The sequence below is a fragment of the Rhipicephalus sanguineus genome, chromosome 6 (genome assembly GCF_013339695.2).
Source record: "Rhipicephalus sanguineus isolate Rsan-2018 chromosome 6, BIME_Rsan_1.4, whole genome shotgun sequence".
In the NCBI taxonomy this organism is placed as follows: Eukaryota; Metazoa; Arthropoda; class Arachnida; order Ixodida; family Ixodidae; genus Rhipicephalus; species Rhipicephalus sanguineus.
Window position 1 is genome coordinate 76,066,518 of NC_051181.1, and position 72,089 is coordinate 76,138,606.

At 47.3% G+C, this 72,089-nt stretch overlaps 1 protein-coding gene across 1 annotated transcript; it reads left to right on the forward strand.

Annotated features, from left to right (window-relative positions):
- Positions 1-917: 917 nt before the first annotated feature.
- LOC119395900 (G2/mitotic-specific cyclin-B) lies at positions 918-32,114 on the forward strand. The gene is made up of 8 exons (XM_037662912.2): positions 918-1,093; positions 6,899-7,057; positions 8,047-8,253; positions 10,248-10,409; positions 10,667-10,903; positions 20,244-20,389; positions 20,783-20,892; positions 31,588-32,114. Exons 1-8 carry the CDS (start codon positions 1,064-1,066, stop codon positions 31,596-31,598), a joined length of 1,062 nt encoding a protein of 353 aa, XP_037518840.1. The 5' UTR covers positions 918-1,063; the 3' UTR covers positions 31,599-32,114.
- The last annotated feature ends 39,975 nt before the right edge of the window (positions 32,115-72,089 follow it).

Genomic DNA, 72,089 nt, shown 5'->3' on the forward strand with positions numbered 1-72,089 from the left:
CTATACCAGCTAGGCGTGTCAGCGTCTGGTGCTGCAAGGGTTCACGCGTTGCTTTACATTCAAGTAGCTGTCAACTACACTTCAGTCCGCCAAAACTTTCTAGCAGTAGAGTTAGCACACAAGGTAATGGGTTCGCGATAGGAGCTTTTGAGCACGTTTGCAATGACTGCGCCGCAACGTAGGCATCGTGTTCCGAGCATTTCAGAGTGCAACTTGAACTGCCATGGATTAGAGCAACCAATTAAGCGTTAACACTTGTTTGTGTGCAGAGTTTGTCACCGATCACTGGGGCGAGTTACGTTCGAGCGGTTGCGTATACTCAGACGTAGAATATATTAATCCAGAAGCTACCTGCAAGCGTAGGCGATAAAGCATACAGTTTTCCTCCGCGAATTTCGTGCTCAGCGACCTCGACAGCCGATACACTGGCACGGTGAACGCTCAGCCATAAAGTCGGCCATGCCAGGCGACATCACAGCAGAATATCAGACGCTAATTCATCGTCTGAAAGAGGGTATTATGTTTTTATATGCTACAACCGAGAAAAGAAATGAGATAATTCTTACCACGCTTGACAGTTCCATAAAGTTCTACCATCTTTCGCGCGCATGCCGTGCCGCGTTGTGCCGCCGGTGTTGCCTAGGGATTAGTGTGCGCTAAGTTTCACTCTAAAGTACCTAGGTGGCCGCAAGTCCAGCAAGTTTTCAAATAAGAAAAGAAGGTTTCTATGCTCATCTTTATGCAATTCCTTAACGCGTATTTTAGATATAAACTAAATCGCGCGCGAATGTCAGTTGCGATTCTGTCCAAATAAACACACTTGCGTAGTTGCTTGTAGCTCGTGGTCCCCAGGTTGCCCAGGTGCCTAGAAGCTGGTTACGTCATAGGTCACGTGGTCACCCCTGCACGCACATTATTTATTGGAACCGTTGACGCAAGCTCATACGTGGGAGCTTGTGCGCTTGTGCGGGGCGGCTGGTGGCAGCATCAGCGGCACATTCAAAGGGACGACCGTTGCAGCGTGAAAGCGAAGTCTCGAGGAAACGCCAGTGTTCTTGTGGACATGGCCACCTTTGGACGCTCTTCAAGATGGGTGAGTGGCCGTGGAAGCCTAGGCGAATGGTGTGGCGAAACGAGCCCTTGTTTGACGAAAGCTGTTTTCAGAGGGCCGTTGATGTAGCGCGTCCGGTAGCGGCTTGTTGTCTTCTTCGCGGCTAGGCAACCGGCGTTACTTGCAGTTTTTTGTGACTTAATTGAAGTGTCATTATGCAGACGTGCTTCAACCGCTCTTCCGGCGCGGAATAATTACGACTTTGCAGTGCAACCCGTTCGTTTCGAACCTTCCTTGTGAAGTGAGCTACCCTCGGCGGCTTTCATTGCACGTTTCCTTATTTCAGTCCATGTGCAGTGACTCTTCAAGGATTTTCGGTTTGCGCGTATCTACCCCTCGTGACACGTTGTAGACTAGTATTCGATATACGCCGTTGCATTTGCATTGCGTACAGTGCAAGCTGGCACGTCGTAAAGCTGCGAGGTCCCTGACGGTACGCACGTGCTCTTTCCTAATTTATTTCGCGAATTTAGGAGCCTAATTTTCTGTTGCTCTTTTGCGCTATTGTAACATCAACGTGTCTGGTGCTCGAGTCGAGCATTCGTGGTATGCCTTTGTTGGCCAGGAATGAATGACCTGCACGGCTTCTCAACGTCAAACTAGGCTTCGTTACGTAAGTCTGTGAAAAGGCATCTGGGGAGTCTGGGGAATCCCGAGTTTCGTTTTCTGGTGGCACCTTCTTTACGGGTTGGGGCTAATAGGGTGATACTCGGCGATGGTGTATTTAAATTTGACATTATATTTAGTCTTCAGATTAAACTGGGCTTCATAGCAGTGGGGCTGCTTGGACATTTTGTAGCTACTTTCATGTGTCACAAATTGAGCATGTATCCATACGCCTCCTAGGTCTGGTTCCTTGAATCAGGCGGTCCGGTTAACTTAGGTTTACGGTACTTTTTGGCTGCTTTGAAGACTAGAATTTCACCTTGTAGCAAACGGGTAGCCACAGGCAACTAACTGGTTATTTGTTTGTAGCCTCCATATCAATTGTTTCACTGGACGCCTGCCACCACTGAAGTGTCTCAGCCTTAAGGCTACACCCATAGTTTTATAGGCAAAGTAATATGTATAATGAGAATGTTGACAATCTGTTGCATAACAGCTGAAAAGAAACATCTACCCTGGTGTCTATTAATGTGCATCAGTGTTTTACAAAAATGACCCAAAAAGGTTCTATGTGCTTGTTCATATTTCTTGGAAATGTGCTCTCAAACTGGCATTCGCATGCGATCCTACCTTGCACCCACACATACTTGCTTTCTTGGGTGCTGGCATGACAATAGCCAGCACGAGCTCGCATTTGCGTTTTGTATGACTTGCAACACGAGAGCGCATTGCCTCACGAGCCCCAACATTGCCCATGGCTCCCACTACCCCATATTTCCACAGCTAAATGCTGTTCTCCGACTTGGGGGTGATCCCAAATAAGAAATGTTGCTTAGTTGCGAAAATGAAGGCAAGATGAGGTCGTGCGGAACCTCCAAGCTCGTGAGGCCACATGCTCCAGTGTTGCAAGTCGTATTGAGCGCGACTGTACATTTGCCCACTGGAACCCGTTCCCTTTCATTTCCACATCCAATCGCACCTTTGTTGCTCACTCGTGCTCCATCCTATTTTCATTTATGCTTAGTGCTATTCCAATATACTGGTACATGACAGTAGTTGGTACAGCATAGAACAATATATTCAACTTTCGGGCATCCAAGCTTTGGGCAACTCCTTTTGCTGGCTCCATTTTGTACTGTACATTTCCTGGAATGAATTGTGTGTCGGTGAACCTTCAAATGTGGGATACAGCAACTGCATACTTGTTTCGTGTGCATTGCGTCAATACAAGGATAAGGCACCTTTATGAAAAAAAAAAAGTTGGAGATTCCATCTGCACCGAGGGTGGTATTTTGTCCGTATGGAGTCGGGGCACCAGGTGCCGAACTGCGTCCAGTCGGTGCGTGCTGAAATGGACTGTCCACTTCGCAAACTTTTACAGAACATCACTGCTGCACCATTTTTGTGCCATGAAAGATCTAGTGCAGCACCCAAGTATTTGAAGACTGGGCTTGAGCCCGAACAAGACAAGTGTTAATTCTTTGCATTGTTTCCCTCGAGGCCCCATGCTATTCGTTCATGTTCACTGTGGAGGGTGCAGAGAAAAGCTGGTTCCAGGCAACACTAGCAATGTGCTCGTCCCACTCTCTCAGCATGGCTGCTACACTAACTTATCTGGGCGTGGCTGCACATGGCACTCTGCGTAGGTTCTGAGCTATTATCGCGTTGTAACACAGGTTTAAATTCTCCTTAAATGCTTCAGAGTTATGTCGGAAAGCTTGCTTGTCCGTAATGAAAGTGGAACTTGTATCGAGCAGAAGAATTTCTGGAATTTTGAGGGTTTTTTATATATAAGGAATCTTTGTTCTTGCAATAAAAATTTCTAGCCATGCTTTGAGGGTAGCATTCAGTGTACTCTGAATTGAAAGGCTTCATTGTCATTTGGTTTATGGCTGACAGTGCACCACTTCTAACTATGAAGGGTGGTAACTTGGGCGTGTTGATAGGTCACGATAGATGCAATCGGCGCTGTGTGTGTGTGTGTTCTTCTTCACCAGTCCTTATTTGTAACTGTTCTTAAATTTATCATTGTAGTAGCAATTCTAATTTTTCTATGTGTCATGCCTAACCATATAACTTCAATCTCGGTAGACAAGGAATTTCTCTGCATCGCTGCATAAATTTTTCTGCACTAAATCTGCTGAAGTCTGTTTGCCATATTGTGTAGTGGTATTCTTCCAACGTTCTTGTGGTGTTCTTTACGCTAGGGATATGCAGCTTTTTGAGGGAACTCCTTACTTCTACAAAACATACTGGTTTGATTTTATTCGGGTAGCAACTACATCTGTATTCACGCTGCTGCTGTCGCGGCGTTGGCGTGCACATGTGGCCTATGCATGCGGACTTAGACTAGGCATATAGCAATGTGCAATTCATTTATCTGCAACAACTTCAAAGCCAAGTCTTGTATCAGCATTTATCAAGCAGCTATGTGCTTGCCACAGGCTTGCGAAAGGCAATGAAAATGCAGTTTTTCCTCATCAGTAGTCCGCACACCATTGGGATGCATTGTTGTTACTGTTGTATCTCATCGTGTCGATGTTGTATCTGCTAGTGTAACGGGCAAAACACACTAGCACTTGTCTAGCGTGCTGTTTCGCAGCTCATTGCTTCCGCTTCATGTTAGGAGCCAGAGCACAGGCCTTGTTGCTGTGTGTGTGCTTTCGCTTCATGCAAGACTTTTTACAAGTGCAAATTTAGTGTTTCCCACCTAAAGTGTATGCACATGTCTTAAATAAACTGCCTTTGTTGGCCTTTCCTAGTCGCTGCAGTTTCATTGTAAAAGTCCGCATACACCACCTGAGATATCGCAATGCCCATAGACTGTCGCGCCGCCAAGTGGAATTCAGGAGCGTCCTCTCGAGGAGGGTTAGTAGACGACAAAATGGCAGCACTACGCAGTCGCTCCCTTGTTCGGCTATGCTAGCCTCAGTGTTAACGCGTTGGAAAGAAAGGAACACTACGACTTTGCATGTTCCCTGCATCAGTGAAGAAACCGGGCCCTCCGTGACACGAGAAATCTGATTCGTTCTTGCGAGACGCGAAGTTTTCGTGAAAATACGTGGCAACTCGCGCTTTCAATGCTAGCCCAGAGCGTACACATACTATCAGCTTCGCGAGGCTTTCTGTAGCCACGTAGGTTAGTTAAATGTTATCGTCTGTCATATTCAGTTGAAGCTCACCCTGTTTTACTTGCATAGAGCATTGGTCAGTGTTTCTTGTAGTGCTTGAGCCCCATAACACTGTACGCGGGCGGTCGCGCGGGCTCGCGATGTGCTCTTGTATAACTGAGCGATCTCAAGTTGGCGACACATTAAAATAGAACCTCTATCCTTTGTCAGCAAAGCGCTGTTACGAATCGTGCGAGCGACGTTTCAATCATTCGAATACGCGTCTGCTCGAAGCCTTTCGTGGAGCGAACGCTTTCCATCGACGCCGTCCTTCGCCAGTGTGTTGGTAGTGTTAGGTTACATAGCCACCGCTGCGCCGCTTGTTTTTTTACGTTTGTTGATAGGTGGCAGCACACTGCAAGCGATTTGCTTGTTGACCGGTTTGAGAGCAAAATGTTCGCGCCCAGATGTCTCTCTAATTGTAAACGTGGTGACGCGGAGTGGTCGAAGTCGTTCGGCGGAGGAAATTCTTCAGATTGCTTTCAGCAGTGATGTTGAAGGAAACCATCTTGACGACGAGGATTTTTCACTGGACGTAGAAGACTGTGAAAGCACCGAGAGTGACAGCGACGGTGAACCACAACTGCTAACTCACGAGGAGCGAGTTGCACTTCGCGTCCCCTCGTGCGTTAGTGTTCTTTCACGCTCGTAAGTCACTTTGATTGTATTTAATGTATAATATCCTTGAGCGAGATCAAAATAAAACCATAGTTCCTCTTGTGCATTGCATGTATCACAATTATTGTGGATATTATGGAGCGCCGCATGCCACCAACACGCTCGAGCTCGACCAGCGAAGCGAAATGGTTTGAGCGATGGAACGTGCATTCACGGCCACAATCCACGCCTCTCGGCTAACTTCTTCGACATTGCGAAAAGCATACGTGTGCATTCTTTTCGATATTCATGTTTCGATCGTGCTGATCGAACCTGCAACATGCGAGTGAAGTGAATTGCACACGGCTAGTCTCAGCATGGCTGTGACACAAGCGCTACTGAATGGTATGTTAAATCGTTAAATGCTTGTGTTCCGTTGAAGACGTAACTCCGCGTTCCCGACAGCGCAAGTAATGACGACGGCGTATTATGTTTGCAAACCATCACCACGTTAAACGTGTGGTCCCGTGCAGAAGCGATGGCGCTACTCGCTGGCGGCCTACTACTGCGGCAAATCCGTCAGGCAAGCTCAGCACGTACTATACCTCGGAGTGCCGTTCATCTCATACGTCAATTCTAGATCATGCAGTTTTATGTAGCACGCACAGGATTTCGCGAAGCATCGTTATGCATGGTAACGGAGCTGAAATATAACCTTTCACACCGCAGCAAATAATTAGGTGGCGAGTCCTTGCACTTTCCATGGTTTGGGAAAGTATTTTAGTCTCATATCCATTTCAGCGCAGCTCATGACTTCATCCGGTGAAAGTGGGACGGGCCGTACGCCCGCACGTCCTATCTGTTCCTATGCTAACAAACGGGTTGACCCTCCTCCTGGCGCCATCTTGAAAAGCACCGCGCCACCTATAGTTTGTGGGCATTGCGAATTGTCCACAATAGCTCTCCAAACACGCTGCCACTGGCCCTGTTCACACAGGCCCAGCTGGGCTGGTCATGCAGGCATGGGTAGACGTAGTCATGCATGCATATCTTCACCTGTGAGTGAATTGTCTTGCTCAACCATTATAGAAACTGTTTCATAAATTGTGCATAACTGGAGACTCCACAAAAGTGCAGATGGGTGTGGGGAGGGGACACCTTGTTGTTGCCCCTTGTCGGTTTGGGAAACATGCATGGCAATGGGCCCCGCCTTACTGTAGGGCTGCCTTACTCCACGATTGGCAAGGGGCATTTCAAGTTCAAGGGTTGACGCTTGGCCAGCATTGAAGTGGCCCAGAATCCATATCGGCATCTATTGTGTTTGTCTCATGGTCTGCTGGGTTGAACTATAACCAAATGGCCCATTTGTCTCTCATACAGCCTCTAACCTGCTTCTCGTGCTCTTTTGGTGCAGGCTGGGCTGGAGAACTTGGCAGTCGGAAAGAAGCCACTCCAAGCGAGCCAAAAGCCAGCCGCTGTTGGTCAGAAGCCCGGCATTGTGGCGCAAAAGCCGACAAGCCAGATAACCCAGAGGCCACCACTGCGGCAGCCAAACAGGATTGCTGCACCAAAGGCAAGATTGTAACAGTGTAACATGCAATAGCATTTCATGCACAAGTGTAAAATGAACAGGTTGCTGTGTAATGTGAGCAGTGGGTGTATTTACTGTGGTGCTAGGCATGTCATCACTGGGAACTTTGTTTTGTGGGATATTCCTTTAATGCATGTTCGAGTTGGTATTGTCTATGTTGGGGAATTGCTTGAAAAGGCTATTTTGCAAATGCTCATTGAGTTCACTTCGAAGTGCTTTGACATTCAGAATTCACATGCGGCTCCTCAATGTGCTCCAAGTCAACCCTGTTTCGTAGCATCACTGCATAGCCCTGCAGGAACCCTTCATTATCAAATGGATGGGCTTGGCCTATTATGGCGATTCAATGATATTGCCCACGTTTCAGTTTTTCATTTTTCTTTTCCTTGCCGCATGTGTGTTCCCAGATAATTTCAGCAGCACACTGAAACCTATTTCGACTGGGCTTGTGCGAACCATTTTGGTTCAAAGCAAATGGTAATTATTATTGAATAACTTCAGAGTGACTTCAAACAGTAGTTGGATTTGAATAGTAATAGGGTGCAAGTTATGAGCACTTAAATGTCGCACTCTCTGCCTTGCTCTGCCCATATAAAAGCTCGCGCAACTCTTTCAAACCTTGAAAAGATTTTGGGGAGGTTGCTTTGCGTCATTTCTTATGTCCCCTGTGTAGGTGGTTTCATGGCATAGCGGCTCCATGCTGATGTGAATTTTTAGACTTGGATGAGGTAAAATGTCTACTTTGTTTCGAATACTGCAAAATTGGTGAAAATTTAAACTGTAACATCCATTCGAATATTCAAAGCACACTAGTACCATTTGCACAAGCCTATTTGTGACTGAGGCAAATTGGTCAAAGGTTTACAGCATTGGGAGCTCCCCTGAACAGTTTACCGTAGTGGTAGGAATGTACGCGAAATTGCGAAATTTGTCATTGATGCTATAATGTATCGATTGCTGTCCCCCAACAGACTGTGGCCAGCAAGGAGATTGCTTCACTGTCCCAGAGCCTGAAGAAGGCTGCCATCAGTGCAGAGCAGCCTGTTGAACACGCGGATGCATTCTCTGCCTCCCTCCTGCCACCCGGTGTCCCCGACATCGACGCAGGCGACCTCGATGAGCCGCAGATGTGTGCCCAGTATGCACAAGAGATTTTCGACTACATGGCATCCCTAGAGGTACGATTCATATTACTAAGGCCTGTAGGGCAACTTGAAGCACCATACCTATTTTTAAAGGTTGTCTAATTGGGGAGGTGTTACGATACTTTGATTGGCACAGACATAAAAGACTGGGACAGGTCAAATTGAGGTCTGTCATGCAAGGCATGACAGTGATAAGATAGTGGTAATGTGAACCTTATGGTTGACTTCAATCAGAAAGTTAATCTGTCAAGCAGACTGTTCCAGGTAGCATTATATACAGTCGCCGACCGTTTATTCGGACTCTGCAGGATCCACCAAAAAGTCCGAATAATCGGGAGTTCGAAAAACGGATTTCCCAGAAAAAACACCTGTATTGACCCAGCGACCGGGAAAAACTTGTCAATGCCCGTCTGTATACATGCACGCTTACGCTAGACCTAGTCGGCCTGTATTTCAGCCAATGTTTGGCCACTCCTGTGGGTCGGCAATAGCGCTGCAACGGCCTACGTTAAATCCGCATTTGATGGCTGTGGTGTGGGAGGCGCGTCATCACGGCAGTCACTGCCCACATGCGCTGGTTCAAGTAGCCGACGGATGATCTCATTGCGCAACTCGGCGAAAACTCCCAAGCAACTTCGGATTGAGGTAGGCCACCATCGTCACGGCCTTGTAGTTGCAGAGTTTCTTTAGTTCCAACGGCGCACATGGAACGGGCTGTGTCAGAGCAATTTCAGCAGATCAAGCCTCGCACGCCAAGCAACAAACAAGGAAGCGAGACACAAAGCTCGGGACGCAGATCAGGCCTAGCCACAGAAACGCCTGACAGCGCAAACCCTCAAACGCCAGAAGGGAATGACGTTGGGCTAGTTGATGTTGCAGTGCTTGTGTTGGCGTACTCTCTTTGTACGAGTTAGGATCCACTTCATACTCGTACGCGCTGTCATTCACCTCAAATGCCTCACCGAGCTGATTCAGATCTCGGCTTGGCTTGGCCTACTGTTGGGCCGCAATAGCCGTTCAATGGATACTTGACAGGCTAAAGCCAAAAGGCAACTGTTACGCGTAGCTAACAGAGCCTTCGAGATCGGCAATTTGTGCGCAGATTTTGACACTGGCACGATCTCCAGCTATCGCCAGTGCAGCATTTCAGTGCTAGCAACCTAGCAAAAATATTGTAAACATTGCTGATAGCTTGTCGTGGCATTCAACGTGCACTCGATCAGCCAGCTGGAGTCCGAAAAATCGAACGGCGCACTGTGGGGCGTCCAAATTTTCGTTCGCGAGTTTACATTACTTCAATGGGTCGAGTGGCGGTGCCGCGAAGGTGTCCGAATGAACTGTCGGCGATTGTATGCTTTCATTATTTATTTTTATGGCATTCTTGCTAAGGTTAGGCTGTCTCTTCATGGGACCCAGGCCCGTAGCGAGCCCCCCCCCCCCTTTACCGAAATTTTGAAGTAGGTGTTTTACCAAAAATTAATAACGAAAATGGGTTTTTCTCAAATAGTGAAGGTTTTCAGCATGTGCCCCCCCCCCCGTAAAAAATTCCTGGCTACGTGCCTGCTGGGACAAAGCTATGTCTGCATAGGCCTACAACTGTTACTCCTTTAACCTGGGAATAAATGACTTGCAGGTTGTTCGAAGTAGCTTTTTTTGTTCTTTGCGTAATGTTTTCTATATAATGTCTGCAATTAGTTTTGTGCTGTTTGGTAACCACTCAGTAGTGTTCTATCGAAAGTTTGTATGTTCATTCATTGAGAAAAATAGAGGCTTAGGTTCTCCTACATTGTATAAATTTCAGTGCAATATCTCCCTATATTTCTGCTTGTACTTCGGGGATTGTAAAATTTCATCGCAGAATAACAGTGAGACATATTGATAGTGAGCTCATTCTTTGACCACCAAAGGTGTTTCAGTACCCTTCAAGAGTACCGTGACGATGCCAATAAAATGATCACTCTGCGAAAGGGACTTGTTTATTCAGCACTGAATATATCTTGATGGGACTCTACCTATATGGCTCGCAGACAAAGTGGCCCATGACGCCAAAGTTCCTGCGCTTGCAGTCTTCGGTGACACCAGAGATGAGGGCCATCCTCGTCAACTGGATGATGATGGTACACCAGCGGTTCCAACTGCTCCAGGAGACACTGTTCCTGGCAGTCTCTCTTACGGACAGATTCCTGCAGGTCAGCTTGCCTGCCTCTGTTTCTCAAGTACCATACTTTGCTGGGGTGTCAGTTGTGCTGCATTCGTGCCTTCCTACGGGTGTGGTGGCGTATCTAATGTATCAACACCTCTAAGCAGAAGGGACTGCAGAACGCTACACCCCGGTCATTCTCAAATATTTCCGCCCATTTGCTCGGGTTTGCATACCATGGATGATTGCGCAATTCGGCAGTCAGTCTGTTCGATTTCAGCTAGGTGTGTGTGTGCCTGCGTGCAGGTGCAAAACGTGAGCCGATCCAAACTTCAACTGCTGGGTGTGTCGGCCATCTTTGTGGCCAGCAAGTTTGAAGAGATGATGCCACCCACGCTCGGCGACATGGTGTACGTCACAGACGGTGCCTACCAGGGCAAGGAAGTGCTTCGAATGGAGCAGCAGATCCTGCGCTCGCTCGACTGGTCCCTGGGGCGCCCCCTGCCCCTGCACTTCCTGCGGCGAAACTCCAAGGCGGCACAGGTGCGTCCAGGCAGTTGACACTAATTTGGCTTCACTTGTGTGCAGCTGAAAACATGCTGTATGTGTGTGTTACTACAGTAGACTCTCAATACCGTATTTACTCGAATCTAACGCGCACCTTTTTTCAGGTAAAATGGGTCCCAAAATCGCATGCGCGTTAGAATCGAGTACAAAAAAAAAAAAAATCTCTGTTATCGCATTGCCATCGGCATTTCCAAAATGGCCGCCTCCTACGCGCCTCGGCCATTTCGGCCATTTCTGCCATTGTCATCGCATCACATCGCATCGACGACATGGAAGTGCCGACTCCAACGACTCGACGAGTGCACCACGATGCCGCATTTAAAAGAAAAGTGATTGCATGTGCGGAGACAGACGGAAATCGGGCCGCGTCGCGGTCGTTCGGAGTTCCCGAAACGTGCGTGTGAGACTGGCGCAGACAGAAAGAGATTTTTTACAGCAAAGCCTCGCGGAAAGGTTTCAGTGGACCGAAGCAGGGCCGGTTTCCCGAAATCGAAGAGCTGCTCGCCGAGTATGTGCTTGAGCAGCGAGCGGCTCAGCGGCCCGTGACGACAGATGTGCTCCAGGTCCGGGCAATGCAGTTAGCCTTAGAAAAAGGGCTAACGCGGAGCGACTTCAAAGCAAGCAGGGGCTGGCTCACAAACTTCATGAAGAGGAAAGGCTTTTCCCTTCCAAGGCGCACAGGCATATGCCAGAAGTTGCCTGATGAGTATGAGGAGAAGCTTCGCAGTTTTCAGAGGTTCGTCATAAACTTGCGCCACAGCAACGGCTACCAGCTTGGTCAAATCGGGAATGCTGACCAGACGCCTCTCTACTTCGACATGCCTGGCACCACAACCGTCGAGAAGGGGGCGAAGCAAGTGCGCATGTTGACATCCGGCCACGAGAAAACTAGAGTGACGGCGATGCTTTGTTGCACCTCAGATGGGCACAAGCTTGCTCCGTACCTAATATTCAAACGGAAGACGCTCCCGAAAGGAGTCGTCTTCCCGAGTGGTGTAATCGTGCGAGCCAACGAGAAAGGTTGGATGACGACGGACCTGGTCGCGGATTGGATCGATCACGTCTGGCGGAGGAGGCCCGGCGCCGGTTTGGGCCTGCGAGCGATGCTCGTGCTCGACGCATTCAGATGCCACCTCGACCAGCGGATCAAGGACAAGCTCGCCGCGTGCAATACGGACCTTGTCATTATACCTGGCGGCATGACATCACAGCTTCAACCGCTCGATGTCTGCCTCAACAAGCCGGTGAAGGACAAGATGCGGGCGCTCTACACCGACTGGCTGATCAATGGCCGGCACGATTTCACGCCAAGCAACAGGATGAAGCGCGCCTCTCTGCAAGACTTCGCTGGATGGGTCAAGGATGCGTGGTGTGCGATACCATCAGCCATGGTCATCAAGGCCTTTCAGAAATGTGGCATCTCGAATGCCATGGACGGTACCGAGGATGAGATGCTCTGGGCCGTTGACAGCGAGAAGGAGTTGTCCGACAGCGACGAGGACTGATCCGTTGGACCGTTACGCGACTCGTATCGCCGCCGTAGTGGTGACAGTTTTAGCGGGAAGGCCCGCTGTTTGACTTTGTGTTTTAGTTTTTGAAACTTTAAATGTTCTTCTGAATGTGCGAAGGTTGACTCCTGGGAATGTTTTTGTTTTTTTCCGTCATGAAAAATGGGTGCGCGTTACAATCGATGTGTAACATTTTTTTTTTTTTTTTGGCCGCGGAAAACTGGTGCGCGTTACAATCGAGGGCGCGGTAGAATCGAGTAAATACGGTAATTCAAACTTGAGGGGACCTCAGGATTTTATTTGAATTATCAGAAGTTTGAATTGTCAGAAGTTCTCATAAATATGACTCGGGGCAACACACCAACTAACACTGCGATGTTTATTGTTTCTCGGTGCTGCATCAACATTGTAGGCTGCTCTGCATGATTGCCAGTAAAATTTTTAGACATCAGCGATAATACTGCTACTTGTTATTATACCAGGCACGCGTGGGTGTGTAATTAAGGGACGAAATGTGTTGCATCCCACGACAGTTGCTAGCCCCTTCTAATTCTTGGGACACTTTCTTGTATGGCATACTGCAGAGAAAGTGACTTTAAGAAACGTTTGGCATGCGAAAGATCAAGGCCAGAACGTACAGGTTTTTTACCCTCAGTCAGCACGAGATTGTTGGTGCGCAAGGTTCGGCTAGTTTGGCCGTTTTTTTAGGCAGGCAATCGGCTTTATTTGCGCCTGTTAGTAACGGAAAAACGTGAATGTTGAGCTAGAAGCAACAAAGGCAGCAGATATTTCCAGACATGGACAAGCAAAAAGTTTGAATTAGCCAAATTTGTGCAGTGAGGCAGTTTGAATTAAGCAGCTTTAAAATACATCGAAAACATAGTGGGCCAACCGAAAATTTAAGATTTGTTTGAATTATCAGAGTTTGAATTATCGAGAGTCTACTGTAGCAGTTGGAGCAGTATGCTGTACAGTCGACGTCAGATTTCCCAGACCCTCAAGGGACCGCGAAAACGTATGGAAAATCGGGAAGTTCGGAAAAACGAATGCACATGAAAACGCACCTTTTTGGTAGGTATTTTTCGCTGACGGACAGGGTCACGGCCGGAGTACAAGATTCCCATTGCAATTCAGTCAATGCATCATTTAGGTGGCTCTGACAAGAGCAGTTTGTAAAAAAAAAAAAAAAATACGACGCGGCCGGCGCTACCTCATAGGTCAGCACTTGGGCGCAAAGAAGTCTGTTATTTTCTTTTGCACGGTCCGCTTGCCCGCGATCATGTCTGCCTCAATTTCACTCAACGTCGTGTTGTCGCTGTATACACCAATGACAGTGTCATCAGTGCTCGCGTCAACTCCGAGCTCGTTGGCTGTGTAGGAGCTGGCTCTTCGTTCTCCGTGTCGGAGTCGTCGGAATCCTTCGTAACTTGACGAATGATTTCTTCATCGGTCAACTCCGCACATAGCTCGAGGTCTTTGTCAGCGTCGGCGAAGCCCTCAAAGGTTATCCCGGCTGGAATCGACACGCCGGCAGTGCGCAGATCGTCGAAGGCAACGCGAGCGGATGGCAGTTTATCACACACGCTGTCCACTTGGGGCGAGATGGCCGTCTCTGCGTCGAGTGTGAAGCCCGCTTGGCGAAAACAGTTGCGCAGAGTCTCTTGGGTAACAGCCTTCCACGATTCCGCTAGCATGCCGACGGCAGACCTGAGGTCAACAGCGTAGCTTTTCCCACTGTCGGAGCAGAGCACCATGCGGCTGAGCACACGTGATTCGTAATGATGCTTCAAGTTACGAATCGCGCCTTGGTCCATCGGCTGCAGGATTGCTGTGGTGTTCGGCGGCAGAAATTTAATCTGTACAGCCTTTAGGTCCTTGATGTGGCCATGTGCAGCACACTTATCCACAAACAGCAGAACTCTTCGATTTTGCTGCTCGAACCTTCTGTCCATCGTCGGAAACAGAGCGAGCACACGGGACTAGAAAGACAGACGGGACTTTGCACTGTCTGTCTTTCTAGTCCCGTGTGCCCGTGCTGTTTCCGACGATGAAGCCATGCCAACAAGCTCAAGTTGACACCCTCCTTCTGTCCAGCTTGCGCACGTACGCTTCGATTAGCTGCTGCGTTACCCACGCCTTCTTGTTAGCTTCATAGAGAACAGGCAGAGTTACTGCCCCCTTGAAACATCTTGGATGCTTCGACTTGCCTATTACTAGTAACGGAAGCTTCTTGCTGCCTGACATGTTGCTGCCAACGAGGACAGTGAGCCGCTCCTTGCTGTGCTTGCCGCCGTGGCAGGGGTCACCAGCACATGCAAGCGTTTTCTCTGGCAGCAGCTTGTAAACAGTCCAGTTTCATCACAGTTGAAAATATCATTAGGTGGAAACTGCTGAAGCAAGGACTGCAGCTTTCCATCCCGATATTCGGCGACAACGAAAGCGACGGCGCCGCTTTCTCCGCACATCTTCTTGAACTTCAAGTCATTGCGGCTCTTGAAATTGTGAAGCCATCCATCGCTGAACTTGAAGTCCTTCACGTTCATCTGAAGCGCGAAGACCTCCGCCTTTTGCTTCAGGATGTCGCCTGACACCGGGATTTCCTTAGCGATCATGGCACTCGGCCACACGAGGAGCACTTCCTCGAGCTGCGGGTAAACACCCTGACTCGTATTCTTCTTTCCAGCCCCGGTTGATTTGGCAGCCACTTCCAAGATCTTCGCCTTGTTTTTGATGAAGTCTGAAACAGTTTGCTTCGAAATTCCGAACTCCCTCCTCACCTCTGTCTGTGACCGACCGCTTTGGACTTGTTCAATGATGGCGGCTTTCTTCTCCATCGTGAGCCTACGAGGGGGCTTTGTGCGCTTCGAAGGCGCAGACGAAGACGAAGGAGCAGTCCGTGCCATCGCTGTAAACGGCGAATCCACTCGACGAAAAGCGCAGCACGAAACGGCTAGGAACTCGGTGGATGCTGAAGGTCGGGAAACGTGATCACTGAAGACAGCGCGGAGCAGGAGGTTTGGCTTGGCTAAGCTACGGCTGGCAGCGGATTGACACGTGCTGTTTAGAGGTTACGGCAGCCGCGGCGCGGTGCTGCTGGCCACACCTGCGATGAGAGTATGATGGGTTCGAGGATATGAAAACAACCAAAATGGCGGCGTAGGTGGTGGCTTTGGGTCGGCGTAACAGTAAAAAGTCCGGGAAATCGGATGGCGAAGGCTATAAACGTCCGGAATTTCTGACTTTTTAATACATTGACTTTATGGGGAACTTGACGGTGCCGCAGATGAGTCCGGGAAATTGGGCATGTCCGGAATTTCGGGCGTCCGGGAAATCGGACGTTGACTGTACTCGCCATGGCAGGCATCTCAAGACTGCAATTTTTGGTTGAAGTGGCCATGGCACCAAATGTGGTGTTCATAGGCACTTTTGCCAGCGAGCGTGTGCCACCATCATGTGAAAAGATGTTTTCTTTCGTTCTGCGCAGCTTATGACCAAGCTCGGTGAAAAGCTTGTTGTGTTTAGGTACAAAACTCGAAGCTAAAGCTAGCAACATGATCTTTTTTTTTTTTTGTGACTACCGTATTTTCTGGTGTACAAGACTCACTTTTTTTCCGAATATTTTCGCTGGTACATCTTGTATACACAAGAAGTCGTGCGATTCTGCGAGACCAATATGCCGATATTTCATTCGAGACTGCAGCAAAAGAGCATTCTTGCAAAGATCTCTAATCTTGTTATAACAATGAAGCGGGTCTGGTCTTAAATGTCGGCTACTTTCTGTTCAAAAGCTGCGTGGCGACCACAGAGATTACGGCCACTCTGAAAGCCACAATCGTCTGGTCCACTATTGTACTGTTCCAATTGTTTGTTCTTTAACGAATCATTAAGCCCACAGAACTCGGGCAATAAATAAAAGGGTCACCACAATGTTTCATTGTAATGTAGTGCCCGCAATGCCAGTTAAAAAAAAAAACCAAAGTACCAGTTTGTTCTCGTCGGTTTCTGCGCGAGACGTCGCTCCACTCCTGCAGTAGTCGCGGCTTCCGGCCGCCATTTACAGTCAACGTCCGATTTTTCGGACTTCCCAGGGAACGCGAAATCATCCGAAAAATCGAACAGTTCGAAAAAACGAATTCATGCTTTTTATTCCGCTCAAGCGGTCAAATCACCACAGCCACGTCCAAAATAGCTTTAATGCCTCCCAGTACAATTATCAGGCATTTTGGTGCGCGCTCGGGCTCTCGCAAATACATTCGGTACCTGCCGTGAACCCCGCTTAACTACGTACTATCGCGCTCAGTATGAGGTACACAACGCTAGCGCGTGGCCGAGCGCTCTGCAAAGTTGTACAGTGGCGCCGATCATAGCATATGTTCGAGTTATCGGGAGAGAGTCTGGCTGTCCCTGCGAGTGCACATCCCCTCCACTTGCTTTCACCCTCGCCCTCGTTTTGTCCTGCGGTGATACCAAAATTCGAGTGTGAAAGCAAGCAAGTGGGGTGGGGGGGGCACTCTTGCGCTCGCAGGGACAGCCAGACTCTCTCCCAGTAACTCAAATATGCCATAATCAGCGCAACTGTACAAGCTTGCAGAGCGCTCGGCCACGCGCTCGTGTGATGAGCGCCGCTGATATCAGCAAAGTGCAGAGTAGGTTACGGCTCTCTCGCATGGAGCGTTTGGAAACGATGACGCGGAACACAATGACTGTGGCGGTAGAGCAGACGACTCATCTGGTTTTCCCCGATGCGTGTGCGCATGTAAACGATGCGCACACACATCGCCGATACGGAGCATTTGCTGCCGTGTCAAGCTGATAGTTTCTAGTTGTGTGCAGCACATCGCCAACTAAGCTGATGCCGTCGCTGTACTGTTGCGATATCGTACGCACGCATTTATCATAAAAGGGTTCGTGATGAGCACTTTGTTACTGACCGCACACGGGCGTGGCAATGACGAGCTGGTTTCGTCGGTGAAGGCAATGAGTCTGTGCGGCGCACTTGGTGGTCTCTCACAAAGAGGCAGCAGGAATGGCAGCGCGGCGCGTTTGGATTCTCGCCTAGATTAAATGCGTGCAGTACGCATGCAACTGCGCTAGGCCACATGCACTACCGAGCAGTTAACTGAAGATGCTTATCGTAAGGGTTGTCAGTAGGGGTGTGCGAATATTCGAAAGTTTCGAATATTCGTCGAATATTACACTCGAAATATTCGTATTCTATTCGAAAATCGTGTATTCGAAAGGTATCGAATATTCGATAACTTCGAATATTCGAAAAATTCGAATATGCGATTCCATAAAATAACTCGTCCTCCACACTTCTGCTGCGTTCGTATCGCTAAAAACGTTGCCGAGAAGAGCAATAAAGATCGTAAGCACACGGAGGCACGATATCTGCCTGCGACTAGCGCCCCAATACGTATGATTTATTGCTGGTGCATCTCCGACGTGCAGCGCTGTTGGCGATCACGTAACCGTACATTTTCAATATTATGCGGCCGTAACGTGCCGCACTAGCACTCGTTCTCTATGCGGGACCACTTCTGAGGAAAGACAGTGACCCATGTGACTGGTGGCGGACTGTAGGTACCTTCAGATACCCCACTCTGGCAAAGCTTTGCCCCATGTAACTCCCTATACCAGCCGCTTCTGTTCCAAGCGAGCGTGCCTTTTCAGTGGCAGGGGGGGGGGGATGTCTCTGTTACAAGGGAGCGCCTGCTGCCCGATCCTGTGGAGCAACTCATATTTCTTCATGATAACATGTTGTGATTACTTTCATTGTGCCGTGATATTTGCTTGTGTTGTGATGTGCATTGTGCTCGCCTGGACATTGTCTTTTGGAGATAGCAGTGTATGTTGTGTTGCCAGTCAGGCTGTTAATGTCTTTTTTTTTCAAATAGCTACATGTTAAATAAAATATTGTTACTGTGGAGGCATTTTTCCTTTGATATTCGATATTCGATTCGATATTCGAAGGTGGATATTCGTATTCGAAAAATTTGATATTCGCACACCCCTAGTTGTCAGCGATTAAGCCGTACTGGCACGTTTGCCGCCATCACGCCTCCGTGCATTTCCGCTGCTTATTCGTAAAGACATCGCCGCATTGCGCCGTAATAGCGGCCCCTTTGAATTTTTGGTCTGCTTCACCCCATAACGCTTCGGCATTGCGGCAAAGCTGACTTTTGGACTCTGCTGCTGTCGCAAACAGATCGACTCGTGAAAGAGCTGGTTTGAACCTACGAGGTGATAGACGCAGCAGAGGTGGGCCCTTCAAATAATGCCTTTCGGACCTGCAATTTGGGCAGAAAGTTTGAAAAATTGGGCACAGGAGAGTTTCAGCGTCCGAAATTTAGGACATTCTAATGCATTGACGTCTATGGGGCTGGTGACAGTGCCGCGAAAGTGTTCAAATTTTCAAGCATGTCCGGGAAAATCAGGCGTCCGAAAAATCTGCAGTTTACTGTAGTACTTTTTTGTATGCATGTGTAGGTGTCTGCAGTGGGTTCGTGGGCCCTCAGGCACAGACAGTCATGGACAAGAAAACTTTTTACACAACGCTCATCAAAAGACAAATACGCATACACTTGCTGGACACTAATATGCTCCTGAGACCTGAGCAAATTTGTGGCCACACGGGTGAAATCAAAACACATTTTTGGAATGCACACACATGCTGTATTAAACCAGAGAAAAATTGCGTCTGTACGGCAAATAACTTTTGCACAGCATTGCGTGCAGAATGCACACTGGGTCTCAATGCACGGAAAACAAACGACACTCGCCTACAACGAAATTTTACATTTGCTCGCGATAAGCACGCTTATTTCTTGTGAAACTACCTGCAGAAGTTTCGCGCGGATGTGATGCAAAGAACAATGTTGCACGTGATGCACCGGAACTTTGTGCGCTGAGCATAGGCGTGCGCAGGGTTCCTCATCAGGGGGGTGAAGGTTCATCGCAGCCCCCCCCCCCCTACTAAGTCAATGTACGAGGCAGATTTTGCCCCTCCCCCCCCCCCTCTTAGGTGACTAGGGGGAGCGGCCGAGCCATTTTGAAATGCCGATGGCAATATGATAACAGGTTTTTTTTTTTTCTGTACTCGATTCTAACGCGCATGCGATTTTTGGACTCATTTTATCGAAAAAAAGGTGCGCGTTGGATTCGAGTAAATACGGTAAATATTGGTTTTTCTGCACCTCGGGACGAAATCTTGTACTGCTGCTTGCAGATATTCAATGATGAACGTACTCTGTGTGCATCTGTTTTATCATGTTGACGTAGGTGAGTTTTATATATCGTTTTTCCTTTCGTGGAAGTCGTTAAAAGTAGGGGGTATGTTTTATACAAAGGTGCGACTTACACACTGGAAAGCACGGTAGCATACAGATTGTAACATCTCATCTTCCTTCCTTTCAATAGCTTGAAGAGATGAGAAATTCGTGAACATGGGCTGGAGCTGACGTTTTGCCAAGCGGACTTGTGGAAACGTCGGCCCTAAACTTCTGCATTTTCTCTCTTTCAATAGCGGATCATATTCTTTTGTACCTATGCCACGGCTTATTTGCAGCCGTACACCACCTGTACAAAAGAAACCCGCTATCTTAATCAATGTAAGCAAAGCTCTCGCACGTATTCTGCTGCCGTAAGTTGTGGTTTGAACTTTGGGTGTTGCCAAGAGGAGCACAGCGTTGGTGCTATTGTGTACACTGAACTTGCCAGAAACTTAAGAAATGGCTGATTGTGGCTAGCAACGATGTGATACAACATGCCAGTGGTGTTTTAAGCGCGAGGCCCTCTGTGCAACGCAGGCAGACGTCGTAGAGCACAATTTGGCGAAGTTGGTGCTGGAGCTGTGCCTCCTCGACTACCCCATGTCCTGGATGCGGCCCTCTGAGCTGGCCGCTGCTGCCCTCTACCTCTCCCTCCACCTGTTTAGCAAGGAGGGCCAGCAGAGGTGCGTCCTACGACGAATTTTTATACACGACTGCTCTTCCGCTGTATTCAGGAGAGCTGGGAGGTGTTCTGCCTGTAATCAAGTAGTGTGTTAATTACAGCTCAGCATATTGTCCTTAGTCCCAAAGGTCATTGGGAATTGTTTGTCTATGTATATTATTTTTCATGCCTGTCCAGTTCGCCCAGTCTGTATTGGCAGCATTCACCTGTATACCTTATGTTTCAGTTATACCTCAGTTACCAGCGCACTTGGACCATTTGTTCACTTCTCGCGCGTATTTTCATTCAAGTTCTTGCGATTAAAATATTCTGTTCAAGGAAAATGTGATTTTCATCCCACTCTCCTTAACTCTGTATACGAAACTATACCAATGGCTATCCCATTGACATGCAGGTGGGGTGCCATGATGGCACACTATGGCCGCTACACGGAAGAGGCCCTGCAGCCCACGGTCAAGCGCATGGCTGGACTTCTCCTTGATGCACCAAAAAAGCGCCCACAAGGTCAGTCCTTCCTTGCATCTGTGTAACATATAAGCCACCTTTGTGTGCAACCCACCCCCACTCTGGGATGCGAAAATTTGGAAAAATATTGTAAAGGCACCTAAAACCACAGCCACTGCTCTCGCCAAGGGCCTCTGTTTTTGCATTGTGCTACAAGATGGTGCCACAGTTTTTGCCATTCGCTCAACATCGTGTATCGTTCTGCAGTGTGATGCTCCTTTGCTTCTGTCTCTTTACTACAATGATTTGCCGGCACCATTTCATGGTTGTTTCTTTTTTTTTTTTTGGTAGCCTGTTGTGTTTGCTTGCAGTATCTGTAGCATCATGTAGAAGGCCATACTTTTGCAGTAGTGCCTTATATGTACATATGCCTGTATGAGTGGTCAAGCCCCTTCCGAACATTCGAACTAAAATTGAGTGATTTGTGAGTGCTCTTTCAGTAACAATTTAATAGCTGGTTATTTGAGCGATAGCTCCACTCCTCCCAGTACAAATCCAGAAAATGCCTGTGCGCATATGTTTGACCTTCAAGCTTAGCCAAGGTCAACGCCAGCAAAAGACCTTCAGTGAACATTAGAGTGGTGTGTTCGTGAAATTGAACAGTGGTTTGGGGACAGTCTTTTGTATCGCTGCCTTCAGAGGTGCTGGCTGCATTCAAGTTCTCGTCGAGCATAGTGTGTGTGTTGTTTCGCAGTAGAACACGTTGGCTCCCTCTTTGTGGCGTGTAGTCGAAGCATGTAGACTTTTTTTTGCCAGAGATGTGCAAGTTAAATCTCTGCAAACCAATGGTTTCGTCCTATCTCAAAAAGCAATACCGAACTATCGCTCGATCAACTTGGTTCAACCACGGCAAAATTTTTGGATACCTGGCACTTGCTCAGATCTCTGCTTCCACTGTTGCATTGGCGCAGGTCACTTTCGTATCTCGTCTCTTGTGCCATTGCATGGTATACGTGCCTGGTTTGCATGTGCAATGAACATTGCACGTTAGCGCTGTTTCCTGTCCCTCCTTCTCTTGTTTCTGATGCCAGCTGTTGCACTGCTTACAAAAGGTACAGCATGCCTGTTTGTCCACTGTGACAATGGAGAGTCTAACACTGAATGTTGCTGGAGCCTTGTTTTGACGAGAGGACTTGTCAAACACTGAGAAAGTTGAGTGTTCTTGCTGCAGCATTGGCACGTGCACCATTGCTTCTTATCACTTCATTCATTAAGAGTCTTCTGTATTGCAGTGAAGCAGATCAAGAGAAACCTGGCTGGAATGCCCAGCGATTTGAGTGCTGCATTGATTTATGGCTCATTCTTGCATAGGAAAGCGACCCTGATTACCGTATATTGCCAATTATAGGTCGACGTTTTTTTCATAAAATGACCTTCCAAAGTTCGGGGGTCGACCTATACGCGGAATCATAAAATCTACTTACCTGTGGGGTCCGACGAAAGGTCGTCGTCCTCGGATTTCCTGCTATTCGACGCATCGATAACATCAGCCGCAGAGGCAGCAGAGTTCCAGCAACAGCTATCTCCCAACGCGCGCGCCGCTTCCGGAGCCGGACATTTTTGAGATCTGCCACGACGATAGGAAAACCACTCGAGGCGAAACGACGGAGCGCGTTTAAAAAATCACCGCCGCGCGGCATTATTGCGAACTGCTTGTGAGACACTGTCTCAAAAGCAGCATTTCAAACCTTTGATTCTTCGCAAGGAAGTGTCGCAAGGAATTTACCTTGCAACACGCCCTGCAGTTTTGTTTTCATACAATAGAAACTATTTGTTGACAAACAATCGGCGTTCCATAGAAAAGCTCGCAGCGCCGTGTGGGCTGGCAACACTTCGCGGGGAACTAAACCACATGACCGGTCACATGCGCCCACAAGCGTCTTCGCGTCTTTTTGCATTCACACCTGTTCGCCATTTCTGCATTTCGCTTCGCTTGCGAGCAGTGCTGTGTGCGATTTGCGATGCTGCCAAACGGACGCCAAGATGCCACCACTACGACAGCAACAGTACAGCGCTGCTTTCAAGAGGCAAGCGATCCTCTACGCAGAGTCGGAAAGCAACGTTGAAGCAGGGCGCAAGTTTGATGTGTCAGAAAAGTGCGTGAGGGAATGGAGAAAACAAAGGACCAAGATCTTCGCGTGTGCTGCTACACGCAGTTCCTTTTGCGGACCGAAGTCTGGACGATACCCTGCCGTTAAGGCGGCGCACTTCTTTGAGTGAAGTGGCCACAATGCGTCAACGATGCCTGGTATGGACTGCCAACCCACATGGTCTGCATGGAGTTATCCATGTGCGGCATCTCAGTACAGTAAAAGCTCGTTAATTCGGAAAATCTGTTAATTCGGACACGTCATCTGGTCCCTGTAAATATACGTGTCACTCTATGAGACTGGGCGCTCGTTATTTCGGACAGATTTGACCGCAAATGGAATAATTCGGCGACTTTCGGGCCGCTGGCGATGCTCGAAAACAAAAAAAGAACAATTCGGAACAAAAGTGAAGCTCAAACGCAGCATCGCCATGGACATCAATTATTGACTTGGCTTGACTTGAGACTGGTTGAACGCCTTTTCTTCGCATGTGGGTTTGGCGGTGCCATTTTGTTGCTTTGTTCCCGTTCGTGTGCTGCATCGTTGAACGTAGTTTTATCAAGGAACGATTCAGTACGGCTCCTTTAGCTTGATCGTTGCTGGTGCTTTTGCGCTGACTTCTCGTGTGACCGCACTCTCCGCCGATGGCAACGCCGGCGAAGCGGCCCAAGTACGAGGCCAAGGACTGCACCACCAAAGTAGAAATTTTGCGTGCTCTGAATAATGGGCTCTCCCGGCAAAAAGTGATGAAAGGGGATCCTAGTATCGGCGGCAAAAGAAGCAAGGAACGAGTAACCGTACTTTTAGCCGCCAACGTGACGGGAACAGAGCGCTTGCCGCTTCTCGTTATTGGAAAGGCTCAAAAGTCGCGCTGCTTTAAGAACATCAACAATCTTCCCGTGGATTACCGTGCCAACCGAAAAGCGTGCATGATGGGTGAAACTTTTGCGGACACTGCAGACAGCATGCGAGCTGCTGAGCGCCTTGAAGGGCTCGGAAAAATTGTCCGCGCGAATATCTGCTCGAAAACAGACAAGCATCCGCGATTACTTTAAGTAAAGGTATGTTGAAAAAGCTCCTGCATTTATTGTGTTTATTTTTACCATTCGGTTAATTCGAACATTTTTTCCGGTCCCTAGAAGTCCGTATTAATGAGCTTTTTCTGTACCACCGGCACCCGTTTCGACGGCGAGCAGCAACAGTGGCTCTCACAATGGCAATGACCGTGACTGCGTCCTTCTCTTGGTTACGACGAGTCGTAACCAATATTTCACGGGCAAATGTTTCTTTGCATCACTCCCTCTACTGAAAAACTTATTGGTGAGCTATGGCCGCAGCATGAGGCTGTGTTCGGAGTAAACTTTTCTTCCCCCTAGAAGGGGTTGCAAGTTCGGGGGTCGACTTATAATCGGAGTCGACTTATAAACGGCAATATACGGTAGTAGCTCCTGTTCTGACTTATTGCTCCTTTTTTTTCTAATTTTTTTTTGTGCCTGGGATAGGTGGATCAGGCATCAGCACCCGATTCAAATTGCTCTACTTGCGGCGTCAGCAGACCACCATTGTGCTGTACAGTGAAATAAGAATATAGAAAAGACTGGCTTGTTGCATGGCTCTAAATAAATTCCATATACAACTTCGCATTTCCACCTCTGGGTAATTCTTTTGCATAATATCCTGATATTCAAGCTGCTTGCTCGTCTAGTATTTTCATTCGCTTTTTTTAACATTGAAGCTGTTTGAGCTGGCCGTAAGTTGTACGAGATTCAAGATTCATAAACAGGTACGTGCGACAGAAATTGGGTAAGTCCCATTATAATCGCCACTGGTCCGCTAAAAAAAAAAAGGCAACAGTTATCCCAACACTAGGGAAAGGCAACAGCGTCTGCAAGAAAACCCTTAATCGATGGAAGGTCTACGCCAATGATGACTTGCCCGTAGATCTACGAGAGGGGCTAACGCTCGTTTCAGCACGACGTTTTGTCTGGAGTTTGGACAGCAGTGTAGAGCACTGCTGTCCAACAATCCCTTACCTGGCCCGGCCCGGGCTTTCGGGCCGGCCCGGGTAAGGGATTGTTGGATCGGGCCCGGGCCGGGCTCGAGCCAGAGACCTTCGTGCTCGGGTCGGGCTCGGGCCTGAGCCAGGCCCGTATTAGGCCCGGCTATCATACGTATCTGTATAATCGCGCTCTGGACACCCAACACGTCACGTCGACGGGGATCGCTAAAGAGGCCGCCGGCTGGTTCACTTCGGCGCTCTAATAGACGGTTGTTTTGGAAGCCCTTAGTCCGGTCTCGCTTTAAGGCGTAACATTTTCAAAGATCGAAGGCGGTCACACGAAGACGACGAGACAGCCATCTTCAGGGAACAGCGAGGACAGTGGCTCGCTCTCTAACGGGTGTGCCTCGCTTTGACAGATCTATGGCACTGCGGTGGTGGTGACTCGGGGGAAAAAGGGTGGGACAAAGAACGTGCTTGTTTTGAACACGAAAACGTTGTGTACGTTGGGTGCAGTTGCCTGCCGAGGAGTCAACACGACAACCTTAATTTATGTAACGCTGCCCAGCCTGGTGTATTCCTACCAGAAGCAGCTAGAGCACGTTTTTTTTTCTTCATTGCATTGTGCAATAGATGAAGTTTACAGACTTGCTACTTTTACTCAACAGCCCTAGCTCGTATGTAATTGATGTAAAACTTAAACTAAAAATGTCTGCCATGTTTTTTTTTTTTTTTTCAGTTTATGGAGGTATATTTTGTAGTCGTTGTTTGAAATGCAAAAATAAGATTGCGTGGTTAGCACTGCGTGCGTACATGAAACAGTTAGCTATGACTCCAATTACATTTTATATTGCCCTGCAATTATTTCGCAAGTGTTACGGGTGTATTTAACCGAAAGTATACACAGTACCAGTGAAAGTCGTGACACTGACAGAAGTTCCCAAAACAATCTCTAGAAAATATCTTGTGTGTGGCAGGTATCTTCACAATAACCGAAGGTTAGACAGTGCCTCCTTTATGCTCAAGGCATAACTAGCTGAAACGGGTCGGGCCGGGCCGGGCCCAAACCTTTCGGGCCCGGGCCGGGTACGGGCCACATTTAAGAACACCGGGCCGGGCTCGGGCGGGCCGGAGCATAGCGTTTTCGGGCCGGGCCGGGCCCGGGCCGGAAAAATCCGCCCGTGCAGTGCTCTACGGCAATGTCGAGACTGTGTGTGGTTTAACTCTAACCTCTCTGCGCTGAGAACCAATGTAAAAACAACTGAGCATCGCCTAGCTAAGGCCTAGAAGCAACCAGATTGTCTTCAAAATCGTCCACTTTCAAGGCTTGCACGACTTAATGCAAAGCTTCGCCAGTTCACAGTAAAAGCTCGTTAATTCGACTCTCATTAATTCTGAAAATCGGTTAATTCGGACACGTCATCAGGTCTCTGTAAATATATGCATCACTCTATGAGACTGGGCGCTCGTTATTTCAGAGATTTGACCACAAATCTTATATTTCGGCGACTTTCGGGCCGCTGGCGAGGCTCGAAAACGAAAAAAGAACCATTAGGAACAAAAGTGAAGCTCAAACGCTGCATCGCCATGGACATCAATTATCGGCTTGGCTTGACTTGAGACTGGTTGAACGCCTTTTCTTCGCGTGTGATAGCATGTGGGCATGGCGCGGTGTCATTTTTGTTGCTTTGTTCCCGTTGGTGTGCTGCATCGTTGAACGCCGTTTTATTGAGGAACGATTCAGTACGGCTCCTTTAGCTTGATTGTTCCTGGTGCTTTTGTGCTGACTTCTCGTGTGAACGCACTCTCCACCGATGGCAACGCCGGTGAAGCGGCCCAAGTACGAGGCCAAGGATTTCACCACCAAAGTAGAAATATTGCACGCCACGAAAAATGGGCTCTCCCGACAAGAAGTAGCTCCTGTGAAATGACGTCGGCAAACAATACGACGCGAGTCTCCTGAGCGCTGTTAGCATTCTTCGCGTATGTGTGGCAGAGCACGCCTGTGCACGCTATTGCCAACTGTTTCAGGCACAGTGGCTTTGTTGTACCAGACTCCAGCGATGCCGCAGTGGTCGAAGTGTCGTCGAACGACGGTGCCGACGACGGGCTGGATTTCGGAAGTGTTATGCCTGATGCAGTGACACTTGATGATTATATCGGCATTGATGGCGTTGCCACTGCCGGCTCTCTGACTGATGAGCAAATCGTCAAGGAAGTGATAAATGGCGACGAATCCGAAAGAGCCTGAAGGGGAGCAGCCACACTAAGAGCCACACAGGCCCCCCCTTACTGTGAAGGAAGCCATGGAGGCCCTCGTCGTCCTTAAAGAATTTTGTTTTGGCACTGCAAACAGCGTGCGAGCTGCTGAGCACCTTGAAGGGCTCAGAAAAATTGTGTCCGCGCGAATTTCTGCTCGAAAACAGACGCATCCGCGATTACCTTGTAAAGTAACAGTATGTTGAAAAAACTCTTGCATTTATTGTGTTTATTTCGACCATTCGATAATTCGGACATTCGGTTAATTTGGACATTTTTTCCGGTCCCCAGAAATCTGAATTAACGAGCTTTTCCTGTATTTTATTTTTTTTTCTTTCTTAACTTCATAGATCCTTATTGCAAACCTGCCGCCTGTTTCTTGGCCCATCCCCCCTTAGTGGCTGCGTGTCATAGAAGATGGACCATCATTGTCTCTAGAACATGGGAGAAGGCAGGGAAAGAACATTAGGTGGCCAGGGAGTGTGTTTATTAGCAGTGAGGCTCTCCTTTACTGGCACTATTGCAACAGGAGTTTCATTTTTTTTGTAACTCTTCGAATAGTGAGCCTACGTGAATGATTTTTGTGAAGTGCTTCCCACGTGGTACCTTGAGACTTCCATTACACTACCAAAATTTGCTATGAGGCCTGGTGATGGGTTGGTTTGCTTTTGTGCTCTCCATCACACAAAGGCTTTACAGAGGAGGGGGAAAAAAACATATCTAATTGTTGGTGGCTGTCTTGGAGATGGCAGTGATAGAGGTAGGGAGATGGTTCCACTCTTCCGAGGTTCTTGGAAAAACTTTCGTGGATGTCCTGATGCTTTGGACATTAGCAAGCATAGTTTCTTACAGTACCTAGAGGGGAATCTGGCGCTAGTGTCTACGTACGTGGGCTCCTTGAGCGGCGCTTCAACCACCATGGGAATGATGGGAAGTACAGGCTTCGGATTTGCTTCGGATGGATTAGGCTCTTGAGATTCGCAATGCTTGTTTGCCGAGTGTAAAACGAAGCAATATCAAGTTATTTCAAATTAAAACTTGCTTCATTCTTTTGTACGTAAAACTTATTGCAAAAAGTTTGCATGATCGTGATATAAAACTGAAACTTTGACAAATTCAACCACCAGGGTATGCATTGCTCTGCAATTGTGTTCCAGATTTGGCATCACAATGTAATGAAATATTTTCTTTACAACACTTAAAACAAGCGCGCTTGTCTTTCCCTCATAAGTGCGCATTATCTATTTATGGAAATAACAGTACCGTCTCGAGTGAGAAACACTTAACGTATCATCTGCTGCGATGCCAGGTGCGCCTGTCCAAGTAGTCTGCCCCCAACGCATCTCTCGTTTTGTTGTGAAGTGATGTCAGAGGAGTGTGACGGTGCATCTACTTAGCTTCGCTGTCGTTTTGCAGTCGATTTGAACGAGTTTTGACAAGTAGCGCTTACCACAAAACGTGAGCTCTATGCAATTTCCTTTCACTGGCATGGGACGCTACATCTATGCGTAGCGGTGAGTGCACGACGCTTTGCTAAAACTGTCAGATACAACCTGTAAAGCTGCAACGTAGCAGCAAACCAAGAAACCTGGCGGTATTCAGCCTCTTCGAACAACAAAAGCACTGCTTGAGTGCTTTGCAATGCACCCCACTGCCCACACTTCGCAAATAACGAAACTGAAACTGTAGAAAAAGATCCGTAGACAGTTCACTAGCTAATGAAATCCAATCCAAAGCCTGTGCTTCCCATCATTCCCATGGTGGTTGAACGATCGCAGCGCTAGTTTCCTCTCTAGGTTATTGTATGAAACTCTATGTTAGCAAGTAATTGTGAAACTATTCGACCAGTTCAAATATTCGAAGGAATATTACAGTATTCAAATTCGCTTTGAAACTAATTTTAATTATTCTAAATTTCCAAGTATTAGAAAACTAAGACATATACAGTCGATCCCGGATATATCGAATTAGGGCAGATTGCCGAAGGCACCAAAATGAGATGAATGCGGAGATACTCGGCAGCCTCATCGCAATGTTTGCATTCCCTTCCCTGTGTTCGCGCACGATGGCATGCGGGCCTGAAAATTTCAGCATTACCTTCGAGATCGACAACGTTGTGACATACTTTTGGCGTTTTCGGTGATAAAACGCACATCTCGGAGGCTACGCTTTTTCTTGATTTTCGCGCCAAAGCAGCGGCTGCTTGCTACAAAGCCACGTGTGCTGTCGCCAAGATGTCGACGCTGGTGGGGACTTTTCCTTCATTGTTTGTGGGCAGTGTTGTCTCTTGAGACTTCAAAATTCGTGTACTTCTCACTTCGTTTCTGACAAGTCCTCATTCGGGAGACTAACTAAACATTGACCCTCTCGTAGCGATAAAATGATGACTGGTGCTTGGAACGTCAGGCAAGGCACCGTCATAAATGGTTTCCTTGCGAGGTTTGGTGCCAGGTGGCGACTTTGGGTGCGTCATAACCGCTGACAACGGCGTATGGTGCCCCAGCGAATTTTGCGACTTAGCATTTCCGGGCACGCTCTCGGACAGGAGTACAGCAAGCGACTTCATCGGTGCAGATGACAAGTCGCTGTTTCTGACTGCATCGATGCGGAGATCAAGGCTGACGTTGCCAGTGCCACGGAAGTGGACCTGTGCAGTTACGAAGATACCAATGCCGCCGTAAACAATCTTTTACTGCGCTCCAGAGCTTGCATCGGCGTTCAGCGTCAAACGCCGCTGTTGTGGCCAAATGTGCCTAATTTGCTTATTTGGAAAGCTTCAGTGATATTTAGGATGACTTGATGAACTTGACAGTGCGCAAGAAGGAAGGCAAGTTTACGCACTATTTTCGTGTGAAATAAAGTGCAGTAGCTTGCAAAAGAGTTGCCACCTTGTTATTTAGCAATGTTAGCACTTGTTACGAATTCCAAAAACTGTTTAGAGACCTACAATTCATTAATATAAGCCGTAAATACGCGTATTTTATATTTGGAATTATCGACATATCGATTTATTTCGCGATCCCGTTTGAGTTCGATATATCCAGGATCGACTGTGTAAACCGCATGTAACCCCCTGTAAAGGTGATTTCACTGCAGTGGAGGGGTGCTATGTTGTGAATACACCTATCCGGGGGAAATCCGCCCAGCCGCGAAGCCCCACTTCAAGAATAAATGAACAAATGCACGGAGGCGCGATGGCGGCAGGTGGCAAACGTGCCAGTACAGCTAATTGCTGCCTCATGCTGCCTCTTCATGCGTGCTAAGTGTGCCGCACAGACGCGTTGCCTTCACCAACGAAACCAGCTCGCAATTGCCACGCCTGTGTGCGGTCAGAAACGGAGTAGGCATCGTGAACCTTTCATGACAAATGCATGCGTACGGTACAGCAACAGCACAGTGATGGCGTCGGCTTAGTCGACGATGTGCTGCACAAAACTAGAAACAATCGGCTTCACACGGCAGCAAATGCTGCGTAGTCTGACGGAGATTCGGCGATGCGTGTGCGCATCGTTTATGCGCGTGCGCCCATGCACGCATTGGGGAAAGCTGGACGAGTCGGCCTCTCTTCCGCCACTGCCTTTGTGCTCCACGTCGTAGTTCCCAAACGCTTCATATGAGACAGTTGTAATCTATTCCGCGCTTTGCTGGTAACAATGGTGCTCGTCACGAGACCCAAATCAACAGGTGCCAAATGTACTTGCGGGAGCCTGGGTGTGCACCCAAATTGCCTGATACTGTGAGACATTGAAGCTATTTCAGAAGTGGCTGTGGCGATTTGACCGCTTGAGCGGAATATAAAAGCATGAATTCGTTTTTTCGTATTGCCTGATTATCCAGACGATTTCGCGGTCGCTAGGGGGTCCGAAAAAGCGGACGTTGACTGTATACTGTTCGCATTCAATTCGAAATTATTCAACTAAATCACTCTTCGCTCCGAAACTAAAGTTTACTATTCGCAGAAGCCTAATGCTAATGTTTAGTTGTTGAGGCACAGTCCTCAAAGCTAAAGACGCCTGAAGGAGCGATAGCATCGCAGCAGGGTTGCATTTTGTAAGAGTGAACGATACAGTAGGTGGGTGCCAAATAGAACTTGTTTTTCTGATGGTGCTTGGGAGTCTCTAAATTTTTCCCTCAAAGGGTGGCAAGACCTCGTCTTGTCATTAGCCCATCAAGGCATATTATGAGGCAGTTGAGTGTTGCAGAGGATTGAACAGTGTGATGATATTGGGATGCTTAGACATGGGATGGTGTTGATACAACAGTTAATTGGGAGAGGGCATTGCCTCTGCAGTGGTCATAGGAGGGATCAATATTTATGTATCTGCGCTGGCTGTGTCCTCTGTGCAGGCACCGTATGACAAGTACAAGCAAAGCCGGTTGGAACGTGTCAGCACAGTGATCGTGTCCCACGCAGCCAAGCTCCGCGAGATGGCAGACCGGCCCTGAAGAAATGAATGGACAATTTTATGGATGACAAAGCTGTTAAGACTTTTTTTTTTCTTTCAGTGCAGCTGCACAAATGGTCGCTTCCACCATGTCAAAACCAGCTTGTGCCGGAGCAGCTTTTTTTTTTTTATGCTGGTGGGACAGAAATTGGGGCACTGCAGTGTGCCATTTTACCAACTAACGATCCTGTGCTCTTCCAGTTGCCAGTACCACGGAATGGTATTGCCTGCTATTGAATGTGTGCCCATTGTGAAGGACTTTAGTCATTATCTAAACCGTGAATGTTTCTGTAGGTTCCAAGCAAGAAATGTTGCTTCTGTGCTTTTCAGGCTAATGTTGGTGCTCACTTGACCATGTTTTTAGTCCTCTGGAGCCATTCTGCATTGAAAGTTTAACCACTGACATTGCCAATAAAACTGTACAATGGATTTTTTTTGGGTTTTTGTCCTCTGCCTTGGTGCAGCTTTTAGTAGACTTACTAATGCATGCAACAGACGAGGTCTCTGAGCTCTGAAGGGGCTTGTAACTGCACAAATCGCCTTCAGAACACAAAAGAACTCTTCAAAAAGTGTAAAAGAACCTCTCCTTGGCCTCGTTTTTCTGCAAGTTTGTGATATTCTCGTCAAAACCGAAAGTTTTTCTACAATATTGCTACGACTATTTCTAGGAGCGTTCCAGTCGGAATCAGGCGAGCCGTTTGGCTCAGTTTCTTGCTTGTAGAGCCTCCTCTGGCATTGCCTACCTCTTCAGTTTACCACTTGGCCCTGGTTCAGAGTCTTCCGTAGCACGGCATTTTTCGTATTGCTGCATGGCAGTCGCTCAAATGCCGCTTTTTGTACTTCTCCATTCAGCCAGCACCTCTCCACGGAAGCTTTCCATTATGTCTGCTGTGTCAGGGGATTGTGCTCTTTCAGCTCGGGGTAACGATAACTTTGCAGGTGCTGTTTGATAGCAGAACAAGAGTTTAACTGCTAAAATGACAAATACTACAATGATTTGAAAGAAGAAAAAATGGACGAGAAAAATCTTTTTTTCAGATTTTTTTTTTTTTTTTTTTTTTTTTACACCTAGCGGCCACCGGTAACAGCTGCAATACGTCGAGACACCCTGCGGCCACAGTAGCAGTGGGGGCCACGGTGCCTGTTCATTGCTGTCGGTGCTACTCACTTGCAATTCTGGTACATCTGAAGCGTTCGGGAAACTTCTCCTTGTATCATGCATGCTTTCCCACGGTCTGTCTTCGGTTTTTGAAGAGTTCGTCGCGGCGGGAGGAAATGCCTAGCTACTGCTCCACTGAAGGCAGTTTTAACAGCATCATCGATCACGACACACCATCGCATACGTTTCCTAGAGCTGACAAACGGTGTAGACTTTGTATACGTGCTGCTCGGCGATCATGCCAAGCCTGGACATTTAAAAATTGACTTCATTTGCTGGCTAGGAACACACGTCGCGTCACTTAGCTGCGTCGGAAAAAGAATAAAAGCATGGGACAAAGCTGTAATATGCACAAACGAGGTGTTCTTTCAAATATTCTGCGCTCTCTATAGTGACAGAGCCAACCCATTTCGATTAATACAACCTGTGTCTTGTGGTAGCGTGGATGTGACAGTAGCTGCCGTATGCACAGAGCTATCAATCTGCTGAGAAATTCCACTTTCGGTGCCTTATTGCGCAAAAAACGCCAGGCCTGCGTGGAAAGCGCAGCACAGTCACAGCGAAAGCTGGAAGAGCAGCATTTCAAGAGCCACTTACAACTCTTGTGACTAGAAACACACTGACTACGCCACAAATGATAATTTTTGTGAAGTTGGGAAGCACCCACCACGACAGTATTTGTCATTCTGCGGAGAAGCGAGGTACCATCTGTAAGGCAACATGTGCACTTTGTTGATGCGACGGTTGATGACGAATTATGGCTGAGCCCATTGTAATGGGTCGGAAGCTTTAAACGAACCACTAGTTACGTCATTTGCATTGTGTGACGCCCGGTCGTTATGTCACTCTCCCACCACGCCCTATAACATACGCTAACGTGAGGAGATAGAGAGAGGGAATTAACTTTATTGAGACCCTGAGGAAATGGATCATGGGAGCCAGATGGGTTTCCTTGGCAATCAATAAAAGTGCACTTGCGAGGAACCCACTATGCTTCAAATAATCCTACTTTTTATGAACTACGGAAGCAGCCACTATGCAATTTTTCATCATTCTGCGGAGAACTCTGCACTTTGTTGATGCTGTGGCTGATGACGATGAAGAATTATGGCAGAGCCCATTGTAATGGGTTGGAAGCATTAAACAACAGACTCGTTGTGCAATTCCCATTGTGTGACGCCTGGTTACAGAATTTGCGTTGTGTGACGCCTGGTTATTTTACTCTTCTACCACACTGCATTACCTATGTTAATGTGGTTCCTGCCTGACATGAAGCCTGTATAGGGTCTTTTTACAAAGCAGTTTCAAGCACCGGCATGGCTCCGAGGTAGAATACTGGGCTCCCACGTAGAGGGCCCAGGTTCGTACCTCGTTCCATCCTGGCTATTTTTCTTATTTCGTTTTTTCTTTTTCGCGCGATAGTGGTTCTGGACACCGGCGGCAGCAGACAGCTACGGTGCCAAGAACGGCTCTTGTGATTGCATAACAGCTTTCGCTGTAAAACTGTGGAGCAGCGGAACACCGGCTGCATAGGTAAACTCGAAGCAACGTCCTACGATGCCTTGATTCAGCTGTAATAACTGCCTTTCTGCCTCAACAAAACTGATGAAACAATGCATTTTGCATCCTCCATAACATTCATTTTATCTACTGCTTCCGCTGCACGTTGGACCATGTTGCTGGCCCGGACTGCCTGACTGGCACGTCCGCGGCCTCCTGCTCCTCTTGGTAAACTTAAGCAGTTACATTTGTTGGAAATTTGAAATGGTATGCATCATCGGAGGGAAATCATCACTGGTAGAGGGACCACGACATGAATGCATACTGTGCAGCTATATGTGACGGCATGCGCGCTTCGAAAGAAGTTGGCCGGCTGTCGAGTGAAGGTGTTGTGACGTCACGGCTTCCAACTTGCGTTGGCAGAGTGGCTTGGCACACGCTCTCAAAACCATAGAAAATAAGACCACCCACTGAAAAGTTCGATAAGTGGCTACTTCTTTCAATGTAATCGCATACTGAGAATTCATCTTCAGCATTTCCACAAATTTTTTATTTTGCTTCAGTACCCCTCTAAGCAGTCGCGTGATACTTTTGTCATTGCCGCGGTTTTCGTTCAAGGCCACGTTCGCATGAGACATAGGCTCTCTCGATCCTTAATAATAATGACCGTCTCCGGTTTTTTATGCCGGGTGCAACGCAAGCGGCAACGTTCTGTTGGGAGACGCCTGGAAGCTGTCGGGGACTGTTACCCAGATTGTGTAACAGGCCTGGAAATGCTATTGCTTTGGGCGAAACTGGCAACATTTTGTGATTAAATGTAATGTTGTTGGCGGAATGCAACACATTAGGCTTGTGTCAATATTAGAGTACTTCGAATATTCAAACTGATATTACAGTATTCGAATTCGCTTCGACATGAATTTAAATTATTCGAAATGAACGGTTAGACATATGTAAACCACATAAAGCTCCCTGGAGAGGTGGTTTCACTACAGTGGAGGGGTGCTATACCGTGAATACCCCTATCAAGGGGAAATCCGCACTGCCGCAAAGCCCCACTTCAAGGTTAAATGAACATATATTACCCTCACATCGATTCATCATTTTTTAAGTTTAAAAGCTTGTTGTACCGGCTTATATGCTCTAGGTACAGTAAATTTTAAAATGTTGTGTTTTACAGCATTCTCCCGAAGTCAAATCCTGCCACTATTCAAAGTTGCTTACACTTCCCTTTGAACCAAAAAAAAAAGACATTTGCACACGCCTTATTTCAGTTTTAAAATATATTGTGCAGGTTAGTTGGGTCATGACAAATATGCTCATTTTTCTTTATAATAGTTGATATATACTGTTCGAATTCGATTCGAAATTATTCGACCAAATCATTATTCGCTTCGAACCTAAAATTCGCTATTCGCACAAGCCTACAAAACATGCACAAAGGTGTTCGACCTCCACTGCCCCACACCCCAAAACCACTCCCCTGGATACGCCACTGTTGCCTTGTGAAAATATTATGCCACGCCTGTAAGAAGAGGGGCGCTGGGTGGCCTTGTTTCTTTTTTATTTTTATTTTCTCTTTGTTTCTTGTATCTGTTTCTGTATTTCTATTTTCCTCTAGATTTCTTTCTAGATATTTCTTCCCCTTCTCTCTATCTTTTCTGTTTCTCCTTCTATCTTGCTATGTTTTTTCTATATGTTTTTCGTGTGTTTCTTTCTATCTTTGTCTTTATCTCTCTCAATTTATTTCTTTTTCTCTCTCTTTCATATGTTTCACGTGCTCCGCTTCACTGAGCTGAGTTTTAGTTGAACGCTCACACCTGTACTCTGGTGTGGGGCTTGCGCAATTCCTCTGGTGCATACCCACCTATAGAGTTTTGTACGAGGGAGCACAAGTTACCGATAGCTCAAACAGCTATGCTGTTAAAACCGCCATAGCTTATGCCAACAGCATCAGAAAAGCAATGCAGGCAGGCACACTGGCGTTAGCGCCTGTGAAGAAGTGCAGCGACGATACGGATACCATGGCATCCGATATATGCTGCGGTGGTCGACACTAAATTAACAGAAGGCTTTTGTTTTAGATGCGACGCATCTCTTGCTCGGGGGTATGTAAGGCCGCGTGGTAATCCGCACGCGCCGTTGTAGTCCGCACTCACACTACGCATGCGCACCTCTCCTCCTTCCCTCTCTCCGACAGCTGCGCTTTACTCTCCACTTCTCTACCAGCACCTGCTTGCGCTTCTCCTGCGTTCTCGCTTTTGCTTTCGCGGCGCATGCGCTACTCTCCTCCTCTAAGCGGTTAGAGCGCAGCGTGCGTCCAGTGCAGCGCTTGCTTTGGTTGACTCTGCTTGACTCCATTGGCGCTTCCGATGAAGCGTGATGGAAGCAACAGTCCCGTCAGTGAGTGGGCTGACGCAAGCACGCGTCAGCATCAGCCCAATTGCGTGCACTCAAGACAAAGCTGCGAAGCAAAGGGCAGCGAACTACCATTCACGGCACATGCATTGATCACGTCTTCACCAATTTCAAGATCCACCCACTGCACCAAGATCCCCTCACGGTTCACTTCAGCGACCACAAAGCCATCCTCATCAAAGCAAAGTGCACACCACAAGTACTAGACGCTGCTCAATAAAGACCTTCGCTGACCGTTTCACCTTCGTCTACAACGTTAATAACACCGTTAATAACGATCCGAGGTCGGTAGCATGCCCAACGAACGCCAACAGAACGCGATCGTGCAAGTGCTCCGGCTTTGCATCGCCTCATGGTCCCCTTTAGCGGGAGATGGTGTAATTTTTTTCCTTCGCATCACACGAGTCACCCGGTATAGCAACGTTGTCTACTTTCACGAGCAGACAAACACTGCCGTCGATATCCGATGTTTCACTGCTTACCACACACCCGCACTATTGGTATTATATCACTCTGGCCAGCATAATTATCCTTCCGACACTTGTAAACATTGTCTCTTTTTCACGAAAAGACACTACCCCAAGTGGACGCTCGTAGTTTTCAACTCATTTCTTGTCTGTGCAACAGCGAACACGTTTCATGTATGTGGGTGTGAGGCTATACCTTCACGACAGTAATAATTTCATTTTGTTTTCAACACATCACTTGTCGAGGGAAGGCACGGCTAAAGGCAGAGTAGATTGCCCGACAATAGCCTACCACCCACACATTGTTCAACTGTTGCATAAACGTTAAGAAATTGTACTACCAAAAGTGAATGCGTTGTGCGGGGAGCTCTCCTCCCTATGCCCCATTGCCCTTGGCTGTGTGCCTTTGCAGCCCTTACCTGGGCAGCGTTTCGTTCTAGGTTTGTGGTGTTCTCTTGAATTTTTGAAGAATAGTGCAGAATTGCTTTACCCAAAGCCGAAGCGGCCACGAATTGGTACGTGAAAATAACAAATAACAAGGGCAATCGCAACTCTAGGAAAGAAATGAAGGCATGGAACACTACAAGTTAAAAAGTGCAGGAATAGAAGTACACCTCCACCCATGCATTTTCTTCAAGTTAATAGTGAGCGCTAAAACACTGAGGCTCTCAAAAATTCCTGTTAAATTGTTTTACGCTAAGTTAAACGAGTGTTTTACACTGCCATTGTGTTTTATATTTGTTGCAATTGTATCTGGCCGCAGATCTTCAAACCATTAACTTAACAGTTTCTTTCTGTCTAGCAAGGGTCCAATAGACATGAAGCGTGCTCCAGACAAGGCCGCACCAGCACTTATATGCTGCTAGTGTCACTTTTATAGGTTCCTTTAAAAGCTTGCGTCAAATAAACCAGAGTGATTTAAAAACTGGTACCGATTGTAGTAATATGACGATGCTAACTCTTAATTTGTGTAGTAGTAACATTCCTGGAATACAATGTCATAAACAGAATAAGAATGTTGAAAAACTTTTGTTCCATCATATACGGAGGACTGTACGCACTTGTTCCGGCTTTCAGTAGAATGCCGGGATGCACCTTGCACAAACTTCTGGTAACGTAGCCAGGAATTTTTTTCGGGAGGGGGTTTAACCATACTTTGTTCGTGTGTGCGTTTTACGGCTGCGTGTGAATACACATGCAAAATTTAAATTTTTCGGGGGTTGAAGTTTGATACCCCCCCATCGGCTACGCCACTGCACACTTTCATATTTTGATCACAACAATAAGTTATTTATTTTCTGCAGCCCACTCTCAAGTCTCAATGCACACATCCTCCGACCTCATTACCCAATGAGTCACTCCAAAGAGCACTCCGTGCCAAAGAGGGAGTCCATATTTTACCTGCCCAATCACTGGCTGCAGACTGCCAATAAACTGCTGGTGAACCTTGCGTACGTAAATTTTATTATTAAAGCGAAAGCGTTATATGCCTCACTAAACACGAAATTTGACCGTCGGCGTCCCGCGTTGTCTGCACGAGTGGTGCAAAAAATCATCACGTGATGGCATCATGACGGCCCAGATCGCCAAATTTCGTGACGTCACAAAGTCTCGCATGACGTAACGCTACATAATGCCGTTGGAGCGCTTTCCTTTGGGCGGCGAAAAAAACCAGGGGGCACGCGACCGCAAGAGAAGAAAATAAAGACGGCGCTTCGCAATGACGTAAACCATTCGTAACTAAAAATATGCTAAAATCTACCAAATTTACTCGAAAACTTTCTCATCAGTTAATACGGCACTCTGGTTAGTAGCGAAATCGCATAGTAACGTAATTGCAGTATTTCTTTGATGTATTACCTAATATTTCTTTTTTTATTAATCTTTTATGATTCAACATTGTTCAAATTAACTTCTAAATTTTAAACTATACTATTTCTTGGCCAATCCCCCGGGTAGTGGGTATGTGCTGAAGGAAAAACAAACAAACAATGGCACGTGAAGCCTCGGCTCGTGTTTCCTGCTGGCGTCGATTCTGGTTCAGCCGTCTCGATCCTTCGCTCCTGTGGCATAAGCCTACACCGTCATCGTAGCTTGGTCAAAGGTGGGCTGATCACGGAGGCAGTGCAAACCAGGTGAGCTGCCTCCGATCCTGGAGGCAGTGCGAAACCACGCTTGGTGCACAAAGCTTTCGGAGGGTGGCGGGGCAGGATAAATGCATCTAGCGAGCGTATACATGACCGGCCGTTCATGTAGGCTCCCTAACACATTGACTGAGAAGAAAAAATTGCGGGCAGTTTGCACGAAGTCGCGCGAAGCTTGGCGCAGCGAAGCACGGGCCCGTCGCCGCTCGTGCTCCCCGTTGACCGACACGTCTAGCTTCGATATGCGCGGCTTCCTCCTCGAGAGTACGTAGCTAGGCTATGCAGGTTGCGTGCGAAGTCTCCGTCGGTGGGCGCGGCTCAGCTGCAGCGCATGCGCGGCTTGTCCAGGTGGTGCGGTATCTGGTCGCTAGACGATGATTGCTTCCTCTTTCTATCGTTTTATCTCTCTCTCTCTTTCGTTGATGTTCTCTCTGTCTTTTTTTCTTTCTCCAGTTTATTTCTCTCTATTGCTCTCTTTCTCATTTTTTTCTGTGCTGCGCTCTACGTACTCTCTCCCCTTCACCAGTCACAACTCTCCTCACGCTCACTTCCCTTTCCCACCCCCTTGCTACACTATACTATACAAGGCTATGCTGTACGCTGCTGGTGTGCCTGCATAGCCGAGTGGTTAGGACGCACGTCTTTGGATCGAGGCTACGCTAGCTGGTTCTAAATTCTAATCCCGCCTCATGAAGAATTGTCTTTTTGGGAAGGATTTTTCTATTTATATCTCTCTTTCCGTCTCTCTGTTTGTTTCTCTCTTTCTTTCGCTCTCTCTCTTTCCTCTCTGTACTCGTTCTCAGGTAGACGCACAGTGGCACGTATACCCGTTAAGACGATGATAGTTTGCTGCGATCGACTCACCGGAACGATTTGCTAAACAGTTTCGCTATTAAAAGAAGATGGCTTTCGCCATCGAGTCGTCTTAGGTGAATGCACAAGGGACCCTGTGATTTTTTACCATAAACATGGCGGGTTTATTTTGCGGGCCTCCCTCGGTATCCAGATAGGTTGCGGCTCTAAATCCTTCTTGTTTGTCAAGGTAAATGAGTCATTTTCGAGGTTCTGGCTGAGCATGATACAAAAACTTGGAGGACGCGATAGCGTAATTGGACCGTGTTCGTATCGCCTTCCCAATCGCTAGCCTACCTTCGCTTCTCGGTGGAGACATAAACCGCGCCGCAAGGAAAGCCAAAGTGCGGACGTCCTGCGGGTCCGACATCTATGCATGCGGCGCGACGAAACGCGGCCACGCGGCGGGGCGATGCCGTTTAACAGCGTGCCCCGTGAGCCCTTTGCGCCATATCGCGGGTGGTGATCAAGTCGTTGAAGAACCTCCGAGATGTGCGTACCACCAACGCACATACTCCAGCATACTTAACGGCGAGCTATTTATATACACCAACACCATAAATATACAAACAGCTCGCCGTTAGTATGCGCGAGGATGTATGCGTGGTGAACGAGCGGCTAAACTCATCGCTCCACGGAGCTAGGGGTCGCAGGTTCGAATCCCCCGTCCCACTCGAAGCGAAGATTTCTTTATTATTTCTTTATTTGCATCTACCTTGAATTTTCGCTCACGGAAAGCGCTGATTTGTCGGCCACAACCAAAGACGCCGCCGCCGCCGGCGACACCGGAAGTTTTGCGAAACGAGCTAATAAACGCTTTCGCGTTAAAACTAAAGCAAGAACATCTCAGAACGACCCTAGGGACGAAATGATGCAGCATTATCAAAATGAGTCTACGAGATTCAACTGACTGCTTCTCGTGCCGATTCGAAATTCAGTGAATATGACCCAATATTACTGAGAACTAACAGACAATAATGCCAAGGATTCTAATTACTACAAATAGCACCCCCTATACTTTCCTTGGCATTACTGTCTGTTAGTTCTCAATAACATTGTGTCTAACAAAGAAAAACGAGCCCTTAAAAAAGTAACCTTTTTTCCTTGAGTGGATGATCGAATCCCGGCCGCGGCGGCTGCATTTTCGATGGAGGCGAAAATGCTTGAGGCCCGTGTACTTAGATTTAGGTGCACGTTAAAGAACCCCAGGTGGTCGAAATTTCCGGAGCCCTCCACTACGGCGTCTCTCATAATCATGTCGTGGTTTTGGGACGTTAAACCCCAGATATTATTCCTTGAGTGGATATGACCGGCGTTTATACTGATACTTATGAGTAGCAGAGCTTGTGATTGTATAATTTGGCCTTGACTGGACAAAATCAGACGGCGGTGTTGGTACCTGCCTATTATAAGTCTACCTAATCGTGAATAAGTGAAAGTGAACATACGGTATTTTGAGCCATTCTCTTTCCGCTAGCCGTCTAACATTCAATCACGTTTCCATTGCTTGATCAACCCAATTGACGCATGTGTACCCGTGTCCTGAGAGTAGCGCACACTAAACACTCCGCGTCTTCGTCGGAAACGTTGAGATCGCATGCTTGCGTCAGCAGGTATTTTATTATGAATTCCATACGCTCTGAGATGGAGTCACATATAGGTGGGACAAGAAACAAGCACTGGTTTGCCACTGCTTTTAAAACAATTATTACACTGACAAACAAACCAGCAAAGGTGAATGGGGCTAAATTAACCCGGACACTCGAACATTCACAGCAGTATATACATAATTTGTATATTTATAATTAGGTGCCTGCGATATTTAGACTTCTACTTGCCAATCTGCCCCTGCAATTGAAAGTTGCACTCAAAACATTCAGTTGTATACGTAAAACACGTGTTCACTTACAGAATACTGCCCAGAATATTTAGACTTTGGGTCATCAGTCTGCACCAGCGCTTAGCGCATTTAATTTTGTATGCTGCGTGAAAATTCGCCGAGTACATAACAGATGCGTATACTTACGAAATACTGCCTAGACAACGTACAGTCGCGATCATAAGTTTGGAGACCACGCGATCGCGTGGCAGTGTGCATGCGCGCGCCATCTAACTGCCGGTTGTCTGCAGTCGAGAGTCTCACAATGCGCAAGCGCGGCCACGTCTCGTACATTCGGGACGTACTCGCGCTGTGCCGAAAAGTGGGCGAGCAAATGTCCGAGGTTGACAAGGTGGGCCACGTACTCAAAGGCATCGCGGACGACGCCTTCAATTTGCTGGTCTACACAAATGTGTCGACCATCGACCTCATCATTAAGGAATGCCAACGCTTCGAAATAGTTTATAGTTTAAAATTTAGAAGTTAATTTGAACAATGTTGAATCATAAAAAAGATTAATAAAAAATAAATATTAGGTAATACATCAAAGAAATACTGCAATTACATTACTATGCGATTTCGCTAGTAGACCAGAGTGCCGTATTAATGTGATCAGAAAATTTTCGAGTAAATTTGGTAGATTTTAGCGTATTTTTAGTTACGAATGGTTTACGTCATTGCGAAGCGCCGTCTTTATTTTCTTCTCTTGTGGTCGCGTGCTCCCTGGTTTTGTTCGCCGCCCCAAAGGAAAGCGCTCCAACGGCATTATGTAGCGTTACGTCATGCCAGACTTTGTGACGTCACGAATTTTGGCGATCTGGGACGTCATGATGCCATCAGCGTGATAATTTTTTGCACCACTCGTGCAGACAACGCGGGACGCCGACGGTCAAATTTCGCGTTTAGTGAGGCATATAACGCTTTCGCTTTAATAATAAAATTTACGTACGCAATTGGTTCACCAGCAGTTTATTGGCAGTCTGCAGCCAGTGATTGGGCAGGTAAAATATGGACTCCCTCTTTGGCACAGAGTGCTCTTTGGAGTGGCTCATTGGGGAATGAGGTCGGAGGATGTATGCATTGAGACTTGAGAGTGGGATACAGAAAATAAGTATAACTTATTGTTGTGATCAAAATATGAAAGTGTGCAGTGGCGTACCCGGGGGGGGGGGGGGGGGGAGCGGAGGGTGTCAAACTTCAACCCCCAAAAATTTTCAATTTTGCATGTGTATACACACGCAGCCGTAAAACACACACACGAACAAAGCATGGTTCAACCCCCTCCCGAAAGAAATTCCTGGCTACGTTACCAGAAGTTTGTGCAAGGTGCATCCCGGCATTCTACTGAAAGCTGGAACAAGTGCGTACAGTCCTCCGTATATGATGGAACAAACGTTTTTCAACATTCTTATTCTTTATATGGCATTGTATTCCAGGAATGTTACTACTACGAAAAGAAAGAGTTAGCATCATCATATTAACACAATCGGGGCCAGTTTTAAAATCACTCTGGTTTATTTGACGCAAGCTTTTAAAGGAACCTATAAAAGTGACTCTAGCAGCATATAAGTGCTGGTGCGGCCTTGTCTGGAGCACGCTTCATGTCTACTGGACCCTTGTAGATACAAAAGAACTTTCAAGTTAATGGTTTGAAGATCTGCGGCCAGATACATTTGCAACAAATATAAAACACAATGGCAGTGTAAAACACTCGTTTAACTTACCATATAACAATTAACAGAAATTTTTGAGAGTCTCAGTGTTATAGCGCTCGCTATCAACTTGAAGAAAATGCATGGGTGAAGGTGTACTTCTATTCCTGCATTTTTTAACTTGCAGTGTTCCATGCCTTCATTTCTTCCCTACAGTTGCGAGTGACCTCGTTGATTTGTTATTTTCACGTACCAATTCGTGGCCGCTTCGGCTTTGGGTAAAGCAATTCTGCACTATTCTTCAAAAATTCAAAAGAACAGCACACACCTGGAACGAAACGCTGCCCATGTAAGGGCTGCAAAGGCACACAGCTAAGGGCAATGGGGCATAGGAAGGGAGCTCCCCTTCCTACAACGCATCAACTTTTGGTAGTGCAATTTCCTAATGTTTATGCAACAGTTGAACAATGTGTGAGTGGTAGGCCATTGTCGGGCAACCTACTCTGCCTTTAGCCGTGCCTTCCCTTGACATGTGATGTGCTGAAAACAAAATGAAATTATTACTGTCGTGAAGGTATAGCCTCACCCACGGCCAGCCGCTCTCCCTTCGCCAACATACACGAAACGTGTTCGCTGTTGCACATACAAGGAAGAAGTTGAAAACTATGAGCGTCCACTTCGGGTAGTGTCTTTTCGTGAAAAAGAGACCATGTTTACAAGTGTCGGAAGGATAATTATGCTGGCCACACTGATAATACCAATAGTGCAGGTGTGTGCAAGCAGTGAAACATCGGATATTGATGCCAGTGTTTTCTGCTCGTGAAAGTAGACGTTGCTTTACCGGGTGACTCGTGTGATGCGAAGGAAAAACAAAAGCCTTCCGTTAGTTTAGTGTCGACCACCGCAGCATATATCGGATGTCATGCAATCCGTATCGCCGCTGCACTTCCTTACAGGCGCTAACGCCAGTGTGCCTGCCTGCATTGCTTTTCTGATGTAGGGATGGTCGATTAAAATTTTTAATCCATTAATCGTTAATCGATTCAGCCTTTAATCGATTAATTGGTTTCGGTGGAATGTTTTAATCGATTAATCGACATTTTTTATGGGTGCTTTAAAACCGATATCTATTTGTTTGAGAGGCATCGTTCGTGTTTGATATGGTCCCAAATCTTTTTATCAGACGCGCTGACGATCGAAAATTCCCACTTTCGAAAGTGTCGACGACGTGCCCCTTGTGTCCAGTGTGCCAAAATTCCCACTTTCGCACACTGGACACAAAGGGCCCGTCGTCGTTGGCTGATGTCGCGGATTCGAGCATCTGTGGCCATCATCCCTGGACTATTTGGCAGCAGGTCGTATTTTCTCGAAGCCTGCCTACTCGAGCTCATCAATCCCGGAGACGCGTTCGGGGACCACACTGGTTGGAAAGTCACAGCTGAAACATGCAGTGTGGCGGAGGGTGAGGGAATCCCGAGAAAGGTAAAAGAGAGACGAGATGGAAGAGGAATTGAATAAGATGCTCGCTCTCGTAAGCATGGCGTCTTTTCTCGGTTTGTCGGTTAGATAATGTGGAAGCCCTACACTATGATTGCGGACTGAAGCGATCTTTTCCTTGAGATCACCCATGCAGAGATTACACAGAAACATACTGGCCTCAAACAGACCATCGGTACAGGCAACTGCGGGAAATACGTTTTCTTGATTTCCAATCTTTGCCGGCAATAAACAGTTCGTAGTTGTCTTTTTTCATGTTTCTAGCTTTGCGCCAAAATTAACACGTTGAGAGCGGTGCTATGTTTTCGCATTTTGCTTATTACGTTTAGTTATTTGTTCATTAACAAAATCCAATGTATTTTCCCATCCAATGATTCGTTGTTTCGATTTTTTTTCGCACGTGCGTAACTCAGACCATAAATAGTGCCTTTTTAGGGCTAACCTACCATACCCCCCCCCCTCCCCAGCGGTTGCCCCCCCCCCCTGAAAAAAGTTCTGCGGACGCCCTTGGTTACGCTGATATGCAATGATTTTGCTGCGTTGAGAATGACACACTGTTTGCGACTGTTTAAATAATTTCGTATGCAGTTTGTAGTTTAGGATCTATGTTTATGAAAGTGAGTTTGATGGCTTACATATTGTGGGGTACCGTGTCAAATGCTTTGCGATAGTCAAGAAACATAGCATCATCAACAGAGTTCTTCCTATCAAGTGCTGTTAGTATATCATGTTGAAATTCTGCTAGTTGCGTATACATGAGTGGCCCTGCCGGAATCCATGTTGCGATTTAGTGAAAAATTGAGTAGATTCAAGATACTTCCACACTGCGTTGTAAATAACATGCTCTAATAACTTGCAGCAAATTGAAGTTAAGGACACAGGGCGCTAGTTTTGTATAAGTTCATTTATACAGTAAAACCCCGGTGATACGAATCTCGCGGGGTTACCAAAAATATTCGTATCATCCGAAATTCGTATCACCAGAAAACATGGAAAATTAGTATGCGACAAAATAAAGTTGGCATACGTTATGATTTAGGGTTTCCCAAGGCCGCACCGACGTCATGAACAGTTCTAAATGATTGCCAGTAAAGTTTTTAGACGTCAACGATCATACTTGTACTCGTAAATATAGGTGCGTGCGCGCATGCGTAATCAGTGAACCCTGTGTTGTGACCCGCAACCGCTAGTAGCCCCTTCCTTAACTTACTAGGCTTTCCTGCATGACACCAAATTACTGCGGCGAAAGGGACAATCAGAAGCGATTTGCACGCGATAGATGAAGGCCAGAAAATTTTAGAATCGCTGTCCTTTGTTGCTGTTACCTTCTTATCACGGTGCTGTTGGGGGTGCATTTCGGAATAGTTCCAGCCGTGCCCGCACAATCGGGAGGTTTGCTCAAAATCCGGGAGTCTCCTGTGCAAATCGGAGACTTGGCATGTATGCGCGTACGCTGCGAAGCCTTGCTCCTTCTCTAAGATCGTCCGCTTCGTCTCTTGGGGTCTTCGTCCACCTTTCATAGGACTTCATGATGAACCCGCAGCCCGAGTTTCAGTCTTGTTCCATAGAACGTCTGATTGCGAGGACATGGCTTGCATAGACATGACAGGCACGTGTTAACACACTACAAAGACGCTGTTGCCTCGAGCATGACAGCACGCGTCAAGGCGGCGGAAAAAAAAAAGGAAACAAACGCGACGTCAACGCCACCTGTAATCTAAACGCGAATGCGCATAAAGGCCTCCAAGATTCGCGCGCACAATCTCTGAGGCAACGATGAACCGTTGACGGTCGCGCAGCGCGCACGCCCGCACCCGCCGCGACTGCCGCGTCTTTCGCGACAGCGCGGGCAGCCCCTGTTCGTACCTGTGCGCTAGCGTACGTTCGTATCAAACGTCACCGGGTGAAAATCGGTTCGCAACAACCGTACTCCAATACAATGCAGGCTGATGGGCCCTGGCCGGGACCATAGAAAAATTCGTATCACCCCGAAATTCGTACGAGCCATGATCGTATCACCGAGGTTTTACTGTACAAAAGGGCCAAGGCAATGACCACTTGCTCGGCCGCACACGACGGCGAGCTTCGTACCGAAGCGGCGTTAACGGTCGCACCCCTGTGGTTGATCGACAATACATGGTCAATTTTAATTTAGTCCATCTCTTTACCGAAGTTTTTAGGAAGTAATGTCGGCGAGCTTTGAGTTGTTTTAGTAAACGCCGATTGAAAATAGATGTTCGATGTTTCTGCTCTTTCTAAATCATCCGTTATATTTTTATCCGCAGTAAATGAATCGGGAAGAGCTGTGTCAACTTTTCTGCCAATTTTAGCATAGTTAAAAAATTAGATTTCGCTTCAGGTCAGTCTTCAGCTTGGCAAAAAAAAGCTTGCCTAGCCTGTTTTACTTGCAACCTGAGCTGCTTTTTTTTTTTTTTTTTTGCACACTTAAGCCGTGCCTTATTAACGATTGCTTTACTTTCAAGGAATATTTTGTGAGCATTAGCTCTCTTTCTGATAAGTTTGCGTATATCTTTGTTAAACCAAGGCTTGTGCTTCTGTCTGCCTTTTAAACACCCCTGAGGAACGTGTGGGTTCATCAGCTCAGTATCTTATCACGAAAAGCAGGCCATAGTAGGTTGATGTCACGTGTCCCCCATATGCATAAAAGGTGGGAAAATACAAGGCTAGTTCAATGGAAATTGCATCGCGGTTTCCTTTTTTGTATATAGAAGCGTATCGTAAGGGGGCGTTGCAAGCAGCCGCACCGTTTGAACACACGTGCGTATCGCTCTCGAGATATCGTTGTTCTTGCTCTCAATTGTGGGGGTTACGCCCTAAATGAAAGGGACACCACGCGGGGCTCGTCGTCACCGACGAACAGCAATTTCGGCACTTCTACTTGTCAAGCAGGCAAGGAACATTCTGACATCCCGGATACGCCCGCCGCTGACGCCAGCACGGCAGACGAAGAATCTGCACCAAGCAATGCCGCCGCTGACAGCAGCATGACAGCCAAGTCATCACGAGAGGACGCGACGATACCGGTCTCCAACAACTCCGTCCTCTGCGCTAAAAACATGGCTGGGAACAACTCTGAGGTAGGACAGAACAATCCTCATTCATCTAAATCTGCCTAAAGACCCAAGGGTGGGTTGAATGTCACCCGGACTGCTCAAGCTAATTAAGGTTCCACAGGCAAACATGCCGAACTGCAATATCGCGACCAGGCAGCCCGTCCAAGGCGCTGTGATAGTGAAAGCGCCTATGGCGATAAACTCCCCTTAGATGATAAGAACGGCTGGCACGCTACGCCAAAAGAACAGTAATCGTACAGCTGATCCAATAGCCGTTAAACGTACTGTGATAGTAAGGTAGGTGTCACCTGGACAGCTGTAGTACAATACCCGCGCCTGTCTTGCACGCTGCAGTAGCCAGTGAACTACGCAAAATACTTTCATAGCAGATTTCGGGTTCGACTACTAGAACGCAACGATGAGTTTGCTGTAGACCTGTCACATCCACACACGAGAGACCATGTGCTTGCGATGGGATTATTTTACGTTTGCGGCAATGAAATGCCAATTCAAGCTTACGAGATTATTCATCGCGTTCAGATCCGCGGCGTGGCTTATCGTGCCAATGGGCTTACCAGTGAAGACCTTATGGCTAGCCTCACTTGCTACTCGTGCAAGATAGCGTTTGGCCAATTGGCAACAGGGGCGCAGCTCTTACTACATTTGAGGGCTCTATAAACTGCCGTGCAAAATTTATTTTTATAGGGTACTCTTGCCACTGGTTGTCTTATCAAAGTCGGCAATGTGAACTGTACATGGCATACAATTGCACATAGGGAAGAGTCGTGCCCAGCGGCAGACGAGCGTAGGTGCGACGGCTGCGGTAGCTTACATGCCGACGTATTCTATCCTCGCGGAGACACGAGAGGGGAACGTGGCGAACCACAGCGAGTTAATCGGATCCCTGTGCAAGTTTAGCGCTAAGAGGATGTAGGTGCAGATTTGTCTCCTTGTTTTTCAAGTGCGTTTCCTCCCCTAGTACAGAGGCAGCATCGGGTACAGAGGGTTAAATCAAAAAGTAGTCCCCCCAACGAGCGTACTCTATACGTGAATCACGGAGAGGCAGTGGTGACTACAGCGCCTCAAATGTGCCAAAGCAAGCGCTCCCTACTAATGAAGTATCGATGCAGCCCAAACAGGCACATGTGCGCCCAATACATGATCCTTCGCACCGCGCGGAAGCACCTTTCAGGGCAAATTTTTCACGTACTGTGCGCCTTGGCGAGGATCAGCTGAAGCGCATTGTTGAACAGGTCACAGCTGAAGTGATCAAGTGCATCGTTCCTCTTCTGAGCATACAAACTCCTCCCAGTGGAGAAGTCTAGACGAGCCGCTGTGCCATCCGCATACCCATCGCCTAACGCTTTACAGAAACCGTGATGAAAAATTAGTATGCGCAACAATGCGGCATTTTTTCGCCGGATTCGATTTCTTCAGTCTAATTGCAGGGGAATCCGGCGTAAGCGTGTGGAGCTGATTAGGAGGTTCAGTGACGTTAACGTTACCTATGGCCATTTTACTACAGGAGATTGGCACACACACCAACTTTGATCGGCCACACAGCCCACTGCACCCCTTCTATAGAACATAGGCGGCCAGGTCCAGAATCGCAGCCCGCTGCTCCTGTAGCTAACGGTCAAGCATGCGTCCTGGTTTTTTCACGAGTTCCTCATGCTGAGGTTGTAGCAGGAGTACGCCTGGGCTTCCATTAGACCGAAGTTCAAGCTATGGCTTTCGCGGTTTATGCGGGGACTGTGGGCACTACCAAACATAGAGTGGATATGTCATGAATTGAACAATTTAATACCCCACTCACACTGACAAATGTCGTGTTATTTTGAGCGAGTGCACTTAAGCTCCCAGAATGTCACTTTGGCGGCGCGCTGGTACACGAGAAAGAGAAGTGTACTTTGGTAATGATGGTAATGGCGATTGGTAATTAAGCAGCACAGCAGATATTTATTTCAGGCAATGTTTTTTAAGTAATGATGTATTCAAGCTACAAGAAGCCCTTAAGGCAATCTTAAGGCACAAACGCGGCGGATGCGGCAATTGCCCTGCGTGTGCTGGGCATGCCCCGGGCGGCCTTGGCTGTAAACTGTCTGAGAACGAGAACAGCAAAGTAGTTTTTAGTGTTATAGTATGTTTTAATGCATAACAAAGCTCCTAATAAAGAAAACAACAGTTTAAGAAATACTATGAACTCAGCCTCGGGTAATAACTTCTCTGTTCTCGAGCCATGGCTACGAGGCTAGACACTCCGTCTCGGCAAAATGAGTTTGGCGAACGCGCTCGCCGGCAAGTTCGCTTTGCAACGAGTGCCACTAAGCGCTACCGTACGACAGCGTGAGAATGACACTAGCGGCGAAATGCACTCCATCGGAGTGCACTTAAGTTGGTCCGTGCGACCGGGGTATAAAAAGATCTACCCCCAAGATCGCGTAATTGTATGCGGCGCCTTCAACGCGAGGCACACACGTTGGGAGTATGACACGACTGACACAAGTGGTCAGCACATACGGGATCAGATAACGAGAGCTAGACTCTTTATTGCCAATGAAATAACCTCACCAACTCGTTTTGGCCAGCACAGAGGCCATCAGGACAACACCCCCCCCCCCCCTTTCATTCCCAGTTTTGAGCCACCTCAACGAAATAACTTTGACCCGTGCGGAGGACCTGGTGGATAGAAATCATTATCACTTAGTGCTGTCCTAGACCTCTCGAGGGTGTAAAGCACGACCACTACAGTCGCGTTATCGGAAAGATGAGCACGTAAAGAGGGACAAGTATTGCAAGACACTTAGCGAGTACGACATTCCCCCAGGATTGGACCAGCTTGTCAAACAGATTCATGCTGCCAAGCAGAGTGCTACGACTAAGCTTTCTGTCAAGTTTGATGCTCCGAAACTAGACTCCCACTTGCTCACATTGCGCAATCGTAGGCATCGGGCCCTTAAGGCTTAACGCCGTTCCGATCGGGCAGCTCGTTGCAAACTCATTCTGACTCGCAGAATCAAAGAGGTGGAGCAGCATACTGGCCTTCTCTCTGAACGTGGCTGGCAGCTTCTCTGTTCCTCTGCGGAAGTTTCAACGACGCACGACATATGTCTGCATGGCATATCTTCAGAGCCCTGCTGGACGGACGCAAACGGCCGAATCCTCCAGCGCCAACTACGGCAGTGCAGCCGAACGTTCCTCCCGACGAGTTAGCATTACAAGCGGGGCTGGTATGTTTCCCCCAGCTCAAAGATAGATCAGCACTACCTGTAGACCCACCACTCGATGTTTGCGAATACGACGTTCATTTCATTACAGACGAGATGCAGGCGTCATGGCATGACTCTAACCAATCACAGTGCTCGTGGCCCCAATGGAGTGCGCTACTCAACGCTGTGTTTTCTTCCACATTCGCATAAACTTGCGCTTCTGGAAGAGATTAGCAAATACTGGGAAATGGGACATCTCCCCGCTTCATGGAAGAACTCCATGGCAATTCCTGTACCGAAGCCGGGTGAACCCGTTCAGACGCTGCAAGATCTGAGGCAAATATCAATGGAGCGAATGGCTCCGCGAAGGCTGGAATTGCACTTGGAGAAGCATAACGTTGTTCTTACACTCGGGTACGATTCTGTCGAGGGCTCTGCGCCCAGGATATCCTTAAAGATACACGCTGATGTATTCAGTGCCCTGCAGGGTCCAGCTTCGAGTTATAGTAGTTGGAGTGGACATCAGAAAAGCTTTCGATTCTATTCCGCATGCCACTGTACTGGAACGGCTCTTGGCTGACAGAATAAAGGGCCATCTTTATAGTTTCATAAAAGCTTTTCTTGCAGACCGTACCTCTTCAGTTTTGGTCGGTGACACCATTGGACAGAGAGGCAAAGTAACCTGACTGGCGTCCTTCAGGGAGCGTTTATTTCATCGGCCTTATTCAGTGTCTGTCAGATCTTCCTAAACAACCTGTAATCAATGCCAGGACTGCAACATGCTCTATATGCGGTTGACGTAACACTCTGGACCAACTCTGAATCAGCTGGGGAGCAGGAGACCGCACTACGGGCATATCTTGGTGATACCTATGATTACATCCGGGCATGTGGCACGCAGCGACGCAGCTTCCTATCCGAAAATCTTCTTGACGTGACGTCACGGTGACGTCGCGTCAAAGATGACGTAAACATATGAAATGGCAGCTTGGTCAAAGTTCGAAACCAGGTGAGGTGACTCCGATCTCGGAGGCAGTGCATAACCACGTTCGGGGAAGAAAGCTTTCGAAGGGTGGCAGGGCAGGTACAATACTTCTACTGAGAAGAGAGAGAAGATGCGTTTCGCCTTCTAGTCGTCTTAAGTGGATGCATACGGGACCCTGCGAGATTTTTTTTTTTTGGTTTTCCGCAGGCGGCGCTACAAGGGAAACAATAACAAAAAATGACCCATCCGGAGCACTGCTTCTCATTTCTCATGCCACAAAAGGGCAAGTGAGACAGGAGCGCCCTCGTCGGGAATATTTCTCGTCGGACCACTCGCCAAAACGACGCACTGCTCCGCACAGCCGCCGCACATATATCCTAAAGGATGGGCAATGCGAATAGGCGATACCCCGATCTCGAAGGCCATGAATTACCTTCTTGTTTCTTTTGATTTACCGCAGGCGGCGGAACAAGCAAAACAAGAGAGGAAATGGTCTCCTCGGGGCACCCACTCTTTCTCACATCGTAAGACTGCAAGTGCGACATGAGTGCTTCTGTCGGCAATATTTCTCGTTGAACCGCTGGCGGAACTGACGCACTGTTCTGTAAGGACTCCGGTTACATGTCCTCGAAGATGGGCGTCCGCGGCTGGTACTGCCATCTCGAAGGCCATTGAATACGACTTAGTCGTTTCTTTCCTTATCCATAGACTGCGCTACGTGCAAATTTCAGCTATACGGGCCTTTCGGCTGCACCGCTTTCCATTTTGCACGTCACAAAAGTGCAATTGAGACGCGAAATTCGTCTATACTTCTCGTTATTCCTGTGACGGAAATTGCACGGCGTATCACCTCGGTCGGTTAACGCGACTCTTAACGCGAAAAGAAAGCTCCGGGAAGTAACCCAGGTTGGTGGATTTCCTTTTTTTAACAGGGGAGCAGCTTGCCGTCCAGGTTGATCCCTGCGGAGCGCAACGCAGCGAGCATCTGCCGCGGGATTCGGGCGAGCACCGCTACCCGTGCACAATCAAGCCGTGTCAGTCAAAGCAAGCAGTTACCAGCAAAGTTAAGCAAGAAAACGGCAATAGGATGCCACCGGTTCGGCTGTCTAAATAATTTAACAAAAAATATTAAATCAAGGCACGAGCACACAATAGACAGATTCCGTCTAAATAGTTAAAAAAATATTAAACGAAGACACGAGCACAGAATAGACAGATTCGAACCCAGACAGATTCGAATCCACACCCAGACAGATTTGAAACAGAAACAGAAACACGAAGGAATCGGCGGAAACGATATGGCACACCAGGCAGCTCGCGCAGCATCGCTTTCCGCATCTTTGCCTGAAGCCAACCTCGTTTTCCCTGGGTTTCCATTGCGCTCCACCAGCCCAACTTTCCCGTCATGGATGTGTCGGAGACGTGGCAGCGAGTGCATCACTACCGCCGTCGCACCCTCGCGCATCTTTGTAACCCCGAAGGACGTTATCGTACACCAATCTGCAAACTACGCAGAGCAGAGGCGGTTCTACTCCACCGCGCTCGTACTGGTGGGCTGCTCTCACCAGCCAGGCTTCACCTTATCAACCGGGAGGCCTATTCGAGTTCCCAATGTCCGTCTAAATGAAGAGCCGCGGACATCTTCTGTGGTCGGGCCTGGCATTTGAGGCCGTCCGGGAAAGGACGCGTCATCGCATGCGCTCATCGAGGCATCGGCCCCATCTGGCCGACGTAAGACCGACCGCAGGAGAGAGGTATCTGATAAACTGCAGACGTCACACATTTTGTGAAAACGGTGTTTTTCCCCACAACTACTGCTTACACATTTCTTCCCTCCTGTGATACTTTTGCACTGCCTGGCCAGTTTTCTTGGCGCAGAAAACATAAATGCATTGCCGTTTCTTGTGGTCACCCGTTTAAGATTTGAGACAAGCCATGAAGATATGACATCACTTTGACCTTTTTTTCTTTTCGAGGATTCCATGTCTTCGTCAACGTTCACTGGCTTCTTTCTCCTCATCTTGTTGAACAACATTTCAATTGTGAATTCGGGTAGCCTGCTGAAGTTAACCTGGCCTATTAAGCATGAAAACTTTCTTGCATGTGCGTGGAACTTGTGTTTAGAGCATTCGTGAGGCACAACGAAACAATGCCTCTTTTTATTAATTTGTAGTGGGAAGATTTGGGCGGGAGGAGGGCTTTTGTTGACCTGGGACAGTAACGCCAACACACATGACCCCTACACTGAAATTCAATGTCCAAATAGAGAAATCTAATAGAGAAAAGCACTAAAAGATCATCCACATAACGGAACACTCTCACAATCCGTTCGTCGTGTATCCTCTGGTTTATAATCCTGTCAAACATGAATAAGAAAATTTGACACAAGACAGGAGCGACCTTAGATCCGATGCAGATCATCATTGTTAAAGACATCATTGAAGAAGACATCATTGTTAAAGGACGCTAGAGTATTTGACAGGTAAATCTTGGAGTTCCATAAAGGTATTCAGAGACAAAGCACATGAATTCATAAAGGCTATTTCCCCTCGTTCTTCAATACGTTCACGTGCAGCTGTAAACAAGTGCTCACGTGGGATTGAATAAAACAGGCCCTCAATATCTATGGACAGAGCATCATTGGCACATACCCCACTAGACTTAAAAGCAGTCCACGACTTCCAAGGAGCTCTGCACGCCAAACGGATCCGAAATGTCAAGACTTTTCAACGCACGCGGCAAGAACCCGCCGACCACACTTTGTCAGGAACTTTCTTCAGTGACAATAGCCCGAAACGTCACTTCGGGCTTGTCTTAGCCGCGAAGAACACTTGTAGAACATCTCCTAACATTGTTTAGCGGCTTTCTCTAGTTCCTCAAGTTGCAGGTTTTTGAGGAGTTTTAAAGCTTCAGCCTTAGCCTTTTTAGGCAACACATCCGCTGGCCGAAAGTTTTTTCTAATAGCAAGTCGTGCTTTTTCGGGAAAGAGAACATTTTGAAGCACAACAAGGCAACCTTCTTTGTCTGATGGCCACCAAGCTGAGCTCCCGCCTGTTCAAGTGCTAGACAACTGGTCTGAGGATATTATCACGTCTACCCTCGTTCCCGTGACACCGCAGCAAACAATCCACTACTTCTGAAAGGACCCGGTCCTTTTCATCCATTGGGGCCTTCTCCGCTATCCGGTGAACGGTAGCTAGAAGTTGTGGTCCTGTAACTTCCGGCACCAGACTGAATTTTGGCCTTTGCTAAGGAGCCTGACAATTTCCGCTGGTAACTCGGCCTCTTGCAAGTACGCGACACTCATAGTCTCACATTTTTCTTTACTTTTCTTCAGAAACGTCTTGCGAATGTCGTTCCAGTACACCTCAGTGACTGTGTCAGCTAAGCGTCTCATTTGCCGCAATTTTGCAGCACCAGCTAAATCGTTTCCCTGCTCGAAGACGAAAAACTAAAGGACTCTCTCTTTATCGCTCATGCGCTGTCGAATTCTTGCTTTGTTATAGATGGCGTCTCATGATTACTAAAAACGCGCAAAATGAACATCTTATATTTATTTCTGTGGGCTTTTACTTCTGAAAGAAGCCGACTCGCTGCCTATGCTGCATTCGTTGGGTGTGTGACACTCCGCATGAACTCGTCTATATGTCGAGCCATATATCAGCAAGCGCCCACCATGTAGTACAGCAGTGGAATCCATGATGTTAATTACATAGATAGAGGCTTCTTTTATAGAAATAATTTTACCTGTTAATCATAATTAGATGCAATTAAACAAAACGAAATCAATCTCTATCTACTTGCCTTCTAACATTGAAAAAATCCCTGAGATGCATCCTTTGTCATCTCAGCCAAATCGATGAATGAATCCGTCTGCTGAGAATGGCGTACAAGGAACACACTGCGTCAACAGCTTTATCGAATACGCTGAGATCGCATGCGTGCATGACCAAGAATTCTCTTAGTATTCTCCAAAGAATACTGCAAGCGGGGCAAAATAAACCATCGCTTCAGAACGCTGCTTTGACCATAAACTCCGATATGGAGTCATGGAGGTTGGACAATAAACACAAGCACAGGATTGCCACTGTTTGTAAAGCATTTATTTCATGAACATAAAATTGATTACGATTAGCCTAAACGAACCAGTCAGGAAAGGCGAAGGGGTGTAAATCCACGCGGAACACATACTCGAACATTCACAGCAGTGCATACAGCAAAACAAAATTTTTGTATCTACAAAAAGAAAAAAAATTCCGCTTAAAAAATTGGCACTTCTATTTTCCTATTGGCACTCGCGACTGAAAGTTACACTCGAACATTGAGTTATGCGCTTACAACACGTGCAACCTTCCAGAATACTGCCTAGGGTATTTAGACTTTTCGACATCAGTATGTAGTTGAGCGCTGTTGTACTTGGACGTTCGCCTAAGTCAATACAACATATGCACACTTACAAAATACTGCCTAGAAAATGTACTGTGCACTCCGTACATTGCACATACCGTTGTGTACCTACAACACGGCCGCACTTATGGAATACTGTCTACCGAAAATTTAGACTTCGGCTTATCAGCACGAGCTCAGCGCAGGTTTTGATCTTTCGCCGAAGAACATACAACATACGCATTACGAAAATACTGCCTAGAAAATGGACACTACTAACTCTTGATGTGTACCATCGCTTGCAAGTTGTACTTGAACATTCAGTGGAGTACATAGAACACGTGCGACCGTACGGAGTACTGCCCAGAAAAATTTTACTTCGGCTTGTTGGCCTGCACCAGCGCGTAGCGCAAGGTGGGCCTAATAAAACAAATGCACAATTAAAAATACTGCCTAGCCAAGGCACACTATTATTCACAGGTCTGCACCATCTCTCACCAATTGAACTGGTGCATTCACTGACGTGCATAGAACAGATACACATGTACAAAGTACTGCCTCGGAAATTTACACATTTACACGCCAGCCTGCAGGAAAAGCGGCAGAGCAAAACTCGTAGCCTTATGTGCGTGGGCACGTAGCGATAGTCATCGGCTACCAGCCATGATAACTTCACAGATTCTCAGCAGACTACATCAATGCACAATGATATGTTATAGGGCATTGTCGCAAGGTCAAGGTCGCCGGTTCGCATCACTAGGGGCATTCACTCGCAATTATTCTGAAGGTATAAACGATGTCATGCATAGATTTGGGTTCATGATAACTTAGGAGGTTGTCGACTAACAACACCAATGCGAAATCAGAGGCTAAGCATTGCCGCAAAGATAGGTCACCGGCCCAATCCATTAGCGCACGAAAACTGAAACTACAAACATTCATTTCGTGTTTAGATTTAGGCACACGTTAAGAAACCCCGAAGCGCTCGAGATTAATTTTCTGGGCTTTCTTACCTGGGAAAAATCGCACATAAAAAACCAAAAAAAGACACACGGGGGGAAAATCAGCTATCCTCTTCACTGTCAAATATGCTAGATTGTCCTCGTATTGTCCTCGATTGTTCTCGTATAGATGGCCGGACTCCTGCGAATCATGAAAGTACATAAGCAACTCGTTACTCTTAAGGCTACTGCTACTAGAATATCCTCCAGAGGGACCCCTCGCATGGTCGACAGCTTGGTGGCCATATGAATTGCCATCCCTGAATGAGACTGAGAGATGGCCAGAATCCTGCGAATCATGAAAGTACATAAGCAACTCGTTACTCCTAAGGCTACTGCTACTAGAATGTCCTCCAGAGGGATCCCTCGCACGGTCGACAGCTTGGTGGCCACATAAACTGCCATCCCTGGATGAGATTGTGAGAGATGGCCGGACTCCTGCGAATAATGAAAGTACATAAGCAACTCGTTACTCCTAAGGCTACTGCTACTAGAATGTCCTCCAGAGGGATCCCTCGCACGGTCGACAGCTTGGTGGCCACATAAACTGCCATCCCTGGATGAGACTATGAGAGATGGCCGGACTCCTGCGAATCATGAAAGTACATAAGCAACTCGTTACTCCTAAGGCTACTGCTACTAGAATGTCCTCCAGAGGGATCCCTCGCACGGTCGACAGCTTGGTGGCCACAAACTGCCATCCCTGGATGAGATTGTGAGAGATGGCCGGACTCCTGCGAATAATGAAAGTACATAAGCAACTCGTTACTCTTAAGGTTACAGAAGAAAGTGATGTTATTCTGTTAGCTATGTTGGTTACTTCACTAACATAGACGTGAAATGACAAACTAGTTACCCCTCGTAATTATTGGGGAACATGGCCGCATGCGCCTTCCGGAAGTCTGCGAAGGAGCCGCAGTGCCTACTCTTCCGAAACAAGAAGTCCAGGTGGCAATGGGTGTCCACTAGGCCGACGTTTGACGATAGAGAATACGGCCAGTCTTTGAGTCAACGGGACACCTCCATGGCCAACTTCATGGCTTCGTCTCGGGAAGACGGCTTGTCTACACAAAAGGGCATTCTGGCGACACACGTTGGCTTCCTGCGTACGAATGAGAGAGCAATTTATTTTTGTTTGTCGTAGCTATATGCGGAAAGGTGTGAGATAGCGGGAAGGACTTGCAAATCGCAGTGCTTTGCATTATGTAAAGTGCCTCTGAAAAAAAGGCTAGTTCCGTACGTGCTGTCCATTGTCGCTGTGATCACTTTAACTGCTCTGGGCCGTATACCAATATGCTAGCAACGCGATGCTTGCTAACAGAATACGATCATCTTTTGTCTGTCAAATTAGAAATTATAATATAAAGTAAAAGGCACACTAGAACAAACACTAGAACAACCACACCTTACCATCTCATGACTGGGTATCAAAAGCAGGAGAGTCGCTGCACCGCCGAAGCAAGAGAAGCGCAAGGAGCTTCCACGAGTCGATGTAGCCAAAGAAAACGTACCAGTTGTTCGTGAAATCCAGTTCTCGCACAAAAATTTTTCGAAGAATGCCCAGCCCCGGAGCTCGCGGCATGTATATATATATATAGCACTTTGGGTATGACGATCGATAGGTCCGGTACGATAGATGAGTGAGAAGGACTCACGTACGAAATGTAGTTTTATTAACGTTTCGGCTGGTGGGCCAGCCTTCGTCAGAATTAATGTACTGCCTGTGACACACTATAAGTGTGTAACACAATCAAACGTACCTAGGTGCAACACTAGAGCAACAGGTGCAGCACAATCAAAACGTTCATCGAAAGCAACAGGCGCAACACAATAAAACGTGCATCGAGTGCAACACAACAGGTGCAACACACAAAAAAATGTTCATCGAGAGCAACAGGTGCAAAAATGTGCGTCGAGAGCAACAGGTACAATGGTGCAACACGATAAAACGTGCATCGAGTGCAACACAACAGGTGCAACACAAAAAAAAACGTTCATCGAGAGCAACAGGTGCAAAAATGTGCATTGAGAGCAACAGGTACAATGATGCTGCGCATCGAGGGCGACAGGTGTCATTTGCAGTGCGAGCAACACCTGTTAATGGGCTGAACACAACACTGTGAATAACAATAGGAACGTGCTGCGCGAGGACAAGTGGTGGGCGCATGGTGAACACAATACTGTGAATAACAATAGGAGCGTGCTAAGCATCGAGAACAAGTTATGGGCGTATGGTGATCATAAAACTGCGAATAACGATAGAAATGTGCTATATATATTTTATTCATTTATTTATTTCAATGTACCTTACAGGCCCCATGGAGGGCATTGAGTAAGGGAGGCAATACATATATACACTTCAAACTGGAAAAAAATACAAAAGAAACAATTGACTAAGGGAGGCAATACATATATACACCTCAAACTAAAAAAAATGCAAAAGAAACAATTCCAAAATAATAAGTCAAACAACAAGCATCAATATGTACAAAACAAAAAGCATCAACGTGTACAAAAAATTCACGCATAGTAACCGTGAACTAAACTGTGCATTTCCCGCGCATGCAGCGGCCACAAGGCAGAATCCTCGCGCACATGGATGTGGCAATCACAAAAACGGACCAATACGGACCAATGAATTACGATACGGCATCTACTTGCTGAGGTTTGTGAAGTGTGTGTGTGTGTGTGTGTGTGTGTGTGTGTGTGTGTGTGTGTGTGTGTGTGTGTGTGTGTGTGTGTGTGTATATAATATGGCTCGCGCCATCCAAAATCGCTCAGCTCGTTTCATTGTCGCTAATTACTCCCGTACTGCTAGTATCTCATCACCTAAAACTTCTCTAGACCTTCCTACCCTTTCTAACAGGCGGAAGCAGGCCCGCCTATGTCTCTTCCACAAAATTTTTTTCATGAATCCTGAAATAAAATGTACATTGTTCTCGCCCCCTCCTTACGTTTCATCTCGCATCGACCATAACTTCAAAGTTCATGTGCCATTTTGCCATACCAACATGTACTTCCACTCCTACGTGCCGAAGACTTCATCCGAACGGAACCACCTTCCTGCCTCCATCGCCAGCAACACGAGGCATACAACCAACCCTTCAGCTTAGCTGAGCTCCAGATATCGCTTAACAGCTGCAGTAATTCCGCCCCAGGTTCTGACCATGTGGTATACGACATGTTGAAAAACCTACCTGCCGAAACGCAAAGAACCTTACTTTCCTTGTACAATGCTATCTGGTTTTCCGGCGAAATCCCCTCGTCTTGGAAAACGGCCATTGTCATTCCTATTCTTAAACAGGACAAGGATCCATCCTCCGTTACGAGCTACAGGCCGATCGCACTAACAAGCTGCCTGTGCAAACTTTTTGAAAAGATGATAAACCGCCGTCTTATACATTCATTTCCTGGAAACAATCTACTTGACCCGTACCAGTGCGGATTCCGCGAGGGTATATCCACGACCGACCACCTGTTGCGTATCGAGGCACAAATCCGTGACGCATTCGTGCACAAACAGTTCTTCTTTCTGTGTTCCTCGATATGGAAAAGGCCTACGACACCACATGGCGCTTTGGAATATTAAGAGACCTGTCCTACCTTGGTGTACGTGGTAGAATGCTAGATCTAATAGAGAGCTACTTGTCGGATCGTACGTTACGTGTCCCAGTAGGAAATGTTCTATCAATACCATTCCTTCAAGAAACGAGTGCCACAGGGTGGTGTACTTAGCTGTACACTCTTTATTATCAAAATGAATTCCTTGCGTCTTTGCATTCCACGAAATATGTTTTACTGCTCATATGTCGACTATGTCCAGGTCGGTTCTAAATCGTGCAACCTTTCCATGTGTGAGCGGCAGGTCCAGCTAGGGCTGATCAAGATCTCCAAATCCAAATGGGCGGATGAGAATGGTTTTAGTCTTAATCCTCAAAAAAGCACCTGTGTCCTGTTCTCACGAAAGAGAGGCCTTCATCCTGATCCAGATATTGACCTGCATGGACAACATCTCTCCGTGAAGACGGAGCACACATTCTTAGGCCTTATACTGGATAGTAAGCTGACGTTCGTATCACACGTTAAGCATTTAAAAAACAAATGCATAAAAACAATGAATGTTCTAAAAGTGTTGCCACACACTACGTAGGGTAGTGACAAAAAGTGTCTGATGAACTTGTATAAAAGCCTCATACGCACTCGCCTAGACTATGGGGCAATAATCTATCAATCTGCGACGCCAAGCGCCCTAAAGATGCTTGACCCTGTCCACCATCTAGGCATTCGACCATCTACGGGTGCCTTTCGAACTAGCCCCGTAGAAAGCCTCTACGCCGAATTGAACGAGTGGTCGCTCCACCTACAGAGATCCTACTTATCATTTGTATATTTTCTGAAGGTGAACGCCAACAAGGGACACCCCTCACACTCCACAATCAATGATTTGTCCAGCTCTGTCTTTTCGACAACCGTCCTTCATGACACAGCCCTACTCGCTTCTCGTGAGGGGTCTAGCTGTAGAAACGGGTGTGCCACTTCTCGAACACTCTCTAATGGCTCCCGCTCCACATCTCCCGCCGTGGCAGTGGCAGCCTATTGATTATGATGTTTCTTTCGTGGAAGTTACCAAGCACGCGCCACTTGCACATATCCGTACACACTTCCTCGAACTCCAGCATAAATACACTTGTCCAGAATTCTTTACAGGCGCCTCAAAGTCCAATACTTCTGCGTCGTACGCAGCGGTTGGTCCACCCTTTTCCGATTCCGGTATTCTGCACCCAACAAGTATTTTCACAGCGGAAGCTTGCGCGACACTTGCGGCTGTTAAGCACATAAGACAATCAAAACTACAAAAGGCAGTTATTTACACGGATTCCCTCAGCGTGGTAAAAGCTTTAAAAACTCTTAAATACACAAAAACCCTGTCCTTGTCTCGCTATACTCTCTTTTATGCACGATCTACACACTCGAACAACATGTCGTAGTGTGCTGGGTGCCAGGGTACCGCGAGATTCCAGGCAACGTGTTGGCGGGTCACCTAGCAGTATCCGCCCACGAAAAACAATCCCGATACACTCATAGCTATTCCCCCACTAGACTTAAAACCCTTCCTCAAAAGAAAGCTCAGGGCCTTTTGGCAGAGCACATGGGATATGCAGACAAGAAATAAGCTACACGTTATCAAACCCCATCTGGGTAATTGGCCGCCGGTATCGAAGTCACGCTACACAGGAGTTACACTTTGCAGACTGAGGATAGGCCACACACATAGTAGACATTCATATCTTTTGTCCGGAGGCGATCCACCTTTGTGTGATCACTGTGGCGATCCCCTAACTGTACTCCACACCCTACTGCGATGCACGGAACTAGACGCTCTCAGGAAAAAGCGTTTTTCATCAATATACCTGCAGTTCCCACTCCATCCTGGTATGTTCATTGGCAGAGAACCACTTTTTAAATATCAGTGTCTCTTCGGATTTCTAAAAGATGTTCATAACTTCAACGCTATTTTTCCAGGCGCTCCGTAGCGCGGCCTCATGATTGAGGCTGCTGCTGCGGTAACTCTTTCAAAGGAAGCACCTGCCTCCCGGCCTTTGGGGCCTTGAGGAAATATTGGTGCTGTTATCCCTCCTCTCACTTGTAAATACCATGCTCACTCGTCATTTATCCCACACCCATAGATCACACCACTTGTCACTGCCATAATTTTATACTGTATACACATCTTTTATGCTTCTTTAAAGCGCGTGATTTTAGGCCTCTATACAGCCACAGTACAACCGGTCATCGTAATCATTGGTCATCGCTAACACCACATAACAGACATGGCGCTCTTTGGCCACCCATGGCCCTTGCGCCACAAAACCCCACTAATCATCATCAAAAAAAGCCGATAACGGGGCCCAATGACGGCCCTGTTACTTGAGCTCTAACTTTCCATTTAAACAACAGTAACTTCCTTTTCGTACACACAGCACTACTTAACTTCCAATATGGAAGCACAAATTATACAACGGAACGTCAGAGGACTCCTTAGAAATCTCGATGATGTCCAAGAACTATTACACAAACACTCACCAAAAGTGCTGTGTGTACAAGAAACACACTTAAAATCTAAACACACCAACTTCCTACGTAGTTACATTATTTTCCGAAAGGACCGGAACGATGCCATGGCGTCATCCGGTGGTGTAGCCGTTATAGTTAATCAAGGAATAGCATGTACACACTTACCACTCCAAACGTCCCTCGAGGCAGTGGCTGTTCGAGCGGTTCTTTTGAACAAACTCGTCACCATTTGCTCGCTCTACATACCACCACACTACCAACTGCAAAAACATAAATTTCAGTCTTTAATAAATGAACTCCCAGAACCTTACCTGGTCGTTGGGGACTTTAATGCACATTGCAGTCTATGGGGTGACTCTCGCTGCGATGCACGAGGTCGTCTGATTGAACAGTTCCTCTTCTCTTCCGGTGCGTGTCCGTTGAATCTGAAAGAACCAACATATGATAACCTCGCTAACAATACCTACTCGTCCATAAATCTCGCCATTGCATCTCCATCACTTCTACCTTTGTTCAAATGGAAAGTCGGTAATAATCCATATGGAAGCGACCACTTTCCAATAGTTCTGGAGTGCACCGATAATGTAATGAATGCCCCCCACAGCTTCCCAAATGGAACATTGAAAAAGCCGATTGGGAAGAGTTTCGCAAAGTTTCGAGCTTAAGTTGGACTGATATGTGTGGTTTAAAGGAGTACTGACATGAATTTTAAAATTTTTCGGGTTGTTGTTCTAAATGAAAGCACGGGTGTCGAGACCCTAGAGAGTGTCGTGGTGCCTGGGGATGCATGCATATATTTTTAATACCGCCTTCTTTCAACCAGCAGTTTCGGTTTCGGAAAGGGCGGCTTCATAGTGACGTGGTCAAGGTCCTGCCCGTGACGTCCATACGGGCAGACTGCAACCCACGAAATATGCACCCTGTTGTCCTTGCTGTCAGTCGACGTGGTTCATGATGACATGTGAACTGTCGTCCAGTGCCTCCGACAGCAATTTCTGTGGATTTAGGGCCGCATGCAGAACCCAGATTCGCAAAACCAAGTGAGCTGACTTGAAACGGTCATAGGCTCTCTCATGCGGTGAGGCTGCCTTGCAGATGCTGGGAGATGAAAACTTTAAAATCAAACTTAAATATTTATACGTGTTTCCCGGATGCGGTGTGGGGAGATCGTTAACACTACATGCCAAGGAAACCAAAAATGTCCGTTTTGCTGCACTTCAAAATCGTGTCAGTACTCCTTTAAGCATAGATGGAGACGTAGAGTACTTCACAGCTTTTCTCACGGATGCTGCAACTAAGTGCATCCCATAAACAACTGCATTGCCCGGGAAACGACGTCTTCCAGGTGGAACACTGAGTGTCGAAATCCGCGCACAAAAAAAAAAACAATGCATGGAGGCTGCCTAGGGACTCTCCGACAGCTGAGAATCTTGACAGTTTCAAGAACATAAATTCCCAAGGCAGGAGAACGCGCCGACAGGCAAGAAGAGAAAGTTGGCAGAAGCTTTTATCGGGGCATTAATTCATTAATGCCCCGATAACCGGTCCTTAACCGGTTAATGAACCGATAACCGGTTCATTAACCGGTTTCATTCATTAGCGGCATTCGCACGAAAACAAACTATAAAGATTCATTTCGTGTTTAAATTTAGGCGCACGTTAAGGAACCCCGAAGCGCTCGAAATAATTTTCTGGGCTTTCTTAAATGGGACAAATCGCACATAAGAAACGAAAAAAAAAAGCACAGGCAAAAAAAAAACGGCTATCCTATTCACTGTCAAATATGATAGATTGTCCTCGTATTCTTCCGGACTGCTCTTAGAATGTCCTCCAGAGGTTTACAGCTTGGTGACCACATGGACTGCCATCCCTGGATGAGACTGCGAGAAATGGCCGGACTCCTGCGAATCATGAAAGTACAGCAACTTGTTACTCTTAAGGTTACAGATGAAAGTGACGTTATTCTGTCAGCTATGTTGGTTACTTCACTAACATAGACGTGAAATGACACAAACTATTTAACCTTCGTAGTTATTGGGGAACGTGGCCGCATGCGCCTTCCGGAAGTCTGCGAAGGAGCCGCAGTGCCTACTCTTCCGAAACAAGAAGTCCAGGTGGCAATGGGTGTCCACCAGGCCGACGTTTGACGATAGAGAATACGGCCAGTCTTTGAGTCCACGGGACACCTTCATGGCCGACTTCATGACTTCGTCTCGCGAAGACGGCTTGTCTAGACAGAAGGGCATCCTGGCGACACACGTTGGCTTCCTGCGTACGAATGAGAGAGCAATTTATTTATCTTTGTCGTAGCCATATACAGAAAGGTGTAAGATAGCGGGAAGGACTTGTAAATCGCAGTGCATTGCATTATATAAAGTGCCTCTGAAAAAAAAAATGAAAAACGGCTAGTTCCGTACGTGCTGTCGATTGTCGCTGTGATCATTTTAAATGCTCTGGGACGCATACCAGTGTGCTAGCAACGCAATGCTTGTTTCCAGAATACGATGATCCTTTGTCTCACAAATTAGAAATTATAATATAAAATAAAAGGCACACTAGAACCTCCAGAGGTCTACAGCTTGGTCCTCCAGAGGTCTACAGCTTGGTGACGGTCTGCCATGCCTGGATGAGACTGTGAGAAATGGTCGGACTCCTGCGAATCATGAAAGTACATAAACAACTCGTTACTCATAAGCTTACAGAAGAAAGTGGCGTTATTATGTTAGCTATATTGGTTTCTTCACTAACATACAGGTGAAGTTACACAAACTATTTGCAAAACATTGTCTTGAAAATGTGCGCTGCGACCGGAGAGGTCCATTGTGCCCTTTCCTGATCATGGGCGTGCCGCACATACACGATCGTAACTATCACTCGTCATGACAGCACAATGAAGAGATTTACCTGTCCATTAACATACAAATAATGCTTACGTGTTATGGCATACCTTCCGTATCAGTTCGCTATCATTGCTCCTCTGTCGCCTTCCACAACCAAGCCCAAAAAGGATCAAAAATATTATTAGGTGCATTGCCAAAACAACCACATGCACCTAGAAAAGGAGCACTTACTTGGATGAATAGTCCATTCGTGCTTCCCCAAGCGCGACCATCCTTGAATTCTCCAGCGCGGCTATGCGGTCGTGAATAATGTCCTCGCCATAGTGTTTGGACATGATGTGCGCATGACATTCTGATCGCAAAGCAGGCCCTGCAGACTTGCCACTGCATGCTACAACAATGACACAGCAGCTTCAAACTGAAGTTCTCAGTCCACGTGTGTAAAAAGCAGCTGAAGCTCCATATTGGTTAACATGCGTGTTGCGTGAATATTTCAGAACATTTTCTTGCACATACGCACTCCAGCTCTTTGTAAAACCTGCGCCAACGGAGTCGTGAATCGCAGGACAACTTGTGAACAAAGCGCACAGTGCGTGTAGTACGGAGACTGGTTACAGAGGCGCAGTTGAAATAGTCGTTGTCAGTTGTCAATCGACCTCTACACGAATATACACAGACATGTAGGCAATAAAAACATGTTACACCAAATATAATAAAGGGACCGACAACTGCCCAGAATATGAAATGAGTTGACTCCACTGATGTCAAGATTGTCCGATGCACTGACTCAAACCAACCCTGTTTTTTTCGTGAGAGATGGATTTATATTTTTATTTCCTAATTGAAAGTCGCGAGAAATGACCTGTGGCGCCTCTGGCGGCGAAAACATGAATGTTCCGATGAAGACGGCCACGTGACCGTTGATTGCTGTAAGCGGTCGACGCTTTTTTTGTTAGTATTGAAATTTTGCTCATTTCTTTATATTAAAAGGTATTACTCCATAATAATGTACATATAGGCCTGCGTTCGTAGTATGCATTAAAGTGGCGCTGCCTTCGCGTGACGTAATGATCCCATGCTCGTCAGCGCGTCTTGAGCAACTTTTCAGCGTGCTCATGCAACCGTGCACGCAGTTTCCAGGTCGCTAAGATTTTGGAGCGACATAGTTTTGCTACCTACACTTCGTCTCAGAAATGACGCGCGCTGCTACTCGGTAGGGCCGTGCATATGCACAGTTACGTTTTCGATTACTTGGCTTGGCTCGTGTATCGAAAGAGTAACGACGCCGGGACAAGCCATCCATGACACAGGCGCAGGCAACCTTGGGCACAGGCGCACACAACGCTGTACAAATACCGGGAAGGTGTATAAAGCCACACATCTCATTGTAACAGCTTGCTATTTTGAAAAATGGTTGGGAAGCTCAAAATAAAGGTGGCTAAGCATAGTTACAGTATCTCCTGCGAAAGCAGAACGACAGCTTTCACAAGGGCTAGCGGCGCCGCTATCAATTCTCAGCGTTGCTGGAGCAAGCCTCCATGCGTGTTTGGAGCCTTTCAGATCGAAAAATACTGCTCATAAAATAACTACGTGCTTTTCGGACAAACCACTGCAGCTACAATCGCTACGAAGGGTGAGCTTTCTGTCGCGCCGTAAAAAACTGTGTCGAGAAAAATCAGTTGTCGGTCCCTTTAATAGAAATTGCGGAGTGGGCAGGCTATCACAGCTTGGTCATTGATAGTTTGTAGTTATTGGTGGGAAAGCTTATCGATCTCTCAACGCTGACTTTGTCCCTTTCAACATTCTACCCCGAAAAATTATGAAATCATTGTTATCAAAAATACTACATACCTTCCTGAAAGTCTCCGGATCGCAGAAGACTGCCACGCACCCCTCGTATAGTTTTTGGGGAACGTAGCCTGATGCATCTTCCGGAACTAGTTGGGCAAACGATCCGTGGTGCCTTGTATTTCGGAAGAGGTAGACCAGGTGGCAGTGTTGGAAGATGAGGCCTAGAGTCACTGTATATGCTACCTTTAGGTAGCAGAGTTGCGCATCTGTTTTCCAACGCCGCTAGCAACCATGCATTGCGGAGAAGCTGACGCTCGGGCCAATTTTTGTATTTCTCGACGCCGCCGCTGCAGCTCACTCAATTAACACTAGTTATCGACAGCCAATGTTTATCGCCGGCCTTCGACACGCCAGACATGTTTATCGGCGACGCGGTAGGCATGTCGCCTGCAAAAATGGAGCGCGACTTCACCGCATAGCTGTGGTTGCTAGCCGGACCTATGCGCTACTCTGCTACCTAAAGGTAGCATATACAGTGACTCTAATGAGGCCCATTTGTGAGGAGATCGTGTAAGGCCACTGGTTTACGAAGGCTGACGTCAGCATGGCCGTCGGCGAGTATTGGTAGCCACGACAAGGCTGCTCTCTGTGGCCGCAGGGCATAGTGCCGATACGGGCTGGCTTCCTGCAGGCAAATTATAGAATAATTTAATTATCTGTGCATTATATAGGTACATACAAAAGGGCGTAAGAGAGCCTGAGCACATTCTTAAGCACAGCGAACATCAAGTAATGAGCTATACGCCCAAACCATCTCCAGGCGTATGTGCTGCCGTCTCTATTACGTTAACTATATATCTGGAGTGGCGTAGATATCGGCATTAATATTAGCAACACGACAATCCGTCTTGTATCAAAGCTAATGCAAAGTATTGTTGGAAGTACTAGGGTGCGCGAAGTATGCATAAACGAATATGACTACCAATTATCTTTGGCACACTATAGGCCATCAAGGAGTTTTACCGAAATGCATCATAGTCGCTTAACGACTATGATGCTGCCGTGCTTGAGTGTGTGTGCCTTTTCTTACTCCTTTTTCCTTCCTTACCTTTTTATCCCCCTTAACCCTTCCCCAGTGCAGGGTAGCAAACCGAAAACCTTCCGGTTAACCTCCCTGCCTTTCACTTAACCTTTCTCTCTCTCTCTCTCTCTCCCTCTCTATCGAAATGCATATGCCAAAAGAATGTGTTACATGCATAAATACAAACTTACGTCGAGTCAAACACGTCAATAAACGTCTAGTACTCTGCGCCATTCTTAGAACGCCGATGTACTCGCAGAGCCCAGCCGGATCCAGCTTTGAGTCATAGTTGGAGTAGGCGTCACAAAAGCTTTCCACTCTATTCCACCTGCCACTGTACTGGAACGACTCTTGGCTGTTGGTATAAAAGGCAATCTCTATCGTTTCATAAAAGCTTTTCATGCAGACCGTACCTTTTCATTTTGTTCGTTCAGCGAACTGGGAGCGCGGAAAAAACACGAAGGACGAAGCGAGAAACCACATAAGACGACCGCTCATCGTTCATGTTTTGTGGTTCCTCGCTTCGTCCTTCGTGTTTTTTCCGCGCTCCCAGTTCGCTGAACGAAGAAAATGAATTACCAACTGGCCCACCTTTCGATCCTCCTGCAGCGTACCTTTTCAGTTTTGGTCGGTGACGCCATTGGAGAAAGGTAAAGTATCGTGATTGGCGTCCCTCAGGGTACCGTTATTTTACAAGAATTATACAATGTCTCTATGACAGATCTTCCTAAAAAACTGCGATCAATACCAGGACTGAAACATGCCCTATATGCGGATAACGTAACACTTTGGACCAACTATGGATCGCCTGGGGAGCAGGAGACCACACTACAGGCAGGTCTTGATGATATCTACGATTTCATCCGGGCATGTGGCACGCATACCTCCCCGGAAAGAACAGAGTACGTCACAGTCATTCAAGGTCCGAAGCAGAGGGTCGAGTCAGAGCGCAATCTCATCTCCTTTGTGGAGAAAGGTTTAGCGCAAAGCTTACCCTACGAGGCGACCGGCGAGGGACGCGACGTTCTCCACTGCCGCAGCGAACAAAGACGCTACGGCCGGGTTCGTCGATTCTCCGGCACGGCGCAGAAAAGGCACTCGAGGCAGGGGGTCAACAAACAACACGGGTTTATTAACCCAAGATGCAGCACAGTACGACAGTCACGGGCTTGCAGGCCGTAAAGGGAACTCCGCAAGACCGATCGAGTACGCTTGCCAGCGGCGCTACGACTATCACACAAAGGGCAGCAGTCGAGCACACGAACGAGAAGCCGCCTGCTAAAGCAGCGCGTCAACCTCTCGTGCTAGCCTGGGAGCATCTCCCGCGGGCAAGCCCGCGCGAGACAGAAGCGAACTCAAGGGGGAAGGGGGTTGTCACTGGCGGCCAATGAAGACAGGCGTTGCGCAGTGACGTAAACTAGCTTGGTGGCGTGAGCATGTCGAGGCATGCCCGGACGCGTGCCCGCGCGCCGGGAAGCTGACGCATGGCTCGCACCAGACAAAGAGGCCTGGCGCTGCTGCCGTGGTCTGCCGTACTGCCGATTAACGGCGGTTCCCGGCGCTCGAGCCGCGCGGGGCCAACACGCGCGCTAGCTGGGGAACGAGGCGCCAAAGGGAAGGGCGCGCTCGATTCCCACACCTTTCATTTAGGTGATTCAAAAATTTCCCGCAACGAGGCTATACATACTCTGCATCCAACTTGACCGAAACGGGGGTGCTAAGACATGACATCGCAATACTTCCAGAAACTACCAACAAGCATTATATCTTAGAAGTACTTGTTGCTGGGCTAGTTGGTTCATCATAATGAGGGGAAAATCTAGATGCCTAAAACACCGCAAGAAGGAGAGCAGCACAGGGGAAGAGCCCATGGCCAAAAGACAGACCTATGGTGGTACCTTACGTTCATAAGGTAGCGCACAACCTAAGAACGTGGCTAACAGGTACAATGGGCCTGTAGTTTTTTTCTGCCGCCACGTAAGTTGGCTAGCCTATGTCCACGTATTTCTAAACCACCGAGGGCCTCCACTTGTGAGAAGAAACACGCTTCGAAGTATGTGGATTGTTCGGTGGGCGTGGTCTATGAAATCCCACTTAGTTGTGGTCGGGTTTACGTCGGCCAAACTGGCCGATGTTTCAACGTCAGAGTTAGGGAGCATGAGCTGTCACTTCGAAATAATTCGGCAACACATTTGCTTGCACATTGTCATTCCTGTTCTTGTGAGGCAAGGTTTTCAAGCGTTTCTGTTCTTGCCAAAAGCCCAGATGCTCTGGTCCTGGAATTAATGGAAGCTTTTTGGATAAATAAGAAAGGCGAATTGTGTGTAAGTGACACAGCAGTGGTTTTGCGCATGTCTGAGTTCAAATTTTGCTCGTCGTTGCTTGATTAAATAT

Bases quoted from the DNA above. Each gene is read 5' to 3' on its own strand.
- LOC119395900 (XM_037662912.2), top strand. From the start codon at position 1,064: ATGGCCACCTTTGGACGCTCTTCAAGATGG. The intron at 7,058-8,046 runs GCAAGATTGTAA...GTCCCCCAACAG, and splicing joins ACAGGATTGCTGCACCAAAG to ACTGTGGCCAGCAAGGAGAT. The intron at 8,254-10,247 runs GTACGATTCATA...TATGGCTCGCAG, and splicing joins ACTACATGGCATCCCTAGAG to ACAAAGTGGCCCATGACGCC.